Source organism: Apodemus sylvaticus, chromosome 1 (assembly GCF_947179515.1).
Source record: "Apodemus sylvaticus chromosome 1, mApoSyl1.1, whole genome shotgun sequence".
Taxonomy (NCBI): Eukaryota; Metazoa; Chordata; class Mammalia; order Rodentia; family Muridae; genus Apodemus; species Apodemus sylvaticus.
Genome location: NC_067472.1, coordinates 66,190,700 through 66,251,647, shown reverse-complemented (window position 1 = coordinate 66,251,647; position 60,948 = coordinate 66,190,700). Strand labels below are relative to the sequence as shown.

The following is a 60,948-nucleotide window of genomic DNA, read 5'->3' as shown; positions in this document are numbered from 1 at the left end:
TCCTCTGGGGTCGGCAGCAAGGCTTCTATCCCCACCACATCTGGTATTAAGGCGGTTTACTGTGTTCCAGTAATTTCTCTTTTCAGGAGGGATCCCTTTTCTCTAGAGGAAGATGTAGTTAAGGGGATATAGACCTGGTTGACCTGACTCCCAGAATACCCTGCTCTGCAGATTTCTAAATGGTAAAGGACAGCCTCCAAGTTTCCACACTAGGAGGGTCTGTGCAGAACCAGGCCACTACAAAAGCGATGCCTATTAGCGGCCAATCCTGCACCAGCCTGGGAAGCCAAGAGCGCTGCAGCTGCTGCTTCTGCGCAGGCGCGGAGGGCAGCGGTCAAGTCCAGAAGCCTGAGGCCCGAGGGTCCAATGCCCTGGAAGGCGGTCTGCTCAGCAGAAGCATCTCTCGACCTCCCTCGGGTCCCCAAGCCCTCCCCGGATCCATCAGCCCGAGCTCTCAAAGTTTCTTTCTGGCCTTGTCGCCCACATCCAGCATAAGAAGCGGTAAGAGCACGCGTACCCTAAACCAATCCACCCCAGACCCGCGGCTTGACGCCCTCCGGCCGCCGTACCGCAGCAGCGTCTCCATGGCGACCTTGTAAGCCGCGCAGCTCGCTCGTTTGTTAGGCGGTGCCTGCGCCTCTCGGAGGCGGGGCATCCGACGTGTCAGGGCGGAGTCGCAGGTGGGCGGGGAGGAGGAACCGAGCCGGAGGGTGGGATAGCTGTTACGTCAATCACCGCTGGTCCACTGGACTGGATGGGACCAGCCTCCAGGTTGCGGGGCGGGGTCACAGACTGGCGAGCGTATAGACTCTGAGGTTGAGGGGACCTCCCCATCATCTGGCAGTGAGTCTGGTCTGCTAGGGGTCCTGTGAACATCCGCCTTTGATGGCATGGTGGTGGGAGAGGACTATGAGTAGGTCCCCTGCCCCTTACAGTGTCTGCTCCTGGGAGGATAGGAATTGAGGCCCAAAAGTAGAGCTCCCCGCTAACCCAACCCAGTGTGGAAACAGCACCTCTGCCTCCCTCTTGTCCACACATTTTCCTTACAGTGTAATTTGTTGGAGGCAGAATCTTTCCTCCTGATTCCAAGGTGTAGAAAAAAGATACAATAAGCCATAGACTGTGCAAAGACTTGGAGACCTTAGGGAGACCCACTCCCGGGTGGTGGTGTATCTCCTGCCAAAGCAAACCTAGGCTCCCCATGAATTGTCCACCCTTGAGATCTGGCTCCTTAACTGAAAAGTTAGCTCCTTAAAGGAGAGTGAAACTAGGCATGTGTGCCAGTCATTGGACTGTTCAGTTGACAGATGATCTTAAATCTAAAAGCATTCCAGCCGTCCTCTTTGCTTGGATGGTTTTGCAAGTATACTCTGGCTAAGCAAAAGGATTGTTGAACTAAGATGCAAGATTGTCTTTGCCCAGGTGTTCCCCAGTGCCCACCTGGATACCTCTTTGGTCTGGTCTGGGCCAGAGCAGGAGCTGGGGAAAACCCGACTTCAGAGTCTTGGATACAAGAAGCAGAAGAATTTCCAGGGTGGAAATAGGAAACTCTTACCAAAAGCCTCTCCCCATTTTGCAGGTGGTTCGCAAACTTGAAAAGTCTCCCTCGGGTTTCATCGTGGGTGCTTGTTTCCACGGCTATCTTCCAGTTAAAGTTAAACTGTAGTCAGGTGGCTGCTTGCTTGTAATCCCAGCACGTTGGAGGTAGATGCAGGAAGATCAGGGATTAGAAGCTTACCAGGAGGCCAGCCTGGGCTACCTGAGCTTCCCCCCTTTTCAAATCATAATCATTTTCTTCTTCAAACTTTGTGGAACAGTGTGAGGAACAAAGAATTTCACCAGCACCTTCTTATGTTCCAGTATTTACAAGTTTAAAAGCTAAATTCATGGTACTGCTGCTTTTTCAGCAACTCCAGCCCCTACAGATGTGCCCTGGCTATTCTGCCCTCCCCCCTCCCTCCCTGTGTGACTTCTGGTTGCTAGGACACACATACCGACACCCCCTCCCTTGTTTCCAGGTGACTCCATACCAAGAAGGATGAGCAGTGGCCACTGGAGGGCATCAGATGGAGGACACCAGCCCCCAAGCAGTGGCAGTGGCCGAGGAGGAGGCTGCTAAAGATCCCAAGGATGCTGCTGCTGCCGCCACCGCTGCTGCCACCGCCGCTGTCGCCAAGAGCTTCCCTGATCCATTTTCCGGAGATGATGATCAAATGGATTTTGAAGGGGCCATCTTTTCTTCCTCACCAATATTAGACCTGAGTCAAAGAGGCCTGCGCCATTTGGGAAAGTTCTTTAAAATTCCCAACCTTCAAGTAAGTCCAGATCCCGGGATGGTGTGATGCACGCGTGCCTGCCGTGACTGCAGCCTTGGTTCCTCTCGTTAGGAGAGGTGAATTCGAGAAGGAGCAGGAGGGTTAACTGGCCTTTCACTGGCTGACCACAACAAAGAGCCATTGAGATGCGGTGCCAGGCAACAGAGAGGGGTAGGGATCAGGATGGGGCAGCCTTCTCCAACTCATGGGACACCCTGGGTCTCTGAATTAAAACACATGTCCTTCTGAAGTTCCCCAGCACTCTGGAAACAGTTGGAAACTTTCTCTCATTTTCGTGATGTTACTGCTTTCCTCTGTGTCAGACCGGCCTTCAGGGCACTCCCTAGTAATGTCCCTGTGCTTTCTGGAACAAGCAGCGTTGATGACAGATAGGATAGAGGATGCCCCGACAGTGATGGCACTGCCCCGGTGTCACAGAATGTCCTTAAGTTGCATTCAGCTTCATCTGGAACCTAGAAAATAGCACTGTGGTGTTTTGTAAGATGACAGTAAAATGAGTAAAGACCTTGTCAGAGACATCGCAGCACTAAGGTAAACTGTCTATTCGCTCTGCCACGTCTGCTCTCAAGGCATGAGAGGAGCAAGCACTCTTGCCCATTTTTTGTAGATGAGGTGCTTCTGTGTGACCCAAACTAGCCTCAGATTCAAACAGTCTTGCCCGCGGCCTTGCCTGGCTGGGTATCATCACCACCAGGAGTGCATTCTTGGTTACAGAGCCTACCTCCTCCAGCTGCTGCTGTTCACATGTCACTAAGAAGGGAAGTCTCTGTTGTCAGGAGTTCACTCAAGGTGACTGCACAATACCCATTGCCTTTATTCAAACAGGAAAGAGGAAATTTCAAAGTCCTTCAGGTCTAACTGTCTGAGAAGACAGGCGGTGCTGTGCCAAAAAGTCTATGAGGTAATAACTACCCAGAGATATAGATCATTAGGGGTTGTGGGCTTCATTTTGCAACTGTGTGACAATCAGTCCTGGAAGGTGTAGATTCCATGATAGGGACATTGATGCTCAGAGGACATGGAAAGGAACCCTGTTCACCCTAGGACCCGTAGGAAGGGCACAGCATATGCTTGACTGACTCCAGACAGCATGGAGCCAGGCTTGCCAGGCTTGCTGGGGATGGATGGTGTGTTAGCCTCCTGGTGTTCATTTTCCCATGTTCAGAAGGAACCCTGGTTTCCACGCTGAGTATCAGGATTAGCTTACACTGAGAGGAAAAGAGCATGCCTGAGCAGGTTAAAGCCTCCACTCTAAAATGTCAAGCAGGGTCATGATGGGGCCTTGCATGTGTATGTCTCTGAGGACATGTGTCCTCATGTGCCCAGAGGCACATATGCATGTGTGCGGACATCTGCCACCATATGACTGAAGAAGGCATGTACATATGTGGAGAGGAGGAATGTATCCTCACATGTCTAGAGACAGGCACATGTGTATGCATATGGATATGTATTTTTATGTGCCTGGGGAATGTATGTGCATGGAGACATGCATTCTCGTGTACATGGAAGCATACATGCCGGGTGTGTACTCTGTGTACGTGGAATTATGCATAACATCCAGTCAAGGGCATGTGTCATACCACGCATGTCAGCTGCCACTCTACTCTCCAGAGACCATGCCAGCAGCCAGCAGGCAGGTACTGACAGTCTCCAAACTGATATTCTATTTTCATATTTACAGAACACCACTATTGCAAGCAACAATCTTCAAAGAACCTAGAAGTCATTCATATCAGGAAGATGGGATCTGTAGAGTTGGAGGCAGTTACACCCTGACAGGGAAGCTGCCCATGGCTGCTGGAGTAGGAAGGCAGCTCAATTGTAATGGCTGGCACACTCACACTCTGATCTACTGGCAGATACACTCATACTTTGTGATTTAATGGCTGACACATTCACACCTCCTGTGTGATCTAATGACTGACACACTCACACCTCCTGTGTGATCTAATGGCTGACACACTCACGCTCACTGTGTCATCTAATGGCTGACACACTGACACTCACTGTGTCATCTAATGGCTGACACACTCACACTTACTGTGTGATCTAATGGCTGACACACTCACACTGTGTCATCTAATGGCTGACACACTCACACTTACTGTGTCATCTAATGGCTGACACACTGACATTCACTGTGTCATCTAATGGCTGACACACTCACACTATGTCATCGAATGACTGAAACACTCACACCTACTGTGTGATCTAATGGCTGACACACTCACACTTACTGTGTCATCTAATGGCTGACACACTCACACTTACTGTGTCATCTAATGGCTGACACACTCACACCTACTGTGTCATCTAATGGCTGACACACTCACACCTACTGTGTGATCTAATGGCTGACACACTCACACTCACTATGTGATCTAATGGCTGACACACTCACACCTACTGTGTGATCTAATGGCTGACACACTCACACCTACTGTGTGATCCCACCAGGGAAGGCCCATTGCCCTGACTCTACAGCCAAGGACACCCAAGAACAGAGAGGTGCAGGAGCTTACTCAAGGTCACATAGCTAAGAGTTTTTGAAACCTAGATTTAAACTCAGGAAGTGTTACTTTAAGGTCAATGTTCCTGACATCTGATGCTGCCCCATGGCAAGTGAGGACACAAGTATAAATATGCAAAGTAATGCCTTGACAGCATATAGCAGCAACATCAATGGAGGCATTTTAAAAATACCCTATAATCCAACCACACTGCGGTTATAAAATAACACATTCATGGGCCGACAGGATGGCTAAGCAGGCAAAAGTGCTTGTCAAGTCAGCCTGGTGATCTGAGATCCATCCCCAGAGCCCATGTAAAGGTGAGAGGAAAGAACTGGGTCCACAGAGTCGCCTTTGATGTTTACATGTGTGCTGGTGCATGCATGTGCACCATGCACGCATGCAACACAAAATAGTAATAAAATTTCTAATATTTACTTCTGATATATATTATATATAATCCTATCTATATTTCACACATACACACACACACACACACATATATATATATATATGTATATATATATAATGTGTATATATGTGTGGATACATAACACACATATATAGTATGCATATATAGCACACACACACACACACACATATATATAAAACTTTCCCCCTTATCCAGAAATTCTCAGTAGAAAATTTCAGAAACAAACTATGTTTTAATAACATAAGGTGTATCTTTATGACCGTTCTGTCGCATCATTGGTTAGTGTTAACCTCTTGCTATGCTGGCTTCATTGTAGGAGCGCTCAGACAGGAAAGCAGAGTGCCCCAGTGCTGTCTGTGGTTTCAGGCATCCACTGAGGGGTCAGGACAAGGCTTCACAGAACTCAGATGGAGCCACGTGTCTTGTCTTCTTGCCTGCGTGATGGCCTCTTTCTGTATGACTGGTCATCAAAGATCTTGTCACAGCAGAATGTGTCTGTGTCCTATAGCTTCGTCCTCGCTGCCAACTGGGAATGAATCAGCCGTGGCTCTTGCCGCCTGTTCACTGGGTTTGCTGAGGTAGTCCTGAGTGTAGCCAGAGAGAAGGAAGACAGTTGCAGGTTTTAAATCTCTCTGGTTCTTGAGTCTACTGTTTGCTTGGTTTGGTGTATAGCTGTGATTGTTTTAGTCCTTTTGGAGATGGTTTTAAATTTCACTGGCTGACAAAGCACCCTCTGGTCTCCTTCTGTGGAAGCAATTACACCTGCAGAGGAATTTGCTCAGCGAGATTCCGAAGGATTTCTTCCAGCTGCTGCCCAACCTGACATGGCTGGACCTCCGTTTCAACAAGATCAAGGTTCTTCCATCTGGGATTGGCTCTCACAAGTAAGTGTCCTTCGATGTGCGATTAGATCATCTTGATCTGGGCCGGGCACTGAAGAGGCAGAGGCAGGCAGATGTCTGAGGGTGTGAGGCCAACTTGGTCTGTAATGAGCTTCCATTTCAAAATTAAACAGTCCATATGGTTCAGACAGAGCCCAGGGTGCATGGCCAGCCATCCCAGGTGCAGCCAACCATGTCATGATAGACTTGGCATTTTCTTAGGCAGCTGATTCTACCTGGCCCTGCTCTAGGAAGCTAGGATCTAAAGTACACTGGATATATGAAAAACCCAGCCACATGTTGCCATGGGCCGTGGGGAATCTCCCCTGACTATCAGGGAAGAGCTTTGCTCCCTTTTGGAAAGCTAGAAACCTCCAAGTCAGCAGTGTTCCACCACATCCCTGCCCTTGGCTTCCCAGGATTTTCTGGAACTCTCAGTTTCAGAGCCCAGTCTAGGCCACCTTCAACCCAGGCTTCTACCCCCTGCCCTATCTGCAGGCCCGCCACCTCCCTTCCTGGGTTCTCTCTCCATGCCATATGTAACCTCCTGTACCAGTGTTAGCTCTGACCTGGACACTCACTTCAGGCCTCCTATCACCTCATTGGCTAGTACAGAAAAGGGGGGTGCAGATAGAGCTCCTGAAGCAATTGGGCGTGCTTACCAGGTGTCAGGGAATGGTAGGAGACAAAGCTGACAAAGGCCTCTAGGGTTTGGGATCTGTGTTCTCAACTTTGAAATTTATTTTGAAAGAACTAACTGAACGTGGGAGGGTTAGAATTAGACTTGGCCCCAGATCACTGCCTAAGGAAGGAAGCTGTAGGGCAAAGGGGAAGCGGGGAGAGTTGGCAGGCAGCCAGGGAAGCAAGTGTCCATGCAGAAGGCTTGGCTAAGCTGACCTCGGCAGGACCTCAGGGGACCTCAGAGCTGTTGGCATTGGCATCATGAGGCCCTTACAAGAGTCATCCAGGCAGTGACCCCATTGCCAATGTAAGGGTATCCTAGTGGTGGTATCATGACTCCACCGTGTAATGTAACAGTGTAAGGTTTACAGAGGTTATATTGTTTGGGAAAATGTAAATAAAAATGAAAAAATATCAAGCGCTTGGCACAAATGATAGGAGTGAGAGCAAATGCCCTTGCCTTCAGTCCGGCTCAGCAGGAAGCAGCTTGCTTTGGGTGTGTCTGCACCAGGGGATGCTCCAGGAACCCTCCCCTGGAGCTGCAGGGACCTTGAGAGCTGCAGAACAAGCTATGGATGGACTAAGGGGAGGGCACATGCGTGGCCAGCTAGCTGTTGTTAGGACTGCAGGGTTGGATCTCTTGAGTGGATCTCTGGACCGTTTCTACCCAGTCATGCCTGCCTGCCAGGCCACCTTCGGGCTCTGTGTCCTGTGTGGCCTTCTTCCCCCACAAAGGAACCAGTGGCTTTCATCCACAAAACATGTCATTGTTATCAGTCTGGCAAGTAGGTGTTGACCTCGAGGGTTATGGTCACATAAACTCTACTGCTGCGAGACCCACTTCACCCCAAAAGCGGAGTTCCATCCCCAGATCTGGAATCCTTGGATTTTGACAGTCAAAGCCAGCTGCTTTGTGTTGTTTAAGTTATAATTGAGCCTCTGATTTTACACCCATTATGTCATTAAAATTGACTCCACTAGCTGAAGAGCTGAAACATATTAATTAGAAATTTTAAGTAATTATGGGCTCATTAAAGGCTTTAAAGTTAAAAAAAATAATTAAAGCAACAGTATCATCAGAGCCCCCCCCCCCCCGTGTGTGTGGATATTTGAGCATGAGTGCAGAGATTAAAAACAGGCCTTTTGATTCATTCTCCTGAGGCTACAAGTGGGCAGGTGTGTGTGCAAGTGTAAGCTGCCTCTGATAGTGACCCGTGAGGACAGTCCGGTACTGCCAGAACACGTGGACTGACACGGCTCTTCATCGCACGGGTATTGCTATATAAAGTAGAAACCATCCTGCATACTTGCAGCTTAATATTTGGTAAATATTAAATATTCTTCCAAAAGAAGTCAGGCCAAGTGGACTGGAATGCCTTCGGCTCTGGTGCTGGAGAAGTCTGTGGCACGTTGCTGAGTCTCTTGTCTTGAGTCACAATCAGCTGCTCCCAGAGAGCTGGCACATCCTCGCTGGCTGCTCTCTCAGGAGCAGATGTCAGGAGCACCACAGCGAAGCCGATGGGCTGGGTCAGCAAGGTTGCAGAACCTCCCTCTGCGCACACTGCGTGAGTGTGTGTTCTTGGGGCAGAAGAAATAGGTCAGCGGTCAGTCGAAAAAGCTGTCTGGGGAGCAGACTAGGCTCTCTGTAAAGACCCACAAGAACAGTTTTTGACCCTCCGTGACTCCAGTTTCAGGGGACCTGACACCCTCTTCTGGCCTCCACGGTCAGATGGTACATGAACATAAACTTAGGGCCTAAAAACTGTGATTACACGTAATTCTCTTTAAATAATAAATCCTTTTTAAAAAGAAAGAAAAGTTTATTTATTATTTCAAATAAGGCAAGATGTTCAGCTAGCGCTGGCCACGAGACAATGCCCATCTGTCTTCAAATGAGCGGCGCAGAGCAGGAACGGGCTGGCTTGTGCCAGATTTCGGCTGAGGGTCCTTGAGAAGTAAAGGAGGAGAGAGTGAAAACCAGCTAGACTTGTCAGAATTAACTGTGAAAAACAAAACAGAGCAGGTGCCACACTCCTGCTGTTCTCTGAACTCTGAGGTGTTTGCTGGTGGTGCATGGCGTGGGTATGGGTGTGGGTTAGGACGTCTGGGACCCAAGAAAGGAACATGGGGACTTTGGGCATGTTTTATAGACTTTCCTTTAATCTTCTACTTTCTAAACTGTTTTTTGTTTGTTTGTTTGTTTCTTTCCCTTAAAGACATTTGAAAACTTTGCTTTTAGAAAGAAATCCTATCAAAATGTTACCCGTTGAGCTTGGTAAGTACCACAGCAGTAAAATGGAAGGCGGCTTAAAATGCTTTGAAATTCCAAGGCCTTGTGATGGAGCTGGGGCCTGGCCAAAGGGATAAGGCGACAAGGTGTTCAGAGTCCCTCTCCCAGGTTCTTAGTTACTCTTACTGTGATAAAACACACTGGCCAAAGCAGCTCAAGCCAGAACGGGTGTGCTTTGGTTCACACTTCACAGGTTCACGGCAGGCAGGTGACTGAAGGTGTCAGGAGGTCGCACTTCATCTACAGTCTAAAGGCAGAAAGTGCTGAATTCTGGTGTTCACCTTTTTCTACAGTGCAGGATCCCAGCCCTGGGGATGGTGCCACCCTCAGTAGTATGGGGGGAGGGGAGGTTGTCTTTCTACTTCATTTAACCTTACCACAGTACTCCCCCAACCCCCACAGGCATGTCCGGAGTGCTGTCTCCAAGGTCCTTATAGATCTCAGGCCTGTTCTCGGGTAGAACAGTTAACACTGTTACTTGTGTTGTCTGCGCCAAGACCAGGCTAAGCTTTGCATATGATGCGAGGTCTGACGAGACCTGGCCCTACGCCTCTGTGCGTGGCCATCACATGGCTTTGCTTTCTGTGGAGGCCATTCCACTGCTTTGTTTCAGGGCCCTCCTTGTCTCAGATCCCGGGTAGGTGGGCGGGGCCGTTCACTGGTGTGCAGTTTCTCTGCTGCAGATGAGGCCAGTCGGTTTCTCCTTTACACATCGATGTGTCTTGCTTTCTGCTCTCTTATCTTCGTCTATTTAAGGTTGCTTTGCTTTCTCTCTTTTCAACTTGGCTGAGTTGGAAGCTTGGGGTTTGACCTCAGTCCCTCTTTTCTAACTGACATTTGAACTGTACTTTATCCTAAACGCTGCCTTCACTCCACCCGTGGGGTCCTGCTGGCCACTCAGCACAACAGTGTTTTCTGGCATGACTCACTCGTGGACCATGTTTAAAGTTGTTTTCTTCTCTGCTGTGACCAAATACCTGACAAGAACAGCTTGAAGGCGGAAGGGTTTGTTTGGGCTCATGGTAAAGAAGGGCGTGGTAGAGTTCACTCTGACAGGAATATGCAGCTGGGTTGTATGAGGAAGCAAAGAGCAGGGAATGCTGCTGATCACCCATTTCTGCTTTTTGCCTTTTCAGTCAAGGACCCTGATCCATGGGATGGCGCCTCCCGGGTTCAGGGCGGGTCCAGAGTTAAGCCTCTCTGGAGATACCCCATAGGCACACCAGGCATCTCCTGGGTGACTCCATGTTGGCCTGGTTAATTACGAAGATTAGCAGAGCCTGCTCCTTAGCTTATACAAAAGTAGAGATCCTCCAGCCAGCTTCCTGTGCTGAGTGGGGCTGTGCCATTGAAAAGGCGGGAACTCTCGGGCCAGATAAAAGCACAGAAGCCACTCGCTGTATGCAACCCACTTGCAGTCACTAAAATGCAGGAGGCACGAGCAGCTGGAAGGGAAGGGAAGCAGCAGGCACGAGGACAGAGGTGACTTCATGTCATTGTGTCATGACTGAAGCACTGTGCATTTTAAAGAAGACGGACAGCAATCTTTGGGAGAAGATATTGCCTTGGTTTTCTTGACATTATCAGTTGGCCATGAAGCTCGTCTAGAAGCGGGGATGTGAGGAAAAGTGGCCGAATAGATGAACGTGGGAGGAAGGAAAGACCATGATGTGGTCTGTCATTCACACGAGCAGATACAGAAGCGACAGCTGGTTTTCACCTGGACTTGAGATGGCTGGGAAGTGGATCCCTAAGATATTCTTAGACATTGTCAATCCAACCAGGTTTGGTGACTCATGCCTAGAGTTCGAGCACTTGGGACCTGAGACAGGAGGATTGCCGTGTCTCTGAGGAGAGCCTGGGTTACACGGTGAATTTTTTTGTTTCAGTGACTAGTATAGGCCAGTCTGGGCAATAGTAGGGTGAGACCCAGTCTCCACAAAACAAAACAATATATAGCTGTCAATCCTCATTACCCATTTCCCCACCTTTTCCTCCTCCTCTTCCTCCTCTTTCTTCTTTTGAGCCAGTCTTTTGTAGCCCAAGCTGGCCATGAATTCCCCATGTAACTGAAGATAACCTTGAACTCAGGAGTTTCCTGAGTCCACCTGCTTTCCTCTCCCTCCCGAATCCATCTCCAAGAGGTGGGCAAAGGATTGAAGTTTCCCCTCCATTCCAGGGCAGGTCACTACACTGACGGCACTGAACCTGAGACACTGCCCTCTGGAATTCCCTCCTTACCTGATTGTGCAGAAAGGCTTGGTATCTATTCTCACCTTCCTTCGCATCTGCTCAGTGGAGAAGGCCTTCCCTGGAGATGAGTCACTTCCAGGTTTGTAGAGAATTTTCTGTTATTCGATGACAACTGAGATTGTGGCTTCTCCAGCCTCTGTGCGGCTCACATGGCAAAGGCTAGCCCCTACACTGACCCAGACACCACGCCTTGCCCTGGCCCCAGTCCACTCTGAGCAGTACACACCTGTCTGGGTAGGCGTAGTAAACGTTCATGGGATAAGGCAAGTGGGGCAGTCCTTGCCTCCAAGCCACTAGCAAACAGCTGCTCTGAGAGGGCCTTGTGCTCCTCCAGACAGCGTTTTAAAAAGCTCCACAGAACACATCCTGTGCCCACCTAGATACTGAGAACTAACTTAATAAACATGTGGTCCAGCCGGGCGGTGGTGGCACACGCCTTTAATCCCAGCACTTGGGAGGATTTCTGAGTTTGAGACCAGCCTGGTCTACAGAGTGAGTTCCAGGATAGCCAGGGCTACACAGAGAAACCCTGTCTCGAAAAAAAAAAAAAACAAAAACAAAAACAAACAAACAAAAAAACATATTGTCCCTTTGTGGTGATATACTTAAACTGCCCCATTTTATCAACATATCAAGCAGCCAGAGGGGGGGGGAGGGGATTGGTTGGCCATCCACCACGAGTGCCCAGGTTGCAGTGTTTTAAAGCAATCACATTCATAAAGGGCCTTAGCTGGAGTCAGGCCCTGGCTCTGAGTCAGTGATTCCAGGGCCCTTGGGTGGTTTTGAGAGGTGACTCAGAAACATTAGAGGGAGTGGCACTGGGCAGCAGGGAAGGTGAGGAGCTGCACTTGAGCAAGCCCCTGGGACTCTTGTGTACAGTCTAGGCCTCAAGGGACCCTGTGCCTGCATAGGGATCTAGCTGAGGGCTCCTCCTTGGGTAGCACCTAACTCCAGTACCTTAGACTGCCTATGTAAAGGCACATAATTTAGGGGAAAGCCACTGATAGCAAGCCTCCAAGAGGCTGTGATGGCACCCTAGGTCCCTGAAGGACAGCTTGACAAGGACAGGACAAGAGGACACTGCATGCCTGGCAGGAGCAGGGGCAAGCGTGGGGTTATAGAATCCTGAGAGGCGGGGGTGAGCATCTGGAAGCAGCAGCTACTGTACTGGGGGGGGGGGGGTCTGAAGCAGGTCTGGGGCAACACCCGGGCCAAGTGGTGCAGAAACTAGAGGACATGCATGTCAGACCCCAGAGAAAAAGCATTCTGTTCTCAGGAGTGAGAATAACACAAAAGAGGAGACGGAAAAGCTCTCCTCCAGGCTGGAGGAGACTAAAGGAATAAGTTGAATACACACCGGGCAGTTCGAGGCCAGCCTGGTCTACAGAGTGAGTTCCAGGACAGCCAGGGCTACACAGAGAAACCCTGTCTCAAAAAACAAACACACAAGCGAAAAAAAAAAAAACCAGAAGAAGAAGTTGAATACACATTTCCAGGAAGACACTGGGTCTGGCACCAGGAAATGGTACAAGAAGTGTCACCAGGACAACAGGGGTTCAGATCCACATGACATGACAGATGACAGAAGTTAGTGTGACACCCTGGCTCTGGGGTAGGGTTTGGGACTGGAAGTTGCTCCTATTCTGACGTGTTTTATGAGTGCAAGGAGGGGATCAATGGTGGTCAAGAGTGGTCAAGGGGTTTAGCACCTAAGACCAGAAGATGCTAGACAGTGGAGGGGTCACTCTGCTTGACCCCACACCTTAGCTCCTATCCAGTCCTGGACCTCCTGGCTCACGGTGCTGAGCCTCTGCCTGCCTGAGGGCAAGTCTGCAGCCTGTGTCCCCACTGGGCAGGTGCCACTCGACCTCAGCAGTCCTTGGACTTGTTTCTTTTCTCAGTAGCTCACCCAGAACTAAAAGTCAGCAAAGCACTGCCAAAGAACAGCAGGCACATGGGCTAGCTTCTAATTGAAATAAAAATTCAAGATATCTTGGGGGAGGGGAACAGAAATGCTCATAAGGGCAGCAAGGATGCCTCATGCACATGGACCAAAAGATACTGTAGGTGGATAAGGTGTGAGGAGTTCAGGGCTTTTGATGAATTGTGTCCATCCCTTGCCCAGTAGCTGCTGTGGGTCTGTGGCAGCCTGTGGGGTCCAACCAGTCCAGACCTGAGTGGACTCCCTCTCACCTCCCAGACATCTGAGCAAAGAAACAAAGGCTGTGGGCCTGGCCACTAGCTGATTCTCAGAGTGGCATTGATTTACCGGCCACTGCTTATAGTCATACTCTCATGTTGGTGTGGTAAAATGCCCAACAGCAGTAACTTAAGGAAGAAAGGCTTATGTTGGCTCAGGATTTGAGGAGAGACAGTCCATCTGGGGCAAGTCATGGCAGCAGGCACTTGAAACAACTAGTTACAATGTGTCTGCCTCTGGGAGGCAGAAGGAGATGACCTCTGACGCTCAGCAGTCGGGGGTCCCCAGCTCATAACATGATGCCACCCACACTGAGGATTGGTCTTCCTGCCTCAGTGTGAAGATACTCACAGACCCAGAAATGTGTCTCCCAGGTGATTGTAAATCCAGACAAGCTGATAATGAAGACTGACCCCACAAACACTGAAATGCCTTTTTGTTCCACCAGACGTCTCAGCGGCTAAGATGGGCAGCAATGACCTATCGTACCCAGTGCTCGCTCTGCCCCATAAAGGCTCATCCAGCGACAATTGCCTTAATGTCCTGGACCAGGAGGCAGCTATGATGAAGGAGAAGGTTGACTTCTTCCCACCTATGGAAAGGCTAGACCTGAGTGAGCTCCGCAAATCCAGTGCCTCCTCCGAGATCTGGCCAAGTAAGGAGGAGATCAAGCGCTTCTGGAAGCTGAGGCAGGAGATTGTAGAGAATGAGAAGGTGGAGGTCCAAGAGAACAAGCTCCTGGCTGTTGAGCTGCCGCCCAATCTCAAGGCGGCGCTGAATGCCAAGGAGAGAAAGCGTAGGAAGCCGCCATGGCCCACAATCAGGTAAGGCTGTGCTGAGGCAGACTACCTGACCTACAGAGCTGTAAAGTTACGTCATGATCCTCTGAAGCAGTGTCCACTTCCTCACGTGCTTGTCTGTTCTAAAACCATTGTTTAGGGTATCCTGGGCCAGCCCTGGTACAGGAGCAGAGCAGCCCAGTGTCACTGAACTCACTGGGCAGAGTAGGGCATGTAGCTCACGGGTGAGGTGTGATGCCTGTGCATGCAGCTGATATATGTGGGAACTGTGTGGCAAGAGAACGAGAATGTCTTCAGACTGGCTCGCACATCCTCCAGAGAGATGTCATCGTATCTCAGGGAACAATTATGGGCTCCTGTGGGTGACAGACTCTTAGAACTGACAGTGACTAGTAGTTTAAAACTCGATCTGGACATTTAGAAAGATAGCACATGCACCTGGATCTTTAAGTCAGGCTCTCTCACTGAATATTGTTCTTCCTGTTAGTCTATCCGGCCAACAAGCCCCTAGGATCTATCTGTCATTACCCCCACCCCACAGCGCATGCCCTGCTCTTGGTTTCTGCATTTATGCCTGGGGACCAGACTCAGGTCTTCACACTTGGGCAGTAGACCTTTCATCCACATAACCACTGCTGCACTTCCTGGGTTTGAACATTCGTCTAAATCTTAAAAGCACACACACACACACACACACACACACACACACACACACATATTACAGCCAAAAAGTTCTGGCACCCTGCACCATGTGCTGTGGTCTTGGTGGCCTAGGGCTACTGAAATGTTCTCAGTGAGTAGTAGCATTCTCCTCTGCTGTTTAGAAACCTCTATCTTCCCCCTTATGCTCACTATGATTAGTGATAATGCCAATTTATTTCTGCAGTCGTGGTCCACTTTCTAAAAGCACTTAAGTTTGTCTCTTTGTCCAACATAGACACTAGAGTTTAGCCCTGGGAGATTGATGTGGCTTGAGAGGTTTGGGACATTCAGTGTGTGACCACATACCCCCTCTGGTTCCCCCTGCTGTCAGTGTGCCATCTCCTGGGAATGGCTTAAGGATGCTCTTTCCTGTGGACTTCAGCTCAATACTGATGGACATCTGGAGGACAGAGTCCTCAGTTGACACAGATCAGTTCTGAAGCTGTCTCTGGGTTGCTGTAGCTGGGAACCAGTGACTATTTCAGTATGCAATGGAGCCACCAGGCCTGCTTGAAGCTTTTCTGCTATTTATTAGGGCAGGGGCTGGGGTCTTGGTTTTGGTTTTTTGAGACAAGGTCTTACACTGTAACCTTCTTTTAAATCTGCATGTGTTCATCACTGTTTCTCTAGCAAGCATGCTTACCATCACATAGTTACATATTCAGCTATTAACATTTTGTGGTTTTTAGAAAGAGGTCTACGTCCTTCAAAGGCATGTTGCCCAACCTCTCTTCAACGTACCAAAATACAGTCCATACAAAAAGGATGGAAGACACTCACCAGGCGGCTTTTCAGGAGCTCCAAGCGAGGGAGACCATGCTGGAGCAGCGGAGGAGGTGCGCCCGGGCTGGGGTAGCGTCAGGACTGGGAGACCTCCCAATGGTCAACCATGTTGATGTGGTTTTGTCTCCAGCCTCACCGGGACACTGATGGCCTCAGTTCTCCTGGCCAGGCTGGGTCAGCTCCCCTCATTTGGAAGCCCTTGCTTGCACATTCCTCATGGCCTACAGTTCTCTGAGATGCCCAGCCTCTTTCTCAGCCATGCAGACGCCTTGTTGGACTTGCACAGCACGGTGGTTAGGGGGCATCCTTTGAGCAGTTTATTGTCCCCTACTCTTCGCTGGGGCCTGCCTGCATTTTCTGAGTGCCTTGAGCTCTTTGCCCCCACCACACACACACACACACACACACACACACCAAGCACCTTTTTCCTCCTCTGCCCATCCCTAGGGCCTGCCATTATATCTAAGACATGTTGCTAGAAGTGACAATCATCTGTGAGCTTCTCATGTCAGTGGCACACTGACACACTCCCCGCCCTTAGGTTCCTGCACCTAGCTTGTCACCCCCACCATTCTCAACAACTGTTCTCCTCTGCCCTGTAGCTCTACTGACAACCCAGCTGTGTCCCGCTATGGGCACCCTCCAGCCAGCCAGTATGGACCACATCCACAGTACCACAGGGCCCCAAACCTCATGGTTGGGTTTGGCCAGTGGGGGATCCCGGTGGATATGTACGCGCTGGTTAAAGCAAGGATGGCCTCTCTATGTCCTTAGTTTCTGTGAACTCCCTAGTCATATCCCATATGCTGCCTTTGACTTTATCTTTTTTCCCATTTAGTTTTTCTTACTGTCCCTTCCCTGCCCTGTAAGGATCTGGGATCCTGGCCACATCAGGCACATGTGCCTGAAACCTCCCGCTCCTCCCCTCTGAAGCCTGACTATAAATAAACCTCCTGAGGCCACAACCAGGAAGTCTGCCTCTGTTTGTCTGTGACCTAACTGGGGACACACTGCTCACAAGCAGCATTCATAGTAGCCTATGGCTGGCGGCGTAGCAGACACCCTGTGGTCAGTTTCCTCTTCCACGGTGGGTGGGTCGTCCACCTTTGTTGAAAGCATGCCTTGTATACAAAGAACCAGTGACTTCTTCCCATTGTGACTACCTCTGTATTGTGCCCCCTTGCTGAGCAGCTATGGGGGGAAGGGGGGCAGGCACCCTCACTTTCCCAATCAGGAGCTTCCTGAGGGGTGTGCAAATCCCTTCTGTTCCCTGTGATGGAGGGGTGACTGATGAAGTGGGAGTCCCTTGTTCAGGAACTAAACGAAGATTTGGAGCACGTCTGAGCACTGGGGGCTAGGGGCTTGGACCATCTCGACTGGTGGCAAGATATGTGGGAGGAGGAGGTATAGAGGAGGACCCAGCTCTATACCCTAGGTTGGAACCCAGGGGACCCTGGAAGTTGTAAGGCACCTACACAGGAGATGGAGTTCAGGATGGAAAAAGATGGGGAGACCCAGACCAATGCAGGAAATGCAAGAGCTAGTGCCCAGGTGTGTCTCTCTGAAGAGGGCAAGAAGAGGCTGTTCTGGAACAAGATTTGGGATACCAGCCACTGGAGCTGATGGTTAGGGGGAGTTCTGAGAGGAAAGTACACTTGGCAAACAGCAGAGGTGGCTTTGATGTAACAAGGCCCCATTCATCCCTACCACTTTGGACACTGTGAACATTCTGTATCCCTAGAAGGTCACTTGGACCCCCTGGGAGTCTAGTGAGATGGAAGATGTGCATTATCAAGTGTCTGAGAAGCTGCTGTGACCCTCAGCAGGGTCTGCAGCCTATGATGCAGTGCCACGGCCTAGCTCATTCCTCCTGGGGGAATGGGACTTGGGGAACCCGGCTGCCACAGGAAGGTATCAGCCCACAGCCTGAAGGGCCGCCTACATCCAGGGGCTTTCAGATGGGCTCTGCCTACCCCAGACTCTGCTCAAAGTGGTTTGGAAGAAGCCCAGCTGGAGAGGGGGGAGGGGAGGGGATGGAAAGGCTGTCAGCCTCTCACTGTGGACAGACAGACAGATAGAAGGCTTAGTGAAGCTAAAATGACAGCAGATTTTGCCAGCTCTGCTAGAACTTGTAGCTTGTGACTTTAATGTGACCATGCTTCTTCTCCAGAGACAAGAGAGCTCTGCAGGAGTGGAGAGAGCAGACCCAGCTGATGAGGCACAGGAGGGAGCTCAGTACATTCCAACCTCCACATAGGAGCATGGTATGTGGCAGGCGAGGTGGCTCCGGGCCCCTGCGTGAGCAGGGTGGGGCTCACACACAGTGTCCGGGCTCTTTCTCCAAGTCAATGGTGCTGCACACAGTCCCACCCTGTGAGCACTGCAGCTGCCCTGGCCTTTGAAGCTGCCCTCTACCCACTGACTACTGGTTCCAACTGAAGGACTCTCTCAACCTTGAGAGGGAAAGAGCAAACCACTAAGTTGAGATGTGTCTATGGGTGTTATCCTATAAAGTCTGCACCCACATGCCAGCCACTTTGGCACCTAAAGAACAGTGGCCTTGGAACTTATCCTGGACCCCAGGGTCCCCGTGAGGCTGTGTCTCACAGGGGGTCTGTACAACACCCCTTGCAGATGCTGGTCCTGTAGGGCACAGAAGGCAGTCGGTGCCAGGGATCTCCTCCAAAGATGTACATGTCATCCTCTATGTGTCTAGGCAGGCAGTGTGCTTCTTAGCTTGTTTACAAATGTTTCCTCATTTTTTTCCCGAAAAAATACTCTTTGTGTCTGGCCAGGTGGCAGCAGTGCACACCTTTAACCCCTGCATTTGGGAGCAAGGTGGATCTTTGTGGGTTCAAGGCCAGCCTGGTCTACAGAGTGAGTTCCAGGACAACCAAGGCTACACAGAGAACCCCTGTGTCAAAAAACAAAAACAAAACAAAAATGGTTTCCCATGTCCAGCAAGCCTCTGGTTAAGTCAGAAGCTGAGGAAGGTCCCAAGGCTTTCAACACAAAGCAACCATTTGTATCTTTCTCTGAGCAGCTTGTCACCAGTTCACATGTACCCGGCTGTGGTAGTTTAGATGAGAATGGCCTTTGGAAGAGGTGTCACCAGGGCTGGGCTTTGAGGTTTTAAAAGCCACACCATTCCCAGTTAGCTCTCTCTCTCTCTGCTTCCTGGGCATCTCAGTGTGTAAGCTCCTAGCTACTGGCCCTGTGCCATGCCTGCCTGCCTGCTGCCAAGCTCCCTACCATAGTGACCATGGTCTAACCCACTGAAACCGTAAGGAAGCAAGTCTAGTATTGGGTAGTAAACACTTCCTTGTATAAGTTGCCTTGGTTATGGTATCTCTTCACTGCAAAAGAAAAGTAAGATACCAGCCTTGATCCCTCTCAGGATATCATGTTTATCCCTTGCAGTCATGCTGGCCTCTCCTCCACGGCTGGTCAGGAACTCCTGACTCATTCCTAACTGATATCTATCAGGACCCATCATTACCAAATCTGTAGTGGGACCTTGCTGACCATCTGTCATGCCCCTTTGTCATGGACTTCTAGTGCAATTTGCCTGAAGCAGAGACCTTTGCTGATGTCTCGGCAGGACCCACTGTGACTGATGTCTGCAGTGGGGCTGGGCAGCTGACGGCTGGGGAGGACAGCCTGCCATTGTTCATCCAACTCAAACAATGGTTTGCTATCTTAAGAAACAAGAAAAAGAAAGAAACAAACAAACCTTGGAAACGGTTGCTACTGTAGAATGTCATAGGAGAGTAGCAGAAAGCACAGGGTAGGAATTTCAAATTCTGATGCAGGTGGAGTCCCTGGGTGGTGTGGGTCCCCTGCTCATAGCCAATGGAGACAAAGGTCTGCCATCTCCTGGGATGGAAGGTCAAGAGATTTGGACTCCTTCAGTTCAAACGGGACCTGTCACCTCATGTCATGCACACTCCTTACCCAGGAAGCCTTTCCCAAGAGTAGTTTCCTTAAAGCCATCCTGGACCCTGCAACAGGATCTTCCTAAATATAGTGAGGACCACTGAGGCTTTCAGGAAAAGCAAGGCTGAAAGCTAGCCTTGCTCCCACTGCTCATCCTGAAGGCTGTTCTGTCCTGGTCCACCACGGTACTGCCTTCTGCACTGTGTGATGTCAGAGAGGACTGTGTGTTCCTTATTCCTCTAACTACATTATATGCTGCCAGGTGCTCACTTAAGTGCCCACCATTCTTTCTATATCCCACACAGTTTTATACATAGTTTTTTCATGTGTATAAAAAATTAAAAAAAAAATTTATCAGCCGGGGACAGTAGTGGTACACCGATTTAATCCCAGCACTGAGGAGTCCAGCCTGGTCTACAAAGTGAGTTTCAGGACATCCAGGGCTACACAGGGAAACTGTCTCAAAGAGAGAGAGAGAGAGAGAGAGAGAGAGAGAGAGAGAGAGAGAGAGAGAGAGAGAGAGAGAGAGGAGGGAGGGAGAGAGAGAGAGAGAGAGAGGAAGGAGGAGGAGGAGGAGGGAGGGAGGGAGGGAAGAAATGAAAGAAGGAAGGAGAGCGAGAGAGGGAGGGGGGGAGGGAGGGAGGGAGAGAGAAGAAATTGACCAAAGAGGGACTGGAAAGATTACTTAATGATTACAAACACTTGCTGCTCTTGCAACCTGGCTTCAGTTCCAAGTTCCCATATGGTAGCTTACAGCCACCTCTACTTCCAAGGGATCCAAAGGCCTCTTCTAGTCCCCTTGAGCACCAGACTTACACATGGTACACATACACACATGCAGGCAAAGAACTCAGTGCACATAAAGTTTTTAAAAAAAGATTTTAAAAATAATTTAAAAAGAAAGCAAAGATTTAAAGAGAAATAGGGAGATGATGTGACAGGCAGTTCTCAAGAGAAAACCCAAATGGCTAGAGGTATGAGATCATCATGTATGAGCTACTCCACTGGTCCAGCTAAGAACTCTGCACTGTGAGCAAGCTGTGAGTAGAGCCCCCAGCAGCCTCCTGCAAGATCACCTCAATAACGGGACAAGCAGACAGAGGATGTCTCTCAGGTGATGAGGGCTTTCTAGCACTCACAAAGCCCTGGGTGAGGGTTTCAGCACCACAGAAACTGGGCATTGTCTTGTGATATAATCTCAACACTTGGAAAGCAGAGACAAGAGAATCAGCTAAGGATAGTTTGAGGCCACGGGAGGCCTTATCTCAAAAAACAAACAAGATAGTGTCCTTGGAGACTCTGTGGAGTTCGTTCTTTAGAGATGGCAGCAGTCTAATAGGGAGCAGTGAGCAAAGATGTTTGGTGGTGTATTTTGTCATCTGCAGAAACAACCGCACAGTGGGGACTCACAGTAGAAGGTGTGTCCCTGTGCCAGCCTAGGGGGTAGTTCTCAGCCTGTAAGGGCTCCTGCAGTTGGGCAGGAGGCCACTAGAGGGTGCTAGGGTGCTGAGCATGGCTGGAGGCTGCAGGGCGGAGCTGATGCTCCCTCCTTGAGCACTGCCAAGCCTGAGTAGTCACCATGTGTGAGGAAATGCCTTTGCAGCTTGACTCCAGACTGAGCCCACTTGCCTTTCCCGTGCTTCTTGTGACCCATGAGTGTGTAGGTCGTAGCCAGTGCAGGCACAGCCTGGTAAAGAACTTCTGAGACTGGACACTGGTAAGACTCCAGGTTGCTTTGAAGCTGACAGCTTTGCTTGTGACCTTTGAGCCCATTCCCCGCCTCCCCTCCCAGGTCTCTATAGCAATTGTGTATTTGACACTCTCTTGTAAAGCTGGTGAGAACCTTCCCTAGTTCTCTTCACCGACACTTCTGGGGTCTAAAAGGTTGCCCAATAATCAAGCACTTACATTTTCATTGTTGTTCTTAAAGAATAAGGTATTTGGATGAATTTTTCTTGCCTATATTTTTCTGTAATAGTAAATTTGTGTAGATGAGCCCCCCCACACACACACACTTTAATTTTTAAAACAAGTAATATCTAACTTTAATGGGGAAAAAAATCACCTGGACTTACCATCATGCCTTTCTTTCTGTTGGAATTTCTCTGGAAGACTTTTGATCTCCTATGGTGAGACAGCTGTCACAGTCTGCAAGCATGCAGAATTCTGCTGTGCCCCAGCCCTGTGCATTTCCGGGGTGGGGGTGGCTGTAAAAGGAGGGTGTGGTGGCTCCTGTCTCCTAACTGCATCTTCCTGGGTTCCAGGCCTTTCAGAGTGTCAGGCATGTTGGGTTTGAACCGCATGTGCGGGCAGATAAGATTCCAGCCCTGGAAATCTTCTGCTTGGAAAGGAAGAAGCAGATCTGATAGGGAGACAGGGTCTGGCTGAGTGCAAAGTCCACCCTTGCAGGGACATAGTGCATAGCAGGAGCCCTGGCAGGAAGCTCACCCCCTCCTCCTCTTCCACTCAGTTTCATTCTACTAAAGTCAGCCTTGAAGGTTCACAACCTGCCTCCCCATGCATGTACCCTGTGCACTGCGGACAGATGCACACACACACTTGAGGTCCTGAATCTGAGGCTGAATTAATTCACCACCTCATCCCCTGGAGGCAGCATAGTGAGCAGCACTGGTCACATGGTCCCGGTTGCCCATATCCGCTTGCCTGGAGCTGCAGAAACAGCTATTGGCTCCACAGAGAAGACCTGGGAGGAAGATAGAAAGATCTCTAGTCTCAACTTCTCTTTCTTTAATCACTAAGATGTTATAAGTTATTTCTCTGTCAATAAAATTAGTCAGGCTGGATGATATTTAATGCAGGTTTATTAGGAAGCTGCTCTCGCGTGAGTTCACTAGCCCCAAGGACCAAAGCCAGGGAAATCACCATGGAGAAAGTGGAAGGAGAGAGAAAGAGAGAAAGGACACATGTTTAGAGAGATGGAGAGGAAAAAACAAGGGAGGAGATGGGAGGATAGGAGGGCAATGGAGGGGAGGGGAGGGAAGGGAAGAAAAGGGGGAGAGAGAGAGAGAGAGAGAGAGCCAGCCCAGCCTCTGGGCTGGAAAGTTGAGAGTTGAGGGCAGGCTAGGCCAGGTAGGGACTGTGGGAAGCAGGGAAAACCTGGAGGCCAGGTCTGCTTTGATATGTAAAATGTGTACCTTAGTCTCTTGTCCCAGGGACCAAAACCAAACAACACAAAGTTCCCTCACCTCCAATATTAAGAGGGAGCAGGACAGCTCAGGTTCTGAAGGAGCCAGGATTAGGGCTGAGCCTTGCTTGGCTCTTGAGACTGAGCAGAGCAGGCCTGAGAGGCTGAGAACAGACAGAAGTCTCTTGGGTCATAGTCAGAGGAGAATTTTGAGACTAGCCTGGATTTGGTATGTCTGTGACTTGGGACTAGAGAGGCCCTAGAATAAGGCCACAGCAGTCAGGAGACAAGGTGACCCACACTATAGGCAGAAGGCAGGATGCTGGGAAGGGAGGCCAGTGCAGTATCTCCATAGACCACAGTGGGTAAGGAAGGCCAAATAGGATGTGTGTGGCCATAAATCCTGAGTGTCATCAGGCTAGAAATAAGAGGTGTGCCTAGGGGGCTGTGAGGAATAGACTTTTCATGACTCCAAGTAACCCCTTAATATTACAGAGAGCACATAAGTCTCTGCTCTGGGCTGGGCCTGTCTCCCCATGCCCTGTTCCCACAATTCAGTGAAATCAGAGACAAGGGCCACTGTGGCAACATGGCAAAAGGGCTGTGGAATTTCCTGGAAACACTGAGAGCACTGTTGAAAGATCTAGCACTACTTGGCCTTGAGGGCCAGTGTGTGTGTGTCTGTGTGTCTGTGTGTGTGTGTCTGTGTGTGTGTGTCTGTGTCTCTGTGTGTCTCTGTGCCAAAAGGCACATCTGGACATGCCCTGGTATCTCTCAGAATGCAGCTGCTCTGACAGGAACAACTGAGACACCTGTAGGTTTATCGCCTGTCCCACCCACGATGTCTCCATCCATGGCCAGCAACGCTATCCTGCGTGCAGCCTGGCCAAGTTTAAGGCTTACACTTGATATGCTCAGTTTGTGTCAGCACTTACGCATTAGCTTGAAACTTTGTGACTTTAAAACTAATTCACACCTGGATGAGTGACTTGGGTCCTGTTAACAGTAGTGTGTTTTCTGTCATGTGACAGACTCTCAGGGTATCCTGGGTCAAGTCTAGTAGCAACCTTGAGCATACCCAGCGTTCCTTGATCGACACTGCCCGTATCCAGCCTGTGTTGCTGGGGCCTTTGAGAGATGCGGAGATGCGTGTAAAGAAGGCCCCCTCTGTGTAGTCCCCGGGTGGCCTAGTAGGGTGAATGGGAATGTTCAGGAGCCTGGCAAGTGGGCCTGTGGGAGAGCAGCCTTCTTACCCACTGATGAGTATACCTTGCTGCGGTTTCTTTTAGATGGCATCGAAGATTCCCTTTGCCACAGACCCGACAGACTATGAGAAAATGTCAGTGAGTCCATTTGGGAAAATGAAGCCCAGCGGAGAGGGGACAGCACAAAGGACTATAGAAATAAGGTTGGTGACGGTCGTGTATTCTGGGCTCCCCAGCTCAGTGCCTCTGAGTGTCCAGCCTTATGTGAGAGCACTCAGCCCAGGGGGGCAATCTGCAAAGATATGGTCCCTGCCCTTGGAGTTCTATCACCCTGCCAGATGATCAGGAAGTCTTAGAAGACTCCGCCTACAGGGGTACTCCTGCAGCCCCACCCCCAGTGCTGCCCCAGCTATTCCAGTGCCTGAGCACTTGTCTCACCCCATCCCCGACCTTTCAGTCCTCAAGACTAAACCTAACCTTCCCATAGTGGTATGTTGGGTATAGCTTCTGCCAAAAGAAAGACAGGAGAGCACAAGAGAAGGCCAGTTCATGGTACCTTAGGGTTTGACACCCTGGAATCAGAACCTCTGTCCAGGGGGACACTAAGCTACTAACAAGGATAGTGAGTGGCATGTCAGTTGGCCAGCTGGCAGACCCATTTGTAGCTCAGGATAGCTTTGTGGAACTTAGGGGCCAATAAAAGACCAACAGGGGAGGGGAGAGACCTGAGCCGAGCCACTGGGCTCCTGTAGAAGCATTGCAGTGTCTGACACAGGTGTCAGAGAGCTGATTATGCCGGAAGGGGATGGGAAAGGATTCCCTGCATCTAGCCAGAGAGGTTCCTGGCCTCTTTCTGCCATTCGAAATGATTGCATTTACAGTCAAGCAATAGCAAGTTAGACTTAGAGTCCCAGTTAACAGAGATAGAGGTGTGTTTAAAAATCTCAGGTTAATGAGATGTTCTGCTCTGTCTAAAGGTTCAGTAAATCTAGTAAATCTGTTTTACCTAAGAAATACTGTTCTCCGCATGCATAGATAGGCACAGCCACACATGGACTTGAAGGATTTACGTTTATGTGTATGGGTGTTTTGCCTGCATGTGTGTCTGTGTACCATGTGTGTATAGTGCCTGAGAAGACCAGAAGAGGGCGTCATTTCTTTTGTAACTGAGTTGCAGGTGGTTGTTAGCCACCACAAGGGTGCTGGGAACTGGACCTAGATTGTATATAAGATCCACAGTGCTCTTAACCTCTGAGCTTGCTCTCTAAGCCCAGCTTAAGGGTGTTTAAGTACAGTGGCCTTGTGGGTAAAGATGTTGCCTCAATCCCAGCATCTCTAGGGGAGGCAAGGAGCTGTGCCACAGCTGCCTGGTGCCTCAGGATGGCTAGTGGGCTTCAGGGAAAAGGTACTTTCTCTCTGATTGTAATGGGCACTTCTAGCCTAAGGCCAGCATCCAAACAGTAAGTGTCTGTGTTTCAGTGCCTCACCATTAGCAGAGCTGGAGGACAAGATAAGGCGGCACACACAGCAGATCCGTGCTCGCAGTTTCCTGGGTACAAACCCAATGCAAGACATTAAGACGGCCAACCAGGATCTGGAAACCGTGAGTATCTGTTGCCTGTTTGGGAATATGTCACTAATGGAAGGGAATCCTCTTTACCACTGCAGAGCCGATATCCTCTAACCGTGTGGTTTGCCTGCCGTGTCTGTAGTGGGTGCGGGGTACAGCTCCAGAAAAAGAGCCTGGCCACATTTTGAGCCCTCAGCTGTACCAGGTGTCATGCGATGACCGTGATAGCTTAGAGCCTTTGAGGACAGGGATGGGCATCAGGTCTGGGACTGGTCTACTCTGTGAGTTTGTGGAGTCATTTTTTAAGGCCTCACACCCAGATGGTGGGCTGAAGCCCTATGCTGGCTGAAAGGGAGCTCTTTGCAAAGGGCTCATTGCTGTTGCCTAGAAAGAGAACACGGTGGCAAATCCACAGGGATCTGTATGAGCATGCCCCTGGGCTCCCAAACAGAGCAAACCGTGCCCCTGAACTGTCCCCAGACTCTTGAAGCTAAACCACATCCCTACGCAGTGATTGATACCATCAGCATCCATCGTGTGCCTCAGTGTCCCTGCTTGTGCAAGAAGCACAGAGCAGAAGCCCTTCCTGAGCTGACTGGAAGCTGGTGGAAGGAAGCAGGGGTTTTGTGATAATGGAACCTGGGTGCCCACGACTCCACCATTGCTTAGTTCTGGGTCAATCTGGCATTGGCCCAAGACCAGGCTTTCATGCGGCTCCATGTCTGTTATATCCAGATAGACAAAAGGAGACCCTGGCCTCAGCCCCACCATGAGGTTGAGCCTTCCAACTCAGTACTTCACATTTGCAGCCAGATTAATCACTGCTCTCCATAGCCAGAGGGGGGGGGGGAGCAGGGGCTAGCCTTCTAGACTGGTACACTGGAAACAAGGCAGCTTTGAGGTGAAAACCGTGAATGCCTAGTCACAATTGAGGGAGTCTGTAGCAATGGGCTCTGACTTCCCCCAAGAAGCCATGCACCCCTGGTTTTCAGTCACTGTTATCTGACCTTTGGCATAATAACTGAGCCTGGATCTTAGCACACACATGGCCCCTTTACTGAGGCCAGCAAAGTTTTATAAGAAGAAAGTCCATGGAGACATAGTATTAAGAGCCTGCAGAGAGAGAGAGAGAGAGAGAGAGAGAGAGAGAGAGAGAGAGAGAGAGAACACCAGCTAGTTGTGAGATTTGTCCCATAGACACCCCACCCCCCCCCAGAACACAAGAATGCAAACCTAGACCAAATCCCAGCATGGATTTGGTTCCAAGTCCTACTCCTGGCAGAGAGGCTACTGGCAAACCATAGGTGTGGGAGAGAGCATGGCCTAGGGGTCTGCCCCCAGGTGATGGTGTAGCCCCACACCCACGACTATTTGGGAAGCACAAATTGGTCTTAATGAGTTTTAAGGTGAGTGGAGTTAGCACAAAATTAGGTGGGTGGGGTGTGGATCTGTGAAGAATCAAAAGAGGGGGGAATATGAGGAAAATATGATGGACAAAATTTTCAAAGAACTAAAACAAAAGTTAAAAAACTATATGCAAACCTGGGGACAGCAGGTAAGAGTTGCGAGTCTGTTCCCTGGACAGTTACCACTGTCTCCACCGTCCCACCCAGCAGAGCCTGTCCTTTCTGGGGAGTCAGGTGTTGTGACAATGGCCATGTGATGCCTGCCTGAGCTCTAGGAAGGACCTGTCACCCTGGTGGGAAAGAGCACGGGTGTGGGGGGGGGGTGTCTTCCCCAGGTGAGCAGGTAGATGTGGAGGAGCTACCCTGGGATCCTGGGATCCTAGGGACCTAGAAAGGGAGCCATGGCTCCATGGTTACCCAGATGTCACTGTCACAAAGCCTCTGTTTTCCACTAGCCAGATAGGTCGCCCATGTCTCGGCAGGAAGAGCCGTCCTTATTCTCCTGACAAACAGACTACACGGGTGTTCCCTGGAGCCAGCTAATACAGAGTGGCCAGTGGGTGCCCAGGGGCACCTGTGAGGTCTGGAGATCATGGGATCTCATCCTGATGGATGGGGGACCAGCCTGCACTCAGCCCTCAGGAGAGGCCTCAGCAAGCCTGCAGAGAAGCCAAAGGGGAAAAACAGATACCAACTTTAAGAAGCACACAGTAGGGCTGGAGCACTGTTCCTCCTCTGGAGGATCCAAATTCAGTTCCCAGCACCCACATAACAGCTTACAACCATATTTAACTCCTGTTCCAGAGGACCCAGTGCAGTCTTTGACCTCCCCTGGCACCAGGCACTCACGTGGTACACATACATATAAACAGGCAAAAGCCGAGTGAGCAGTGGTGGTCCACGCCTGTAATCCCAGCACTTGGGAGGCAGAGGCACACAGATTTCTGAGTTCAAGGCCAGCCTGGTCTACAGAGTGAGTTCTAGGACAGCCAGGGCTACACAGAGAAACCCTGTCTCAAAAAAACCAAATCCAAAAATCAAAAAAAAAAAAAAAAGTGAAGAAAATGATGACGACAACGACAATGATGACAATAGCATTAATTCCTAGGCATTGGTAGAAACATAGCAAGTGCCTGGAGGCGAGATTAAATAAATGCCCCAGAAAACACAATGTAAAGAAAGGGGGATGTGGGCAACAGAGTTGAAACAAGATTTTAAGGCAACGACAACTAGAAGATTGGTCCAGGAGGTTCAACATGTGCTAGCTTTTCCAGGAGATGCCAGAGTACATGAAGGGAACATTTAAAAATAAAAAAATCAGCTTTCCTAGCACGTGTGGAACCCTGAGGCTGCTCTGCAGCCCAGCAGACATGCTGCCACATGTCGACAGTCCCAGGGTTTAGGAGTAGAGGAAGGAGGCTAAGGAGCCCACGGTCAGGCCCGCCTACATCGCGGGGCGCGCGCTAGAGCGCGCCTACCTGACCCTCAGAAGACAAAGAAGCACAGTAGTCGTCCGCATGTTAGGTAGGAGCTTGATGTCCTGACTAAGGACTGAACGATCCACTGCCAGAGTGATCATGGAGGATGAGGCCAGAGCAGCAGAAATGCCACCGAGGGCACTCGGGCTCACAAAAGCGTTACATCCTGCCCAGCCTCTCCAGAGGGCACGGAATAAATTCTGCCCATGGAGGTTGTCTGCGAGGGATAAGCAGAGCAAGGGAGAAAAAAAAGAAAAGGAAAGGAAAGGAAGAGAAAACGAAAAGAAAGCCAGGAGACCTTGCTTGCTTGGGGACCAGAGGACCAGAGCATCTGGCTGAGAGGCAGGTTTGTACAGGAGCAGAGGTTTAGGAGAGGTGTCCAGTTTGGAAACACCGAGTGACAGGCGCAAAGGGAACAGCGAAGTCTAAAATGAGGCTCCACAAGGAACCAACTAAGGCTAACCTTAGCAAGGTTCCACAAGCAACCAACACCACTGCTGACTGGTGTGGGTGGACCTAAGAGCTGAGAGGCCACACCCACAGCTGGGCTGAGGCTTCTGCGGGGGGTAGGGGCATCCCTCTGGGCTGGGCCAAGATCGCAGGGCTGGGCTTGAGACCAGCAGAAGGGGTGAGCTAAGGTTTCCACCTAAGGATCGGGTAGCTGGCCACAACAGACAGACCCTGGGCAGGCAGAGGTGAGCAGAGCTTGGCTACTGATAACACTGCCCACCTGTGACCACCAAGCCTCTTCCTTGGGTTTACCTTTTCCTGCCTGGAAGATGGGCTGAGAACACGGAACACAACTCACACACCTGACTCCAGGCGTTTCTTCCTGTGGGTTTCTTCCTTGGCCCTCTCAGACTGGCTGGTTCTGTTCCTGGGCAGCTAGAAACCTTGGCTGGGATTATGTTTAGGGTGATAGCCAACCGCAAACCCCAGAAGTATGGTACCAGGGGTATGGTATCTGGGGTACCAGCCTCAGTGGGCTTCTCTTTTCCCTCATTCATACTGCTGCCTGCACAGGAGTCTTGGGGGACATGCTGGGGGGACACCATGGCAAGTGGCTCACAAGATTGCTCACTCTGTGGAAAGGATGGTACAAGAACTACCAGATGTCCAGGTTGTGTGACCCCTTCACACCACTGAGGAGACTACACTGAGATGCGGCCTGTGGGTATTTGGGGAGAAGGTATCCTGAGTGCTCCCTGCATACACCCCATATGCAGTAAGTGGGGGTTCATTTGTCCTGCCTGGTCTAACTCACACCTCTTCCTCTTCTCCCCAAAGACTAAGAAACTTCAGGAGGAGTTAAGGAAACTGAAACTGGAGATGACCTTGAACAAAGACCATTCATTTCCATCTTTCACTGGAAACCTTTCACTTCACCCACCAGCATCACAGCCTCAAAATATATTTTTTAACACAAAATACTAGGAAAGCGGTGTTGTCAGCAGGGATGACAAGTACCTCCCACAGTGAGGAGCTGCTGTCCCCTATGTGGTGTGGGGACTGGCCCGGACGGCGACTAGTGGGTCTTCAGCTGCTCCACAGGCTGCGGCTTTTAATAGACCTGATTCTTTTCTGAGGCTATAGAAGGTTTAGCTGCATTAAAAGGAAGAATGCTGTAAGCACGCCAAACTGTTCTCTTCTGTCGCTGTTTCTACCAATCCGGTTGACAGGGGCCTCCAGCCAAGCCACAAGGGTGTCCTGATTTCCACTGACCCATGGGGAGGGAGGCTGCCGGCCTGACTTGTGCAGCTCCATCTTTGTTCAGATGGGGTTCAGTGGAGCACGTCATCCTGTTCAAACCAGTGTCCTTTGGCTTGACCCTTTGTTTACACAGGGACAGTGACACCTAGCCCCAGATATGCCTCTGCCCTGTAGGGTCCCTGGGCAACTGCCCACCCCCACCCCACCTGCAACTTTTAAATCTCCCCTTGATGCCACCCCACCCTCATAATCCTTCTGCCACTTATTCCGGGGCTGCATGGCAAATTGCACCTCTGAATGTGACTATAAATTCCAGATTCAAGGCTTTTTCTTCAGGATGTTGAGAATAGAGAGAGCACTATTCAGGCTTTCTGTTTCCTCTTGTGTAAATTCTGGTTAAGCCTTGACTTGATCCCCCTGACAGGGCCCCTGGCTTCTGGAGCCTTGGAGTAGCATGGAACTTGTGTTTCCCTCCTCTTGTAGAGTCTGCAGAGGGTCTCAGATGAACACTCCTCTCCTGGAGTTGAGCCATCTGAGCTGGGGTAGCCTCTACCCTGGGAATTCAGGGTTTCTAGGTGGGGTAGTCCCTGTCTTCTAGTGAATGCTGAATGTTTGAATGGATACAACCCCTCTTCTGGCAGATTGGGGTCAGGGGGTGGTCACTCCTCTCCTGGCCTCTACTCTGCTGATGTGTTTGTCTGAGCATATAACCAGGGAACATGGAGTCCCCCTTTTGAATTTATTAGTCTTGTAAACAAAAGAATTTGAGAGCATATTTGAAGGGTTATAGTGATGGCACAGTGGGTGAGAGCACTGATTGCCCATCCAGAGGAGTCGGCCACACAGCAGCACAGCCCACAACCATCTGTAACTCCAGTTCCAGGGGATCCAACACCCCCTTCTGGCCTCCGTGGGCACAAGGTACTTACATGATACACACACATACATGTAGGCAATACACACACTAAAAAGTAATTTAAAAAAAAAACAGACTTGAAAGGAAGCTCAAGGACCATTTTATTAGAATTTGAGAGAAGCAAGGCAGGAAAGCTGGAATCACAGCAGCTTATGAGACAAGGGAAAGGGGTAGGAAGTAAGTCGGTATGTGTGTGTGTGTGAATGTGATGCACATGTGTTTGAGGAATCCTTTTCTTCTATCATGTGGGTTCCTTGGAGATGGAGGTTGTGGCATTGGGCTTGGCACCCCATACCTTTACTGGCAAAACCATCTTCCTGGCCCATGAGACACTGTGAGACATTAGTGATAATCAGCTGTGAGCAGCTCCGAGGGGGTGGGGTGGACCTTCAGAGAAGCATGAGCGTGCCCTGCGCGTTAGGGCAAGCAAGCTTAGGAGCTTGGCTGGCTTCAAAAAAAGACACAGAGAAGGAGAAGGGGGCCAGGGAGATGGCTCAGCTGTAAAACATACTTGCTGACTTTAGTCCCCAGAGCCCATGTAGTAGGAAAGAACCAACTTATACTAGTCTTATGGCTATCACACCACACACACCACACACATCACACACACACACACACCACACACACACACACCAAGATGTTTAAATATTTTTAATTAAAAGAGGATCTCAGATTCGAGTGGTGGTGTAGGCAGTGGTGAAGGCAGGTAGATTTCTGAGTTCTAAGCCAACCCTGATCTAAAGAGTAAGTTAAACCTTGTCTTAAACTAGAAAGGAGAAGGAGGAGGAGGGGGGAAAAAGATGCTTCTTGAGTTAGAACTCAGAAAACAAAACCTATAAGCAACTTCAGTGAGAGGGGCTCTCCAGGCTAGAATCATGTGCAATCTTATCACAGACATAATTATTCCATCTCCTGACTTTTTTTTTTTTTTTTTTTTTTTTTTTTTTTGAGACTGGGTTTCTCTGTGTAGCCGTGGCTGTCCTGGAACTCACTCTGTAGGCCAGACTGGCCTTGAGCTCAGAAATCCGCCTGTCTTTGCCTCCGAAGTGCTGGGATTAAAGGTGTGCACCACCACTGCCTGGCCTGGCTAATTTTTTTTTTAAAGATTTATTATATCTCAGTACACTGTAGCTGTCTTTAGATGCACCAGAAGAGGGCGCCAGATTTCATGGATGGTTGTGAGCCACCATGTGGTTGCTGGGACTTGAACTCAGGACCTTCAGAAGACCAGTTAATGCTCTTAACCGCTGAGCCATCTCTCCAGCCCCTGGCTAATTTTTTAAATTATAAAATAGCTATGCTTTTCTGAGCCCTGTTGCCTTACCTTCCTCTTCCTATGCGTCTTTAAATCCTAAGAAGTTCCCAAGAATGTTAAAATACTAATAGATGACCTTCAAATATAGCCTCACTCTATCTAGATAGAAATTTTGGGCAGAATCCCCCAAAGACCATAAAAATTTCACATTAAGTACTCAACTTCCCCATAACTCCTGAGGCCTAGGGTTTTACCTTTTCTGTGAGCCTATCCAGTGCATACCAGGAGCCATCTTGTTAAGAACTGAAGAAAAGGTTCCGGAGCAGCCTCTGAGACAAAACTTCAAAACACCACCAAATTCATACTATCCTAAGGACACTTGAGTGTGACTCTTAGGTGGGACACACACACACACACACACACACACACACACACACACGCTAGGTTCTGTCTCATCCTTTTCCAGAGTCTTTCCAGTCCCACTCCTCACTCACTACTTAAATGTTAAACTCTCTCCACCTCAGATCCATAGTCAAATGGATCTCTGATCTCAGGTTGCTGGGAGGGCAGCCTGGGGCTGTGTTTCCAGCCCCTGCTCTACAGCTGCTGACAGGCAGCCCCTACCCCACCCCGACCCTCTCCAAGGCCACACAGAAGACTGCAATCTTAACCAGAGTCCCAGAGTCCATACCCTTAGCGAGTATGTTTCTGGCAAGTTCTCTTCCTAGTCTTGAGATATTTCTTAGTGGGAGAATACCACAATTATTCTGATTTCTAAGTATAGGATCTGGTCAGACCGGCCCTTGCAGGATTGCCAGAAGGGGGCCAGTCCAATTTCCCAAAGCTTTATGGCCGGTGGAGGTTCTGGAGGGCTAGCTACAAAGACCACATAGGCCTTGCCGTGAAGGACATTCAGGGAAGAGTGGCCTAGCCACAGTCCCCTGCCCCACTCCAGGGAGCTCCAGTGCACTTCAGGACCTACTCTACAGTGCTTAGTGAAGCCAGCTCCAGGGCCTGCATATCACTGGCCTTATTCTGTGTCTCCACCCAAACCAAGCCCTTGATTCTCTCTCAGAAGCCCCAGCTCTGACAGAGTCAGGCCTTGTTGAGTGAACTAAGTTCAGAAAAAGAGGAAGGCCCAGGTGTGCTGGCCTTCATGTCTGCATGCGTGCCTGCCTGTATATGCACCCGTGTGTGTGTGTGTGTGTGTGTGTGTGTGTGTGTGTCTGTCGCATATCGCCAATTAACCAGTTGTCTGGCCAGGCAACCCTGGGACAGGCCTCTCTGGTAGCACCCTTCGCAGTCATGGGTCTGGAGGCCTGTGAGTCTCCCCACTAAAGCTATGGAGTGAGTCAGTGAGCCTCAGAGGGGTGCTGCCCTGCCAGGGCCTGCAAGGGAGTAGTAAGTCATCTGGAAAATGGAGGCAGGCACAGAGCTAGTGACGAGAGGGGAGCAGACAGCTGTGGAAGGGGAATCCTGAAGCCCAGTCCATGCTCTTTGCAACTGGAAAGCGGCTCACAGCTGGCCACCTTCCCTATCTAGGTGGGTGGGGCTGGGACAAGGCCCTGAAAGGTTTGTGTTTAAATTGTAAATCCATCTCCTTTCTGGCTGTTAAAATATTCTACCAAACAGAGAACAGGTTTTATAAAATGGCTTCCAAATACACATTAAAAAACACAGCACAAACCTGCCAGGCAGGCACAGTGAGCTGCACAGGTGGCCCCTGGCTCCTCACGACGTCACCGCCTGGGAGTTTCCTGCCACCGGCAGAACCCTAGGTTCCGTGTCCTGTGAACTTGCAGACCTCCTAGTCACCAGCCCTTATAACCACCAAACTACCCTTCTTGGTGACGCCTGGGACTTAATAGAAGCAAGCTCCTTGTCCACACAATAAGCAGGCAGTTTTCAAGGTGTCCTGCCCGCTGCCCATGCCCCGCATCAGAGCTTGGCATCTTGTCCCTCAATAAGGGACCTGCTTGCTCAAGTGTCTTTTTCCGACTACCTCTCCACTCACAGCCCCAGTTGCTCAGTTGCTCAGACTATAGGTGTCTCCAGCTTGGAAGCCTACTGAACTGGCTGGGGGTGGGTGGGGGAGGGGATATATCCTGCTGTAGTCTGTACTTAGCAGGCATCCCCAGTACTCAGGCACAGATGCTTAGTATCTGGGCTGAGCGAGTGGGCAGCCTCCCACCAGCCCTCCACCTGGAACTGAGCTGGGAACGGTTCCTGTAGCCACCGTTTTTTTTTTTTTTTTCCTCCAAAATCTGCAGCACTCAGCTCTGGAAAGAAGGCGTGAGGAAAACAGACGCTTGTGGGAGGGGGTACTGCCCCTCAGCTGGACTCCGCCCAGACTTTCTCATCTGCTCTAGTGTCGCCTTAAGGCGAGGTAAAGTGGCGCCGGGGCGGCCTCCGCTGTCCTTAGCGGCGTCAGTGGTAGCAGCCCCGAAGCAAGTCCCAGCAGGACAAGAACTCCATTACCAAACTGAGAAGGGCATGGACCCAGTAGATCCGAGGTCAGTGCCTCCCTGCCCTTCTGGTGTCACCAATGCAGGGTCAAGGCAATGCAAGTCGGCCTTAGGAGCCCGGTTCGCAGACACCGTTGGTCGTTGCAACGTGACCGACCCTTGGAGGCAGTCAGTTACGGGTTCCGAATCCGGATCCAGAGTGCAAGTGCTTGCGGAAGCCGGAGGAGGTCTAGGGTGGCGGTCAGGCGTCCGCCGGGCGCCACCGCCTCCCACTCATGGCCAGGCTGCCCTCGCGGGCCGGGTTGCACACGCCCGGGGAGCCTGGCTCTTGCTCATGGGAGGTGGCTCTTCATACTGTACACTAGGAGAAGCACGCTGCAGCGCCTAGTCCCAGGAGAGCGGTCCCAGAGCTCTGGATAGAATAATCCTTCCAACACTAATGCTGGCCAGCCCTGCGCCCTGCGAGGGCAAAAGGACAGGAGCCCTAGAATCTCCTAGGAGGCGCCGAGCACACCTGGTTAGCCCAGTGCCCAGGTCGTCCGTGCGGTGAGGGTGACACTAGGCCTCTTGTAAGGGCCCCACTGGTGTCCCTCGGCACCCCGAGTCTCCTCTGCCAGGCCTGACTCGCTTCAAATTCACGCGCCCACAGACTTTCCCAAGTACCGAGTGGACACAGGAGTCGTGCGTAGAAGACGCTGCCGGGGTACTCTAGCACAGACCAGTAGACAGGGGACCCCAGACTACATGGGGGAAGGGCCCCAGGCTGCGCCGAGCTCAGGGAGTGGCCCCGGGACAGGATCAGGAAGGAGGTGGGGCGCGGGGTGGGACCCAGAGCAGCAGAGTGGGGGAAGGGCCTGGGTCCGGGGAGTGTCCCCGCTACCCCTCGGTTCCTGGCAAGGCCTCCCAGGGGGCATTCCTAGCCTGTGTGGCGTCAAGATTAACGAACCCTTCTCCCGGTGGGGCCCCCCCGCAATGCGTTGCCAGCCCAGCTCAGAGAGCCGGTTGTGGGGCGCACGCTGCGGGCGGACCGCCCCACGCCCTCCGGCTCCCGGGAGCGCAGCCCGCGGCCGCGCGCCCCAGCCTAGCTCCGCGGTGGCGGCCGGCACAGAGAGCTTTGTGACGTCAGGCGGCGTCACGCGGGGCTGACCCGGCGGCGGCGGCGGCGGCGGCGGCGGCGGTGGCGGGCGGGGGCGGCCTCCGGAGGCGGCGGGAGCATGGAGCCGCGGGCCGGCTGCCGGTTGCCGGTGCGGGTGGAACAGGTCGTCAACGGCGCGCTGGTGGTCACCGTGAGCTGTGGCGAGCGCAGCTTCGCCGGGATCCTGCTGGATTGCACGAAAAAGTGAGCGGGGCAGGGTCGCGGGCCCGGGACTCCTCGGAATCTCCCGGGACACTCCTCCACCGATTCAAGGTTCCGATGCCGGCTCCGGGAGGAGCAGCAAAGCCCGGCGTCCGCTTTCAGTTTCTGCTGGGCCGGGGTTTCGAGGCGCGCCAGCTGGCCGCCGGTCTGGGTGCGAAAGTGGCTCTCTCCCAAAGTCGCGGTGACTTTCGGGGCAGGAGAGCGTGCGGCCCCGCAGAGGGGCTGCGGGTGCCGACCGGGGCGCACGGGAAGCCTTGCTTGAAACTCCGCACATCTGCCATAATTAACGCACTTTTCTTTGTTCAGACGCACTGTTGAATTCGACTGTTTGCAGAATTGTGATTCATTTAAGGGGGTCATCTACGCAGTGGCCTCACCTGTCACAAGAGGGGGGAAGCCCAAGGCTTGTAGGAGTGGCTGGTGGAGACCAGCTGCGACGACTGTGGGGTGTAGAAACACTGCTGTGGGCGAGGCGCCTTGCGGGGGAGTGGAAGATACAAGTTACAGGGCCAATGCCTCTATTGGAGGGGCGCATTGGGCTTGGTTCCTGAGACCACCTGTATACCCTTTGCAGGGGCTTCTGCAGCTCAGAACAGCCACCTGAACCCAGAATCACATGGCATTGCGCTGTCACTGCCGGATAAATGATTAGGCATTAATCAGGCTGTGACTCTTCTGCCCCAGCCAGGCTTTATTCTGGAATTCCGAACAGAAAACGGCTCTCCTTTCAAAGACCCAACTTTTTCCCTTCCTAAAGCCCAGATTTTCCTGGGTTCCCACCACAGAGCAGAGCCCTTCTCCTTTGACAGTTACCCTGCTGACATTATGTCTTCATTAGATGTGCCAGAAGCCATTTATGCACAAGTCATGTGACTTAACATATGGCCTCCCGTGTGACTGGTGCCCCTCTCTTGTTGGTTAGTACAGGGAGTGCCTATAATGGGGTGACATTCAGGGGCTGCCGAATAGTCCCCTGAAAGCTTCCAGTGCAAGCCCTCCCCCACCCTGCTGATGGCTGCCCTGTCCTCCCTAGGCAGGTCTGGCTCAGTCCTGAGCCTGCAGGGTTCCACTCCTGCTCTACCTGTGCAGTCTGCTCTGGCCTCTCCCTAGAGAGTGTCTGCAGCAGAGGACCTGCATTTCCCCAGTTCCCAGGCTCCACTGCTCAAGATTAGATAGGCTGAGGTAGTCCTCCTATCTTGTGGCTCTGTCTACAGAGATATTGGGATCTCTGCCCTGAGGCCAGTGGCTAACCTGGCTTACAGATGCATACACCCTTCATGAACAGAAGCTAGCCGCTAGGATCCTGAGCATGGGAACCTGCAGCTATAGGATGTATGTGGGTCTGTGCCCCACAGTCTACCATAACCAGAGCCCCTTGGAGGCAGGAGCTTGGCCGGTGGTAACAGTTCTCTGCAGTGGCTTTGGTTGCTTCTGTGCCCTTGCAGAGAATCTGAAGATAAAGATGCCCTTCCTTGCCCCGCCCCCCAGCCCTCCAAGACTTGGTCTTGAAACTGTTTCTCCTTCCCTACCCCTGATCTTTCCTGCAGGCCACCCTTGTTTCTGTTTCCTGTGTTCTATCCATAGTATTATGAGTTGTAAAGCTAATGTTTACAGCCCTGCTTCTCAGGCAGAACCGAGCACAGCTTAGGTGGATTTGGCTGCAGGGTCTGCTCTTCGCCTCCAGGGTCCACATGCTGACCTGCCTCCCAGGTACCAGTTTCCCTCAGAGTCCAGTACCTATCCTTGCTCCTATGGAGGCTCAGTCCTTAGACATGAGCCAAGAAAGAACTCCCAAGTCCTATTTCCTCCCACCTCAGGGGAGCCTTTGGGGCTCAAAGCAGTAAGCAGGTCAGCATTCCTGGGGTGCTGCTGTGTGCTTTATGGGCATCAGAACTCCCACAGTTTGTATACAGACCTGGTGGCCCTGTTATCCTTTATGGTTCCTGATCACTGTGCGTCTGTTCTCCTTGCTAGATTGAACGTATGACACACTAGGGTGGCCCTGTTCGCATAGACTGCTGGGTAGAGGGTCTAAGGCTGGATCCAACCCCACCAGTGCTCATCACGAAGTTAGACCGAAAGATGTTTGCTCTTTTCCCTTCCTTGTCTGCAGATGGCTGGGGGGGGGTCTTGCTCATAAGCCACCTGGTACAGTACCAAGTGCCTCCTCCCGCTGACATCTTGAATCTGCTGCCTGGCTGTAGAGCAGCCTGAAGCGAGTTCTCTGCTGCCCTGGCTACCTGTGCATGCTTGTATTCTCACTGAGGAGCTGCCCTGTGCCAGGGAGTAGGCTAAGCCTCGGACAAGTTCCCTTTATGATCCCTGCTTACAAATGTGAGGATTCCCTTCCAAAATGTCCTGACCCAAGTCGTGCATGAAGGGGCAGGGCTGACACTCTTCTGCAGGTGGCATAGAGAAGTATGTATGTCTCTTCTTGAGCACCTCAGGTGAGGTAACCCTGGCCAAAGGTAGTCTGCAAGACGGCAATGGCCCACTGACTCTGGACTTCTAATCTAAGCTGTTGATTCTTAAACCATACCACGCAACTGCGGAGCCTGCCTGCTGGGATGGTCAGTGTGACGTCATCTTTGACCAAGACCAGAGTCACTGCCTGTCACCAGGCTAAAGAGCACCAAGTTCTGTCCTGGAATATGCCAGCCAGTGTGCTGTTAGGCATTCCTGAGATTATGTGGTAGGCACAGAGGTTACCATAGTGCTCAGACATCTCTCTGCCCTCAAGGAACTGGAGGATTCCACACAGTTGTGCATCACAGCTGGTGTACTGGGGTCCTGACTGGCATGCTGGTCTTGGGGACTGTACTACCGAGATGTTGACAGAGTGGGCAAGGAAGGCATGGGGGTAAAGTGGGCCTGGTCTGAGCTTCTAGGAGAGCCCTAGGGCTTAGGGATGATATTGATGCTAATAAATGCAGGATGTGGGGGTCCACTTATTCTCCTTGAAATCTGGGGTCTGTGCCCAAGGATATAGGACAGATCCAATTGTATGCTCTGGAGAAGGGATGGCTCTGGTATCCAGGCTGTGACTTGTCCTGAAAACCTACTCACCTGACTCCCAAAGCAGAGGTAGCCCCTGGAGGCTTCTATACACTTAGTCCCAAGCAGCCCACTGTTTCCAGCAAGACCTTCCTGCTCCTGGCCCCATCCAGCTCTCTAGCCCTACTGCTCAATGGCTGTTTGCTGGGCTGCAGAAAGGCTGCAGGGACTTTCTAAAGCAAGCAAGCCCTGGTGGACAAGCCAAGGTGGGGCCTTGGGTGTTTGGACTTGGGCCTTCCTGGGGCTGCAGGCTCCTGGCAACATAGCTATGTAGAGAAGCTTCCGCAGACGCCCGCCTGGCTTTGCACATCCGCATGCCTCTGATCCAGGAGCCTGTTGACTCAACCCTCGGGCAGTGGCAGGCTGGGGAGGAAGGTCCTAGACAGAGTAGGGGTGGGAGGGTGCCACTTGGGCGCCAGCAGCCTCATGTGTCCCGGGTCTGCCTGTGGATCTGGGAAGCCAGATGGAGGCAGCTGCAAGCAGGGGCAGCCCAGAGCTCTGGCAAGCAGCCAGAACTGTATCCTTCCTGTCCATGGGCTGGCCTTAGCCAGGCTACTCTGAGTGAGTGGCTGAGACATATACCCCACCCTCCTGCAGGTGAGTCCCCAGGGACATGATTTGGCCACTGGTATCTTGTTGAGGACTTTGGGTCCAGGCTATATGTCCCCAGAACTGTGTCTTCATCAGAGCATCATCCAGAACAGGAGCGCCTCAGTGTCCCCAGGAGCCCTATGTCTCTGTCCCCTTGGGGTTGACTGCTTTTGCATTTGGATATGGCCCCCTCTTTATAGCTTCCTGGACTTCTCAGCCCTGCTCAGTGTCCCCATCTTTTCATGAATGTATGCTGTGGTTCCTGTCCTGGTGAATCATTTCTTAATCTCCAGCTACCGTTCCTATATACCTACCCTCCATCCCAAAGCTGTACCCATTCAACAGTCCTTCTTAGTCTGTTGTGAACCCTAACAGGTTCCTATCACTACCAAGACCTATAGCATTTCCTGTGAGCTTCTGTCCTTGAGACTGACCAGCTTGGGCCACAGCCTGGCCTCTCTGAGGGTAGCAAGCCTTGGGATCCACATCCCCTCTGTACCCCAGGCCAGGTCACAGTTTGTCCACTTGTTTTATCCCTGTGCCATGTCCATATCTGTACCTGGAGGCAGTGGATCCCAACATCACTGGACTGGGACATGTCTACAAGTCGCTTCACCTCATTGTCTGTGAAGAGGGAATGTCACTGCTTGTCATTCCGTGGAACTGCTAAAGGGTTGAGGGAGCCCAAATCACAGCCACAGCCTTTGCTGCCTACAGGCTAGAAGCACCAAAGCAGAGCCCTGATGCTCCATGGCCTCCCAAAATCTAGCAGTTGCCCTCAGCTATCCTAAGGGAAGGTCATCAGCCAGCCTGCCTTGACCTGGGGTGAGCTGTTCTGTTTACCCACTAGGCAGGCCTTGGGTGTGGCCAAAGCAGGGGCAGGGCAGCAGCTCCAGGAAGGAAGAGTGGCTGTGTGCTGCCAGGGCCATGCCATTTCTCGGGAGAATCTGGCCACTGGACCCTGGGAAAGGACCTGGGTTTATAGCCAGCGGGTGTCTATCTTCAGCCTGCAGAGTCTGCCCTAGGTCTCTGGGGCTAATGCAAGCACACCCTCTGGAGTCCCCTCTGCAAACAGCACCTCTCAGCACAAGGAGGCTTCAGGGATGAACAGAAAAGGAGGGGCTGGAGGAGACCCCCACCTCAGGTAACTGTGAAAGCTGCCAGGGAAGTGAGCTTTGGTTAGCAACTCTCCACCCCTGGCCTCTTATCTGCCCTGCCTCCCAAACCAGCCACTTGCCATTCCTTCCTGCTCTCCTAGGGCCTTCTCTGGCCCTTAGTACTGTCAGTGCAGAATACCCTGTTCCCCAGAACCTGGATGCCTGTTACTATCACAGGAATGCTGCTGCTCCCTGGGGTGGGTATTCCAGCTTCCCCTTTCTGCCAACACCCTCTGGTGGTGTTTTCTGAGGGTGCGGTCCAGAGGCGACAGGCTGGCTGATGATCCTCTTCTCCAGACCATGGAAATGGAGGCCAATGGTGAGACTTTGGGCGGTTATAGCACCCCAAGGGCTCTGCTTTGGTGCCTCTGACCTCAGGGCAGCTGCAGCTGTGGCTCTGGCTGCATCTGACCACATGTGGCTCCCACCTGCACACACGGATGCATATTAGGCATCTGGGACCAGGGTGCTCCTAAGACATTCTTCAGGGCCAAGAGGCTTGCCTGGGGGAGGATTCCAGCAAGCCGAGTACCTAGTTCTCTTAAAGAAAGGGAAGGGAAAGTGAGTCATATGAACAGAGGGCTGGGTTCTGCAGCTACTGGCTGTGGGGCAGGTGGACTCTCTTTCAGGCTACACCCTGTCTCAGGATGCAGATGCTCTTCTCAGTCTTCTAGAAGCATCCCAGCCTCAAGCCCTCTTACTTGGGGCTATAGACTCAGATTCTAATACTCTGACCAAGAAGAAGTCTTTAAAGCCATATGTCACAGGCTGTTGAATGCCAATCCACCACTCTGGACCTAGATCCAGATGGCTGTAGGGAGAATATCTTATGTCTGTCTGGATGTGGCACCTGCCAATAATAAATCTAATGGTCTATGGCTTAGGTAGGAAGTAAGAGGTGGAACATCAGGAGGCAAAAAGGATTCTGGGATGGTATGAAGTACAGGGGAGGATTCACCCTGGAAGATGGTCTGTGCATGGGACCAGCAATGTGGCAGAATGTAGGTTAGAGTAAGTGAGTTAGAAGAAGTTAGGATCCAGTCAGAGAAGAGCCTTGGTATATGGACTAGATATTTGTAAATATATTTTGAGTCTGAGCCTTATTTCTGGGAGCATGGGACTGGAAGAAACCAGACTTAATTTCTGCAGGTGGCCTCCCAGGTGACAGGTGCTGGGCAGAGCTAGGATGGGCATAGCTGATTCTCACTCTGACTTTGTTCCCTTCTACCAGGTCTGGCCTCTTTGGCCTGTCTCCATCTACGCTACTGCCTCTGGCTGACAACTCCTCTGCCATCAGCTGTCATGGCCAGGTTCCTGCAGAGGGAACTGAAGAAGTGATGCAGCTGGAGACAGGACCTCTGCCTCCTTACCACAAAGACCCTGAGAAGGATCAGACTCCCAAGGCAGCTGTGCCTGAGCCGCCCCCACCTCTTATACCGCCTGTGCCTGCTGGGAGCCTGCCTCCCTTTCCACCTTACTTTGAGGGTGCCCCCTTCCCCCACCCACTATGGCTGAGGAACACCTACCAGCAGTGGGTGCCGCAGCCCCCACCCAGGACCATCAAGCGGACCCGCCGGCGACTTTCCCGAAACCGGGATCCTGGCAGACTCATTCTTAGCACAATCCGTCTGCGGCCACGTCAGGTACTGTGTGAGAAATGCAAGAGTACTGTGAGTCCTCAGGAGGCCAGTCCTGGCCCCCTGAACACCCCCAAACCCCGCCGGAGGCTAGGCAGTGGCCCTGACAGTGAACACCGAAAGCCAGAGGACCCAGAGAACAGTGCTGTCATAGCCATGGCTGCCCCGAGGAGGAGCAAGAGGGAGAAACGGGAAGAAGACAGGGTGGCTGGCGAGCGTGTTCCTAGGAGCCCGGTCATCAAGATCTCCTACAGCACACCACAGGGTAAGGGTGAGGTGGTCAAGATCCCTTCCAGAGTGCATGGCTCCGTGGAGCCCTTCTGCCCACAACAGTCTCTACAGAATGGCAGCCAGGACTCAGAGGGATCAAGAGATGTGGAGCCCAGGGGTGGTGGAGACCGACCACCCAGTGGGCCTTCAGCCTCCATCCCCAAGCTGAAGCTGACTCGTCCAGTGCCTCCTGTCTCGGACCTGCCACCTCCCAAGATCCGCCTGAAGCCGCACCGGCTCGGGGATGGAGAGCGTGAGCCCCTGTACAGGGCTGAGCTGGTGGAGGAGCTGAACGGATGCCCACGGGGACCCCTGGCCGGCTCGCCTGCTCTCTTTGCCGATGGCTCCACCCATGGGCTAGAGGACTTGTCTTCTGGAAGTTCTGGTGAGGACGATGACCCCAAGAGGTTTCCCCAAAGTAAACATGGCCGTGATGGCTTGGCTTTTCTTGTCGACTGCCCTGGGAGGAGAGCAGACTGTACCAATGAATCTGTGTGCAGCACCGACAGCCTGGATGAATTAAAATCATCTGGTTCCGAAGTGACATCTCCAGACACAGGAGACCTGTCATCTGGAGACAGTGCCTCTGTTCCTTCATCTTCTGCTGACACTCGCCAGACAGTCCCTCCCCTCACAGTCAGGCTGCACACGCAGAGCGTCTCACAGTGTGTGACTGAAGACGGAAGGACGGTGGCTGTAGGGGACATTGTGTGGGGTAAGATTCATGGTTTTCCTTGGTGGCCAGCGCGTGTCCTTGACATCAGCCTTGGCCAGAAGGAGGATGGAGAGCCCTCTTGGCAAGAAGCGAAAGTCTCATGGTTTGGGTCTCCAACTACATCATTCTTGTCTATTTCAAAACTGTCCCCTTTCTCTGAGTTTTTCAAACTGAGATTTAACCGTAAGAAGAAGGGGATGTATCGGAAAGCTATAACTGAGGCTGCAAATGCCACACAACACGTGGCCCCAGAAATAAGGGAGCTCTTGACCCAGTTTGAAATGTAACTTTGGTTCCGAGAGCAGGTGAGTCTTGTGTTCACCAGGTGCCTGCCGTTCCCAAAGCAGCCAGCATGAGCTTGTGTCCAAATCCAGATGCTAGGGAGCCAGACACTGGGCCTGTCACTCAAAGGGGGCTGTCCTAAACACTGTTGCCCTCTCTGATGTTGTCTCTGGAGCTCACACATCCCAAGAGAGATGCTTTAAAGGGTCTGATTATCGGATGTTTGTTTGTTTGAGTTTTGCAGCCAGTTGTCTGCAAGGCCCATGAGTTTTCTACTAGGATTTTTGAGAAAGGGATGCCATTTACCCAACTCTGATTGGGGTAAAGGGATAGAAGGAGGATATAAGGCAGGCTCTCACCTTCTGTCATTCCGAGGGAAGAGGGAACTTCTTTTACTTTCCTTCCCAGCACTAGTGGTCTTTTGTTTTGGTTTGGTTTGGTTTTTGGATTTTTGGTTTTTTAAGACAGGGTTTCTCTGTGTAGTCCTGGCTGTCCTGGAACTCACTCTGTAGACCAGGCTGGCCACGAACTCAGAAATCCACCTGCCTCTGCCTCCCAAGTGCTGGGATTACAGGTGTGCGCCACCACGCCCGGCTAACACTAGTGGTCTTATACCTCCTGCTTACATGGGCCAGGCATCTCTGACTGTTGGGGAGGAGGGAGGAAAGGCAAGGAGAGCATCTGACCCTGCAGTGGAGCTGGCCTCAGCGCCTCAAGCTGGCTGTTCCACTCGGCATGCCCTGTCCCTCCTTCTCTGTAGGTGTGCTGCTTCCGGAATGCGTCTCAGTGCAGCCAGGTGCACGCAGTTCTCGGTGGTGGGTACAGTCTCTTGAGCTCTTATAGGAGAACTCACTCAGTAGTTTAGTAGTAAATCCTCAGGTGGTCTGTGTAGGGTCTGGACATTGCACCATGTGTAGTGAGGGAGTGTCATCGTCCAGGCTTGGGGGGCATTGCTGGGCGTCATCTCATGGAGTTGGGGCTGTGTGGCTCTGGTGGCCATGTGGTCCCCATGTGGGGTGTCTGGAAACATTATGAGGGATGCCACCTGCCTGCACTTCTCCCTGGACACACTCACATCTGATAGCCACTTCCAGCTGTGACTGTCACAGCTGGGGATGACTCTTGCAGAGGTCTAAGGCCTCTGAGGCTCTAAGCAGCCTCTTTTTTTTTTTTCTTAATCCTTGGCTTAATGCTGATTTCATGGTACAAAGACATGGAGGTCATGTCAGGTGATTCTACTCAGAAGACAAGAGCCCTGAATCTCCCTCCAGCTAGACCCCTGACTCGGTGTCCCCCTCAGTGACCTGTCTGCCCAGGCCATGTGCTCACTCCGCCATTTTGCATTATGGTTTCCCAGGCCTCTCTTTAGTCTTTCAGTCCTTAGCAGCACCAACCTTGGTCTGTTCAGGAAGAAGAGTCTGAGATACCTCTCAAGCCTGTTCACTGCTTTGTCAGTTACATTGGAGGTCCCAGGAGAGGAAGTAGTATTGGGAGGTAGGCTTTGGGGCTAGCTTTCAGGCTACTGTGGCCTCTACCCTCTCCACTGGTCCCTGGTTATGCATAACAGCCAAGCCTATTCTCAGTTGGGGATGGGGGTGGGGCTTTGTGTAAAATGAGCCAGGTACAAAACAGACATGGCGGCTGTAGCAGTGTATCCTAAGGCAGAGCATCCATCAGGCTAAAACAGAGAAGGGTCAGGTGACTTGCCTTGAGTTTCCCTGCTGTATCCTGGCCCTCTTAGAACCTCAGCTGCAGCCACACCCAGTCCTAGAGCACTCTGCACTTGGCTCTGCCTTACGTGCAGGGTGGGGGGTGTCCCTCCTCACTCTCTTCCTTGCCTTGACTCTCTCTGCTCTGCAGCTGATCACTGGCACTGGCTTGGCTGGAGACAGTATGGATGAAGGCTGAGACCCACCCCCACCCCCTCACATACCCCGATTATGTGGCTTGAACCCAGCTTCTGGTGAGAGATGGAATCTAGCCTCATCCTTACAAACTGACTTTGGATTCCTCTCTGCTGTGTAGACAGTGATGCTGACCGGAGACATCTACCCAAAGGGACCGACCCATGGACTCTGGAAGCCCAGCCAGGCCTTATCAGCACTTTGGAGAATGCAGCCTTGTAGGTTCTGGGCAGGCCCCAGTTTATCCGGAAGCAGAGGGAAAAAAAATCTCACCCAACTGGTTTGCCTAGCCCCTGGTCCTGGGCTGTGCCTGGGCCGGCATGCACCCAGCAGCCCTCTGCCTTCTGGGAGTGTGAGGCACTGGGTTCCTATAGCAGCAAAGTGCTCAGCAGTGCTTGTCTGGCTTGTGTTCTGCTTTTGTGTAAGGACTTTTATAAACATGGAGAGGAGGTTCCTGCCAGGCAAGTCAAGTGCTCATCAGTGATGGAGCTGGTGTCTGCAGCTAGAGCCTCCTGCTGTGTGAATTAGGGTCCCCTGTTGGACAAATGTGCTTTGCAGTGCCCCTAGTGCTACTGGAGTTAATCCCTTCCAGCTTGCACAGGAGGGATACCTGGGGACCTGGTCCTCTAAGCAGAAGCTGTTGAGATGCTGGTGGGGATCCAGTGAAGGGCACACTTGCTGGCCTGGACATTTGGGGACAGGAAACTGCTCAGCTATTGAGTTCAGGTAAGAGAGGCCTGATGGAGAAGGTCCAGCTCACTGGCGGGCCATACCTGACCCTAAAGCTACCGGAAGACTGCTGTGACAGGAAAAGCAGTCCTTCAAGGTTAGGGGAGGAGAGTGCCTCTCTCCTGTATCCCGGGAGCCATCAAGAGAAGCTAGGTATATTTATTCTCTTCCAAAGCCATGGAGTTCAGTATCTCATCCCTGAGAGATCTTTACTCGCTTTGATGGATGACCGAAGGACCAGCTAACTGATGGGGGCTTGGTAGAGACACCCTCCAACACTGGACGGATGATGGGGGAGCTGGGTGCCCTGACCCTTCCTAGGATGTGGTATCACTTTTGTATCAGACTCAGTGGCTCCTCCAAGTAGGTCCTGATCCAGAGAGATAAACAGGTTAGGCTGTCCCGGCTCCTAAGTGCACAGACGAGCACAGAGATCCCAGGTTCCCTGTCTGTCACTGTAGGGTGACAGTGGCACCTGTCTTGTGGATGTGTGAGGGGTACAGCAACACTGTGGGCTTAGGAATGAACCTGTTGGCAGTTGCCTTTGCAGGTGACCACCATACCTTCTCTAGCTGGGCTCCAGGAGTTGTTTACCCAGGGGTTCTGGTGTGAGTTTACTGGCTGGGGCAAGAAGCTCTTAGAGATTCTTGTGTGGAAGCAGAGTCTATATCCCTGGCTGGGCAGGGCAGGTTTCTTCTGCTCCAGCCCATGCTGCTGCCTGGAGTCCCCCCACCTCCTGCAAGAGCTGACCATCCAATTTTCCTGTGTATAAGTGGGTGCTCCCTGGGCAGAGGGCCTGCAAAGACTGGAAAGGGTTGGTATGAGTTCAGGTTCCTCTCTAGCCCCCGCACCCCCTGTCCTGCCTTCCTCCTCTGGCTACTGTGTCTGCCACATACCTTTCTCCAAATGCTCAACTGGATATGGGCTAGCAGGGTAGGTAGAATCCTGGAGACATCTCTGAGTCACAGGTCCCAAATTAGCATGTCATAATCACACAGGCATGCTCCAGGAAGGAAGGGACAGAGATTTGAAACAGATTATTTGGTGGGAACCTAGACCTATATTGTTATCTAGGAAGGCTTCCTGGAGAAGGTGACATGAGCTGAAATCTAAATGGGGTATAGGAGATTGTGGGAGGCAGTTCCAGGCAGACTCTGGTCTCCTAGAAACAAGGGTTCCAATACAGGACTCAGTAGTGAGCAGATCTGCTCATTTTTGTCAAAACAAGCTAGGGAGGCTGGGCCATGTGTGGGGTTGGCTCCTTTGACAAGAGGGTGTGCTACCTCTTCCTGCCCCACAATACCAACCTCATAATGCCCCTGGTGGGTCAATGGAGGTGAGAAAGCACCTGAGGCCTGCCTTATAGTGGCTCTAATGGAAAGCTCAGAACCCTGGTACCACAGGCTAGAGGTGAGAGGCATTCAATATGACATTGGTGGAGACAGTACTGTGGGGACCAGAGTAGGAGAAGACTTTGCTATAGCTGACAAAGCTCTATTCAGAGCCTGGGAGTGGGGGGAGGATGTGGTGGAGGGTGGCAAGAGTGGCACCATGGAGTCAGGAAGAGGGTCCAGGAGAGAAGAGGCTGACTACCCTTGGGGACAGGAAGCCACATAGGGTCAGAGAAGAGGCCTCGGGGCTGATAAAAGTGGGATAGGGCTTTGCCTACCATGCACCACAGCACTATATAAAGACAGGAGGTACTGGGTTGATGGTTGCCAGGTTCTGTCTAGGGATTGGCCAAGAGATGTACAGCATACCTGTTCTGGTTGACAGTGCCTCTTTTCTGTTTTCCTAAGTGGGTGATCTGTGGGCAGAGGCACAATGCTTGGGTGCTGTGTGGACTGAAAGTTATGGCACTTCCCTACAAAGATTGATACCATCCCAGGACCCCAACCCCTAGGGGTCTACTGAGACACCACAGGCCTTAAACAAGGGAGCATGTAGGCCCAACCTCGACTGGCCAGAATGTTGGACTGAAAGCTCTAAAACTTTGCCAGGGAGTACAGTGCACCCATGCCCTGGATATCCCCCTGTCCTGTAGCCATGGTAACAATTCTACAAAGCAGGGCCTACAAACATGTCCTTTAGAGTCAGAGGTCTAAAAGCTAAGGCCGGCTGGGCTCCCTCGGAGAGGGAGAGGGTAACCAACTCTCCTGGTCCTTTCAGGTGCACTGCACCGTCCCTCTAGTCAGACTCCATGATCCTGGAGCTTCCTCATGGACCCCTAATGATGTAATCATCTCAGAAATATCTAATTGGGTTTTATCTGTGGAAGCATGTCATAGAAGCTGGCGTAATCACGTTCCAGAGATCTAAGTCTACAGGGCACTACTCACCTCTCAGTCATTCTCCTGTAAACATATTTTTTATTCTCCTGATGTAATTGGGGACTCACTACCTCTGTCTGCTAACCTAAGCCTAGTCCTGGAAGCTTCTAGTCTCCGTACAATCTAACCTAGACCTAGAATGTTTTCACCCTCAGACTTATGGCTGAATAAGCTCAGCCTTTCTAGTTCTTTCTGACCTCTGGCTGGCTGGTTCAACTCAGCTGTTCTGGCTCAAAATAGTCTATGCTGACTGCTTCAACTTGACTTCTCTCAACTTCTCACAGAATTGTCCTGCTTGGCTTCAAACTAACTGTAGCAATCTATTCTAATCTTCTGGCTCCTCATTCTCTGGCTTGTTTTGTCTTTACCTGTGTCTAGCTTGTTCTTTCTTTTGCCTGTCTTCTGTAAAACCCTCCCAGTAAAACTGCCTCTGAATTCCATGAACTGGCTGACCAGAACTGACTAGAATTCAGAGATCTGCCTGCCTCTGTCTCCTGAGTGTTGGGATTAAAGGTGTGTGCCACCACGCCTGGGCCTGAGGTTTTCTTCTTGTTTTTACCTGGAACCTTCTCAATAACAGGCTAGCCTTGAACCTAGAGATCTGCTTGCCTGTCTCCTGGGATTAAAGGCATGTCTGTACTCTGTCGAGATCACACAGGAGGTCTTTGGATGTTATCTCTTGCCAGAGCAGCCGTGTTCTGAATTAAAATTCCTCTACATTCTGCTCAGTCAACATTCCCAGCATATTGCTCATTAGATTACCACCTGCACACACTGTCTGTGCCAGCCTCTCGTGTAGCAGAGGGGAGACAGCTTCAAGGATAGACTGGTCCAGAGTCCACAAAGGCAGCTGGGGTCACTGCCTCTCTGCCCCCACAACATCAGCCTAATTGTGCAGTAGCATCTGCAAAGGGCCATTGAAATGTGGAACTCCAGGGTCTGTCCTATGAGGGAAGAAGCTATTGTTCCAGAAAGATCCATCTGTGAAGACAGCGAGACAGCCAGTTTGAGGAACATGATGGCCCCTCTCACCTTCCTGCTTCTTGATATTCATTCTCCTGGGAGAGCAGATATTGATCGGGATCCAGTCTATTGTGGGTGCTAGTGCACTGTGCCAGCTGAGTAGAGAGAGGAACATGCCTGTAGACCCCAAGTGCACTATACACCGCTCCCCAACACCAGGGTCTCCCCTGTCCAGCCTCTTTGAACAGCATCCCTTAGTGGAACGCAGCAAACCAGCTCTCTTCCGGCACTTCTGCTCCCCTGTGGGTTGTCAGCTGACTTCTGCATTGCTTTCAGGGAATTCAGGTCCTCTGGGAAGGTTGTAATTATTTTGTTCCAGAAGGAAACTAAGGCCTATAATTCCAGGCCTTCTACAGGGGCTCAGACCTTCCTACCCACTGGCTCCCGGTGCCCTGTCCTCGCCACTGCCACTGGGTATCATGTTGGGAGCCTGCAGGCAGGCAGGCAGGCAGGTAGGCAGGCAGACCAGACAGTTTGGAGGAGGTAAGCATGTTAAGGTGTCTGGGTACAAAGCCTCTGGGTGCCCCTACCTGTCTGAACCTTTTGGGCAAAATACTACCTGTTTTCTAGTGAGAGGCCGTGGTCTCAAACACCCCCATCTCTGGAGTCCCTCACCCCACCTGCTTTGGGCTGCATCTGATAGATCCCTCCCTGAACTATTCATCAAGAAGTCACTCTCTTTACCCAATTGGAGGATGGTTTGAAGCCGTCACATAAGCTGCTTCCTACAGAGACTATGTCAGGTCTCCACCACGTGACTGTGGTCTTGAGGCTCACCTTGTCACTGGTGAACTGACCGTGTCATCCATTCCTAGCTGTGTGTGTTTTCTGCTCCCGGTCTCAGTGTTTATCCAGCACGTCTGGAGCTGAACAGCAAGTGCCATCCCAACCAGCGAGTCCTGGCTGCCCAGCGCTCCTGAACGCCCCCACTGCTCATAGCAAGAGTTCCTCTGCTGCTCAGATTGCCCCCTCAGAGTCACCTACCCCAGTCAGCCCCAGACCTTGAGTGACCACAGAATCTGCTAGCATCCCTGCTTTGTGACACACTACACTCACTTGGCAATGTCTGTTTGCTGGCCAAGCCTGAGGCCCTCACAGCTCCTGAGAGCCCAGGCCTGGGACCAGGCTGTGCCGTGCTCCAGCTTGCTCTTGTTCCGAGCGTGTATTGCTTCTGGTGTTGACACTGTTACTTTTTCTTTTCCTTTCCTTTTCTTTATAGCAAAGCTTAATGGTATAATAACAATTATTAATTTTATATATACAAAACTGAATTGTTTTTAGTAATGCATGTTATACATATGGGTTTTTTTTTTCCTTTTTACTTCATTACAGCGCAATAGGATAGTTTGGGGATGTAAGACTCCTAATACCCTCCACCAGGAAGGTTGTCCCCACTGGGGAAGTGATAGATAACACATCTAGGGTCTCCACATTCCTGTGTTTCAAAGGCCTTGAGGATAGTTCCTCTCTGCGTCAAGCTGTGACACAAACATAATACAGGTTTATTTCATTTGTATTCATTGCTGGATTTTTTTTTAAATTGAGCTGTGTTTTGTAACATTGTAAGCATTTATGTGGTTCCCCTGCTTGGCATCCCTCGTGGTTCCTTCTGACTCCTCCTAGAGTCAGCATCCTAATCCAGGAGGCTTGTCCCTCTGATTTTAGCACAAGCTGGCTCATTTACACCAACCCCTGAGGGTGAAGCAGTGTTAAACAGCAACCACTTCCAGGTTGTTCCTGTGCCTTTTGGGGGGAGCTGAAGGGTAAGCCCTTTAACTATCTTAGCTCTGGAGAAGGCTGGGTCTTCGTAGAGAGGTGCCCCCAAACTGCAGGGTGGGGTGGGATGGGATAGGATAGGCCTGGCACTCTGCAGAATGTGGGTTTCTGGAGAGGCCTGGTGTTCTAGCCTGTCAGCAGCCCAGAGCAGCTAAGCTTGCCCTGCAGTGCTGGTAAGGGGCCAGCTCCGAGAGTGGGAGAGGAAGGGCTTCTTTGAAGGCCCCAGTTGTAGGACAAAGAGAGGCTCGAGGCCAGGAGCCCTTGAGAGTCTCCTCAAAGCTTGTTCTTTTTCCCAATGAAGGTCTCTACAGGATGTTTAAGGGCATTTTGAAAGGTCAGGCCGCGGTGGCTAGAGAGACTTAGCTTTAATTGTTTCCCAGGGCTGGGTTTTTTTCTATCTCTCTCTCTTTCAAACCTTAAAGTATTCATTAGGACAGGAGAAGTAGTTTTCACCCCACCCCACTGCTGCACATGGGTGTGCTTGTGCACACACACATGCACACACACACACACACACACACACACTGCTGCAAGTATACCTGTTACAATTGCACAGAGCCTAGCCAGAACATAGAGGCACCCCAAGGCCATTCAGAGATCTGGAACTCCCTACCCAGGGTAGCTATCTCTCAGATGTGTTCCAACCTGGATGTAGGTCAGTCTGTAGAGCCTGGGTAGGTTAGAATGCTGGGCACCAAGAAGATTGTGTGCTATATTTATATAGATTAACTGTATTTTGCTGCTAGGGTGATAGGTGAGGCTCTCTGCCCCAGGACCTGTTTGCATGTGACTTCTTTTTTTTTTTTTTTTAAGATTTATTTATTTTATATATGAGTACACTGTAGCTGTACTGATGGTTGTGAGCCATCATGTGGTTGCTGGGAATTTGAATTCAGGACCTCTGCTTGATCCAGTCAGCACTGCTCGCCCCTTAAAGATTTATTTATTATTATAAACAATAAGGCATCAGATTTCATTACAGATGGTTGTGAGCCACCATGTGGTTGCTGGGATTCGAACTTAGGACCTTCGGAAGAGCAGTCAGTGCTCTTAACCACTGAGCCATCTTTCCAGCCCTACATGTGGCTTTCTAACATGCATCTTAATGATTTGAGCTCCTCCTTTGAATCTCAAGGGCCTTCAGAGGTCCAGAGAACCAAGGTCCCTCTGGTTCTGTAGATCACTAATCTGCTGCAATTGCTCATTGTCTACATGGAATCATGTACACAAACATGCTGTCATACATGCACACAAGCAGAGGATCTCCTTTATGCCTTCTGCATCGGGATCACAAGGGAGTAGCCACTCCCATCCAGGTGCTGGGATTTGACGTGCCGAGGCATCTCTCCAGCTCCCGATTTGCAGATTCTCTGTCTCAGGTTAGGCATTCCCTAGAGTTGTTTCCTAGACAGAGATTTTGTGTTCTCTGAACGTTCTTCCTGTCAACACGTACAAACTTAGCTTGCTGGGAATGAGATTTGAGGTTTGCAGGAATAAATGGAGCCTGTCATGCAGATCATACAGGAATCTGCTCTCCAAAGTTGGCTGTGTCCCTACTTCCTGTCTGATTCACTTTATAGTCCTGCTACTTGCCTATTTGCAGCCCTGAAGAGATGGTCTTTAGTGCTTCAGATGAGTTAGGCATCCATTTTAGTTTAAGGCTGCAGAGTTGACATATTTCTCCAGAATACCTCAGCTTAGCCCAGTGCTTACTGGTATCTGTGCTCTAACAATGGCTAGGCTTGGAGCTGAAGAAAGGCTCTATCTATAAGCCAGACACCTGGGGCTGATATCTCACCCCCTATCCATCCATCCACACAATACATACTCATCATCTATTTTCAGGGTCTTCCCTCCCTTACCTACCCTGGGGGCAGAGGATGTGTCTTGGTGACTGAAGGACTCAAGGATTCCCTGTGCAGTGAGCTCATTAGAACAGCAGACTTTGCTTACAGACTTCCTAGTGTTTGGCCCTCCTACTGGACTTGGCTGATCCTGTATTCCAAAGCCTGCCACCATCTAAGATTCTCTACCGCCCTCTGGCATGACTGAGTCATGGGCAGCAGAAGTTGTGGGAACAAGGGAAGTACAATTCATTGACCTGGTAAGAGCTGGTGGGGAGGCAGAGCGGCCTCTGGGGTCTCTGCAAAGCTATATTGCCCAAAGGAGAAGACTGAAGAGACACTGATACAAACTCAGAAGTGCTCTGTCCTAATACTTAAATCCTCTAGGGTCCTGTTCCCTATGATTGACCCCCTGGTAACCTCTACCCTTTCTTCTTCTCCCAAGGTCACCGACAATGAGGGTGCAGCTGCTGTCCTGGAACTTCTGACTTCTGTCCCAGGGGCCCATGTGTCTCTGGTTGGCTGTGTGCAGAAACATGCTGGGCACAGTGGTTGGCCTGACTCCAGAGGGGCAGGTGTGCATGGGGAGGGACCCAGCTTAGGGTACCTGGCTCCTCTCAGCTGAATGGATCAGTCGGGGCTTCAGCGCTCCTAGCCGAGACGTGTCCTGGAGCTTAGTGACTTGTTTGCTGCTTTGTGTGCTAGCGGCTGCAAGGCTTAGGCATTCTCAAACAGAAACAGGGCCTTCTGCCCAGCCTGTGAAAGGCCTGGTATAGGTGCTGGGCCTAGCTACAGGGCATCCTCCCGTGCCTGCCCTCCGTTATTCAGCACGAGCCGCCCTTCAGGCTTGAGGAAACCAGATTGCACGTACGGGTTCTCCTCCAGCCCGTATAGGGTCTCTGTACACTTGAGCCAGGAACCTAGTTGCATCTCTTCCACATTCCACTCAAAGCATGGGTCCCTGGCTCCTGCGGGCTGCCTTGATCTGAGATGCTGCTATGTCACCAGGACTGGGAAGGGGAGAGGGAGGGCAGAAGTGAAAACAGGCCTCAGGTTAGGAGATACCTGCTCTGCTGTTGTGAGGCCACATTCCTTTCCCCTCTGTCACTTCCAAGACCAAAAAGAAAACAGAAAGAAAAGAAAACTGTCTCTGCTCCTTTGTTTAAGCATGAAAAGAAATAAACAGGAGTGGGTGTTGATGCTCTTGCCTGAAGAGCTCAAAGCTACACCTGCCTGACCTGTGAGAGAGGCTACAACGCTCTAATGGGGTGGAGAAGGGCCCTGCCCGCCCCTGTCCGGTCCCGTCCCCCCACCCCCACCCCGGGTCAAGGTGGCACTGTGTGAGTTATATTGCTCATTCACAGTCACCTGACAGGATGCAAATCTGAAGCAAATCTACTCTGCTCTTGGTGGTGGTTTCAGTATCCTGCCTCAGGCTCCCTCTTGATTTTCCGGTCCACCCTAAATCCCTCCAGCGGAGGCTTAGACCTGAATGATTTCCTTGTTACCTTCAGTAGAGCCTCCTGTCTCCATTTTCTCCCTTGGCTCGGCTAGAGCTGAGGGACGTCCTGAGATGGTGGAAGTGGCTTCTCTTGTTCCTGATTTTGATGGAAAATGCTCTTGGGTTTTGAGGGTGCCATAGCCCTCAGGAGGAACCTGTGGGCACCATGGTTGCCTCTAAGGTCTTTTCCCAGCTCTGGAAGAAGCAGCACGGTGCAGATCCATTGCTGACTAGCCTAAGGGCTGCTCTAACGATATCCTACGCGTCTGGATCTGAAATGTGGAGATTGGAGAATGTTCTCCCAACTTTTTAATTTTTTTTTAATTTTTTGTTTGTGTTTTGTTTATTTTGTTTGGTGTGTGTGTGTGTCTGTGTGTGTGTGTGTGTGTGTGTGTGTGTGTGTGTGTGTGTGTTTTAAGACAGTTTCTCTGTGTAACAGCCCTGGCTGTCCTGGATTTTTTTGTAGACCAGGCTGGCCTTGGATTCAGAGAGATCCTGCTCCCTCTGCCTCCCAGAGTGCTGGGATTAAAGGTGTGCACTACCATGCCCTGCTTATTTTCCCAATTTTTTTGTAGCAGCAAAGCCTTCTTCACATTCAAGCTTTCCAGGAAGATGTGACACCAGACACTGTCTGCAAGACCCTACACACATACCATCTTTCCATTTGCAAGGTCTCTCCCAACCACCCTGGAGGCCCTTGTGTCAGGAGGGATGCGTCTTGGCGAATGGGAGCTTCTGGGCATCCTTGTGCCATCAGTTCATGGCTAGAGCAACAGATCCCCTCTCCCCCAGTACCCCGGTGTCTGGCCCTGAGAACCTTTGAGAATGCACACGTGGAAGTGGGGACCTTGGATGAGGGGGGCTTTGGAGGAGTGAGAGCATCCAACCTTGCCTTTGTGACCCCACCACCCCTGTCCTGAGGCTGGGAGAGGAAGATGGAGGAGCCGCCCATAACTGTTTCCTGGCTGTGGCCTCTCCCACCTCTGTCTTTCAATCGGAAAAGACTGAGTTTTGGCCTCGGGACAACCAGGGGCCCTGTAGTCACATAGTGGTCATGTTATGCCAGGTCCTGAGTTGCTGCACTTCCTTTCAGGGGTTCCCCAGGAAAGGCTGAGCTACGGGAATTCATGCTTCCAATCAGCTTGAGCCAAGTGGGCCCTGCCATCTGTGGCCTGGGACAGAGGTGTCTGTCTTCAGGAGGCCTGCTTTGCTCCACAGAAGGGTAGGGATATATCTTATTCTGAAACAAATAGAATCTAGTAAACTGTGCCTCAGTGCTTTTCCTGCAGAACGCATTATGTATCTTCAAGAGCATTGAGCCAGGGCCAGATGTGATAGGCAGAGACAGAAGGATCTTATAGTGAGGTCTAGGCCAGCCAGGGATACATAGTAAAATCCTGTCTCAAACAAACAAACAAACAAAAAAGAAAAAAGAAAGAAAGAAAAAATCAGACCAGGAAAGGCCCCTGGCACTTGTCCCAGGCTTTACTGAAGAAACAGGCCAGCATGAGGTGTGAGCTCTGTGCCCTGCTGACCCCAGCAGCAGCTCGGGGGGTGGGGGGGGGGGTGGGGGGGGGTGGGGGTGGGTGGGGAGGGGGGGTGTGGGGTGGCTGACTCTGCCCATAACTACTCATACCACTCACATTGCTAAGCCACGGGTCCTGGCTCATGCCAGCAGAGCCTGAGGAGGGAAACACCAGTTTCTTCACCAAAGCAGAAAAGGAGTTCCCTATGCCTCCTGGCTCCAGGCCTCCTGACTTTAGCCCAGCCTGTTGGGAAGGCACTGTTCTGGGGCTCAGTGTCTCTTTTAGGAGAGCTTAGGCCCTGAAGCATCTCCCACTGGGCAGCTCTCGGCCACATACAACTTTTACTAGTCCAGAGCTTCTGACAGGACTTTAGGCCAGTGGTCGTGGCATGGACTGGTGTCTGTGAAATCATGAGTTCTACATCAGAGCAGTGTGAGCACAACTCTCAGAACCTTGGTTCTGGGTCTCAGACGACGGGGTCAGATGCTGTCCACCCACATGCGCAGAGGACTTTGCAAGCAAGCAAGCTGCCTGCTGGGTCTCCCAGTGCTCAGCCTTGGGCATCGTATGCTAGAGAGCTGAGAGACTGCAAAGACAAGGTGTCCTCCAGGTGTTGGCGGAGAGGGGAGTCTCCAGAAGACTTCGCCCTATATCGTCAAGGGAACTATGCCTGAGGATGAAAGATGATGTCCTGGTGTTAGGGTGATTGTTGCTATAATGAAACACCATGACCAAAACTCGGGGAGGAAAGGGTTTATTTGGCTTCCACTTCCACATTGTAGTCCTGAAAGAAGTCAGGACAGGAACTCAAACAGGGCAGGAACCTGAAGACAGGAGCTGATGCAGAGACCACAGAGGGGTGCTGCTTACTGGCTTGCACCCTCTGGATTACTCAGCCTGCTTTATTTTTAAACGATTTAAACTTTAAAGTATTTGACTTTAAATATATTTTGATCATATTCTTCCCCTCTCCCCATGTTCTTCCAGATCCTCTCTCCATTCTTACCTACCCAACATTCTTTCTGAATAAAGAAGGAAAAACTCGATACAACAACAAAACCAAGAAAACAAAATGCCACAACCCCCCCCCCCAAAAAAAACCTGTAATCAAAAGCACAAAAAGCTGTGGATACAACTATTGTATGCTGGTCAACTACTGAGCACGGGCTTGCCCTGGATTGGTTGATATATACCCAGTGTTATTCCATTGGAGAAAATTGACTTTCCCTTTCACCGCAGGTCTAAATGACACTTCAGTTGTTAACCTTTACCCTAGTGGCTAGGGTTTCATTCATTTGCTTTAAAAAAAATAAAATATAAGATAAAAATGATCACATCGAAGTTGGACAAGATGAACCAACAAAAGGAAAGAGCCCAAGAGGAGGCACGAGAATCAGAGAATCAATGCACTCATTTGTGTGTTCAGGAAACCTATAAAACTAAATTGGGAGAATGAGCAGAGGGCCTGGCCCAGGCCTCATGCAGCTGCTTCAGTCTCTGAGTTCATATGAGCTTTGCCTCTGTTGATTTAGAGGGATGTGAATTCTCAGGGCCTTCTCTCACTCCTGGCTCTGGGCCCACCAGTCTCCTTTTCCATGGGGTTGCCTGAGCTCTGAGGGGAAGGATTCATTCAGCCTGTTTTCCTACAGCATCCAGGACCACGATCGGCACCACCACAATGGGACTCCCACATCAGTCACTAAGGAACTGTCCTACAGACTTACCCACAGCCCAATCTTATGGAGGGATTTTCTTAATTGAGACTCCCTCCTCTCCAATAACACTAGCTGGTGACAAGTTGACATAAAACTAACTAGCACAGGTACTAAGCAAAACCTTGGTGGACATCTATACATCTAACACTCCAGAGCACTGGGGAGCCCTGTCACTAAAACACAAGGGACTCTTACATACTTGACATTTCCAAGACTTCAAGACCATGAAAGTCCCTGTCATTTCCCTAGGTAGCACTTCCTAGAGAGGCCCAGGAGTTACTGGGTACTCACACTGATGGCTGGGTCAGTTTCTTTGGCTGTCTAGTTCCTAGAACCTGATACAACATGATCCTGCTCAGTTCCTTGGCCTACGTTGGGACCTCTTGATTGCCCATGTAAGGTCAGTGCTCTCTCTGTCTTGTTGGTGGACTCAGAGGCCTTAAGGCACCAAAGCTTTGAGGAAGGGTGGTTAGAACAGTCAGTCTTAGAATCCTGAAGTCTGTTACCTGTCATCTACCCCCAGCCTGGGGACAGCACCTGTCCTGAGTTATGGTAGGGCATAGATGACACTTTAGATTTTAGAAGTGAAATTAGCTTTAAGTCAAGACTGCCTTTTTAAGAAGTACATTAGCTGGGCAGTGGTGGTGCACAGCTTTAATCTCAGTCCTTGGGAAGCAGAAGGATGTGGATCTCCATGTTCAGGGCTAGTCTGGTCTAGAGTGAGTTCTGGGACAGCCAGGGCTACACCAAGAAACTCTATCTCAGAAAACAAAACAAAAGCAAACAAAAGCACATTAGCCATCCTTTCTTCTCACTCTGCTTTCATGGTCTAGCACGCTGGAGGCTGGGCTCGGGAATGGGGGGAAAAGGCTCTACGTGACTCTTGGGCTCACACCAATGGACAGGTTCCCAGAAGATGATGCCTGACTCTTCTCAGCAACTCTCCCGGCTCCCTTCTCAGTGATCCTCCCTGTCCTGGTGAATTACCCTTGGAGGGACCCTGACACAAAGGCTTGTTCCCCACAAGGAGGCCTGGAGCACTTCACACAGCAGGCCTCTGTCTACTCAGTGGTGGGGAGGCCACTCATGGGGCTGCCCTGGGTGCCATGCTCGGCTCTGGCTTCAGATGAGAGACCCACTATGGCCTCCGGGTCCTGTTGCCAACTCTTTCATATAATTAATACACAGAAGGGCTACCCAAGGTTAGCTCCTGGTAAGTTCCCTGTCTGGGGGAGGGAGGACAAGAGTCACCTCCTTGGGATCCAAACCAGTTAGAAATATGGGGAGTGTGTCCAGTGTGAATTTGGAGACACGTGACAAAGAGAGCTGGTTCTGAGTGTTTTCCCACTCCCAGGGACTCCGGCAGGCAAGAGCTGGTCCCCTTAGAACAGAACAGAGTGCCATCAGAGAAGCTCCTTCACTGTCACCTGCAGCGTCAGAGGCATTGTGTGTATGTGGGAGGCTGTGCGAGCAGGGTGCTAGCCAGGTTGGGGTGTTGGTATGATTCCTTCCCAGCATAGTTATACCCTAAGAACAGGCTCTGTTCCACCCATTAGCCATCCAGCATCCTTCCTGTGAGCAGCAGTGACATGACAACCAACTCTTTCTCTATTATCCTCTCTTCATCAGGGCTGACCATCAGTTGTCATGTGCTGAGGCCAGCTGTCACTATCTGATACTGAACAGCCTAGATGGGGAACGGCATGGATCTGTGGGCAGAGCCCCAAGTATTAGAGTCCTAAGCATGCGCAAGGGACTCTGCCCTGTCACTTTCCTCCCTAACCCCAATCTCTGCCTAAACTCTTCCTCCTCCTCCCCGTCCCTACCAAGCTTCTATTCCCCCTGCACCTCCAGGATGCAGCCAGGGAATTCCCTTAACTGCTTGCTCAAATGACCCTGGAGGCTGTGGGTTGCTGGGACTAAGGCTCAGCAATGTGGACCAGAATGAAGCAGAGGCCTGGGGGGCAGAACTTTTGACCCCAGGACAGATGTGGCTTGATCCTGCACTCCTGGGGCCACCGTAGCTACTCTTGTGTGCATATACACAGCCCTCTGGTCTCGAAGTGTAGGTCTCTCATGGCTAAGGAGGAGGGGGGAAGAGATAATGGCAGAGTCAGCCCTGTGGGCTGGACCCATGGTTACAACATGGGTCCCATATCAAGCCTGGAGCCCTAAACCACAAGGACAGAGACCCCGACTAGCTCCTGATCTCTGTCCACTGAATAGAAGGCCCTAGGGCTGGACACTTCCAGATGCTGCCTGGTGGTGCCACACCCCTGTGTGGTCTCTGTAGGGCCTCTTTCACTCTGAAGTAACTAACCACTGTTGGTGGTAAAAAGAAAAAAATAGTAAAAGAAGATAAAAGTATATGGGCCCCTCCCATATGTGCCTCTGCTCCCTCTTCCCAGAGTCTTTCTGGCATTCACAGATGTTTGCTCTTCAGACTTGGCTTCCTGCCATCAAGAAGCTCTGCATGGCTCTCCCCTCCATGTTCCCTCTGTCTCTCCATGTCCTGAGATTCCCCCTGCATGCCCTAGGCTGCTCACAATTGCCTGGTGTTTGGTGGCAACCTGTCCCTC

General features: G+C 51.2%; 2 protein-coding genes across 4 annotated transcripts; both read left to right on the top strand.

Annotated features, from left to right (window-relative positions):
• Positions 1–323: 323 nt before the first annotated feature.
• Lrrc27 (leucine rich repeat containing 27) lies at positions 324–30,224 on the top strand. The gene is made up of 11 exons (XM_052196307.1): positions 324–501; positions 2,019–2,315; positions 6,036–6,166; positions 9,061–9,119; positions 11,314–11,466; positions 14,036–14,411; positions 15,779–15,925; positions 18,043–18,136; positions 24,243–24,361; positions 25,638–25,761; positions 29,900–30,224. The coding sequence occupies exons 2-11, from the start codon at positions 2,067–2,069 to the stop codon at positions 30,044–30,046; spliced, it is 1,599 nt and encodes a 532-aa protein (XP_052052267.1). The 5' UTR covers positions 324–501; positions 2,019–2,066; the 3' UTR covers positions 30,047–30,224.
• Positions 30,225–35,250: 5,026 nt separating this feature from the next.
• Positions 35,251–54,913, top strand: Pwwp2b (PWWP domain containing 2B). Of its 3 annotated transcripts, none has more exons than XM_052196278.1 (3): positions 35,251–36,297; positions 42,349–44,044; positions 54,073–54,910. In XM_052196278.1, exons 1-2 carry the CDS (start codon positions 36,173–36,175, stop codon positions 44,024–44,026), a joined length of 1,803 nt encoding a protein of 600 aa, XP_052052238.1. In that variant the 5' UTR covers positions 35,251–36,172; the 3' UTR covers positions 44,027–44,044; positions 54,073–54,910. The 3 variants fall into 3 exon arrangements, with proteins under 3 accessions (XP_052052238.1, XP_052052255.1, XP_052052247.1); XM_052196295.1 differs by having other exon boundaries at positions 35,257–36,297; positions 42,349–43,739; positions 54,073–54,904; XM_052196287.1 differs by lacking the exon at positions 35,251–36,297 and adding an exon at positions 40,888–41,104 and having other exon boundaries at positions 54,073–54,913.
• The last annotated feature ends 6,035 nt before the right edge of the window (positions 54,914–60,948 follow it).

Coding starts and splice junctions, on each gene's coding strand:
- Lrrc27 (XM_052196307.1), top strand. CDS start 2,067: ATGGAGGACACCAGCCCCCAAGCAGTGGCAGTGGCCGAGGAGGAGGCT. Junction 9,120..11,313: donor AATGTTACCCGTTGAGCTTG/GTAAGTACCACA, acceptor CCTCCATTCCAG/GGCAGGTCACTACACTGACG. Junction 15,926..18,042: donor ATGCTGGAGCAGCGGAGGAG/GTGCGCCCGGGC, acceptor CTTCTTCTCCAG/AGACAAGAGAGCTCTGCAGG.
- Pwwp2b (XM_052196278.1), top strand. CDS start 36,173: ATGGAGCCGCGGGCCGGCTGCCGGTTGCCGGTGCGGGTGGAACAGGTC. Junction 36,298..42,348: donor CTGCTGGATTGCACGAAAAA/GTGAGCGGGGCA, acceptor CCCTTCTACCAG/GTCTGGCCTCTTTGGCCTGT.